A 67,484-nucleotide genomic window follows, 5' to 3' on the forward strand; every position below is an offset into this window, starting at 1 on the left:
GAGAAGTTCAGAGAATGAGTCCAAGGACACAAGACGATGAGGCTGAGGACTTGAGATGATGAGGCAGAGGTTATGAGGGGATGAGGAGAGGCTGAGACAGAGGACATGAGAGGATGAGGGAAGGATGAGGCTGAAGATATGAGATGATGAGGAGAGGTTATGGGGGGATGAGGCAGAGGACGTGACATGAGGAGGAAAGGATGAGAAGAAGACATGAGAAGATGAGGGAAGGATGAGGCCGAGGATATGAGAGGATGAGACTGAGGATATGAGAGGATGAGACTGAGGACATGAGAGGATGAGACTAAGGATATGAGAGGATGAGACTGAGGACATGAGAGGATGAGGAAAGGATGAGAAGAAGACATGAGAAGATGAGGGAAGGATGAGGCCGAGGATATGAGAGGATGAGACTGAGGATATGAGAGGATGAGACTGAGGACATGAGAGGATGAGACTAAGGATATGAGAGGATGAGACTGAGGATATGAGAGGATGAGGCTGAGGATATGAGAGGATGAGGCTGAGGATATGAGAGGATGAGAATGAGGCCAAGGAGTTCAGAAAGTGAGACTGAGGAGTTAAGAGAAGACTTGGGAGATGAGATGAGGATAAAATATCTTCTTTTGTCTTCTCACTGAGGTCTTATTTGACACATATATAAATATATTATATGTTTATATAAAATAAATATACCAAATGAAGTGTAATGAGTTATATATGTGCATATATATACACTTTAAAACACACGGAGCATCATTGTTTCCCACCCGTCAAACACATGCGTAATTCTGCGCAGTGTTGACGTGCATCAACAACAGTCTGCGCGGAGCAGCTAGCTAAGGGCGGAGCATGCTAACAGCCAAACATGGCTCTGTTCACTTACAGCAGAATGTCTCATTTACTGAGACTTTCCGCGAATAAAGCTTCCGTTTTGCGAACATCGACAGAGGGAAACTGCGGCGCCGCGGTTTGTTTGCACTTCGTCCGCTGTCAGGTGAGACGAGCGAGTTTCACTGCACTCTGATACGCGGCGAACACAGCTAACGGCTAAGCTAACGGCTAAGCTAGCGGCTTGTTTTCGACATGAACGACGACACCGTAACCGGACATGTCGTAGTGCTTTCAAAATAAAAGCAATGACTGTTCAACTAAGGCTTAAAAAAACGCTTAGACTGTCCGGCAAAAGACGCTTTTATTGAGTTTCATAAACATTTTTTTTTAAAGTTGTGCGTAGCCGATGTAGAATTAAGTGTTGTTGGTCTTCACGATGCATTCCTGTAAAGTATAGACTTTTGTTTTGAAAATATAAAAGCGGATGTGTTGTTTTCATGCGAGCGAAAGGGAAATCTGTCAGGGATTTAAAAATGACATTTCTTTACTTTGACGCTGTTACAACATGTTAGGATTTAACTTCATTTATCTTTTTAATGCGTTGCTAACACACCACAGTAAATATTACTGTATTAAAGTAATATTATAGAAACTATTACTGTACTAATAATCTTAGTTTTTTGTCTGTTCCCAGCAGATTTGGTTTAATTTAGTTTATAAGGATCCACATTAATTATCATGTCACAATACAGGTACAACATAAAGAGGAAATATCAGTGTTTCTTTAGAAAAATACATCTGTATAATTATTTGATTATATATATATATTATAATGTCCACAGAGGTCAGTGGACAGTAAAGTTCTCCAGGAGAGACAGAAGCAGCACATGGCCAAAGGTCTGCCCAGACAGAAGCCCATCACTGGGGTCAAACAGGTCATCGTCGTGGCTTCAGGGAAAGGAGGCGTGGGAAAGTCCACCACAGCAGGTAAACACGCAGAAAAACACTCTTCAGACGTGAAATCATCAAATATATCGAAGACTTAAGTCACTTTCTTTACATCCTTTTGTTTCAAGGTCAATAAACGACCGTTAAAGTTTGTTGAACTCTTTTGTCTCTGCAGTGAATTTGGCTCTGGCGTTAATGGCCAATGATTCGGTAAAGGCTCCTCCTCCTTTTGTTGATTCTTATTGATTGATTGATTTTCAGATTGTAACATACTAACATATAACTCTTTCTTTTCCTCGCCCTCTCAGTCAAAGACGGTGGGTTTATTGGACGCTGACGTCTACGGTCCATCAATCCCCAAACTGATGAACCTGAAGGGAAACCCAGAGCTCGGTGACCGTACGACAGCTTCCTCTTCCTCTTCCTCTTCCTCTTCCTCTCTAACTGCACTTGTTATCACTGATCAGTGTCATTGATGACTCTGTGAACCTGTGTCTCTTTGTTCCAGACAATCTGATGATTCCTCTCACCAACTATGGAGTACCGTGGTGAGTCTCTGCTCTGGTTCAGACTCTGTAGCTGTGACCTCTGACCTCTGAATGACCTCTGAATGACCTCTCTCTCTCTCTCAGCATGTCCATGGGTTTCCTGGTGGACGAGACGGCGCCGATCGTGTGGCGAGGTTTGATGGTGATGTCGGCGACGGAGAAGCTGCTCAGACAGGTCTCTGATGATGATGATGATGATGATGATGATGATGATGATGATGACATGCTGTCATATTAGGGAGGAAGAGCTGAAGTGTGTGTGTGTGTGTGTGTGTGTGTGTGCAGGTGGACTGGGGCTCGTTGGACTATCTGGTCGTGGACATGCCTCCAGGGACAGGAGACGTCCAGCTGTCAATCACCCAGAACGTCCCAGTGTCAGGTCAGACACCAGCGTCACAGACTCCTCTGTTAGATACAGACATTTGAAGGTTAACGTGAATGTTTTTAGGGTTTCGACGTCTTTTTAACTTCGTTAAAACATCGTTGTCTTTGATTAGCGTGTCGTCCGTCTCACCTCGATCCTCTCGTCAGTCTTGAATGTGATGAAAATGTTGTTGTTGTTCAGGTGCTGTGATCGTGTCCACGCCGCAGGACATCGCTCTGCTGGACGCTCGCAGAGGAGCCGAGATGTTCAAGAAAGTCAACGTGCCGGTAATTTGTGTTTTCAACGACATAACACATGACTTTTTAGTCAAATTTTGGACAATTTTTTGTGACTTTTTTGTCAAATTTTGGACACTTTTTTTGCAATTCTTTTGTAAAATTTTGGACAATTTTTTTGTCAATTTCTTTTGTCAATTTCTGGAATATTTTAAAAACTATTTAGTCAAATTTAGGACCAAATTGTTTTTTTTTACTATTTTGTTAAATTTTGAAGAAAAAAAAATTGTTTTTTTGGAATTTTTTTGTGTGACTTTTTTGTCAAATTTTGGACAAAAAAGGTTTTTTTTAACTTTTTTGATAAATTTCGGACAACATAGCAACGTCTGACTTTTCTGTCACATTTTGTGTGTAGCTTTAGTGTGAAGTCACATGACGGTGACGTGTGTACGTGTGTGTGTGTGTGTGTGTGTGTGTGTGTGTGTGTGTGTGTCAGATTCTGGGTCTGGTTCAGAACATGAGCGTCTTCCAGTGTCCTCACTGTCAACACCAGACTCACATCTTTGGTTCTGACGGCGCCCGACAGCTCGCTCACACTCTGGGGGAAGAGTTTTTAGGTGACACACATCGTCCTCGTACACAGCAGCTTTATCAACTCTAATGAATGAATACTTCTTGAGATGTTTTCTCTTCCTTTTCCCTCACAGGTGACATTCCTCTGCACCTGAACATCAGGGAGACGTCAGACAGAGGACAACCTGTGGTCGTCTCCTGTCCTCACAGTCCAGAGGTCAGAGGTCACTGCGAGTCCATTTAGCCTTTATTTCCCTGACAATTTTATCCAAATCTCTCTTCATATTATATAAATTATACTTTGGGGAAGAGTTGACCCATCGAAAGAGTGAAATAATAATAATAATAATGTTGTGTGTGTGTCTGCAGGCTCAGGCGTACAGAGAGGTGGCGTCGGCTGTCGTTCGCAGACTAAAGGAGGTCAACGCTTGATTGACAGCTGACGACTGACAGAATGTACACACACACACACACACACACAGTGTTTTTTAACAGTGTGATTGAATAAATGTGAATGATTCAGTCATGTGATAATATTTAATAAAAGTGAAGAAGAAATGTTTTTATTCACTTGATTCTCACATTTAAACATCAGTCTCTAACCCTTTAATAATGTGCTTTATTCTTCTTGAACAGCAGAGGGAGCCAGTGACACACTGAACAACCTCAGGACTGTGATTAGTACAGTTTACAACACACACATAAACATGTAAAGATGCCGACATTTTTGCTGATAATTAAATAATTAAATAATTTTAAAAAAACACAATATTCGTACATACACACACACACACAATATCTGCTGAGTCATGACTTAATCTTGTGAACTGTGGGAGTTTAAACAGGTCATGTGACACAGTGAGGTGAACGTAACCATGGTGACTTTGATGTTAAATCTCCAGTGTTTGTCCATGAAAACAATCTATTGAAATTTTTTTTTACTTTATTGTCAAAATCTGGACAAAAAAATTGTTTGTGTGACTTTTTGTCAAATTTTGGAACAATTTTTTTTTTACTTTTTGGTCAAGTTTTGAACGACATACACAAGTATGACTCTTTTTTTTGTCAAATTTTGAACAAATTTTTTTTCTTTAGTTGTACTTTTTTTGTCAAATTTTGAACGACATACAACAGTTTGATGTTTTGGTCAAATTTTGGACAAAAATATATATTTTTTGACTTTTTTATCAAATTTTGGATGAAAGGCTATAGTGTGATTTTGTTGTCACATTTTGTGTGTAGCTGTGGTGTGAAGCCTCATACTTAAAGCTCCAGTGTTGTTTGTCCATGCAGGCTACCGTAGAAACATGGCGGCACAAGATGGCCGCCTCCGTACAGTCAGACCCTTTCATTTCAAACGTAGTTTTATCATTTATTCTCTGTTTTTTTATGGACTTTTCATTTACACGGGTCATATTTAAAGAGGTCGACTCTCTCTCTCCTCAGCCTGTCAGCGTTCCCTCGTTGCCGTGGCGACAACGCAGCTGTGTGTGTGTGTGTGTGTGTGTGTGGATAAACAGCAGCAGCTGGTTCCAATTGTGCTGTGTCACTGTGTGTGTGTGTGTGATGAAGGCAGCACCCCCACACTCCTCATCAGTCATCTGAATGTTCCACAAGAACAAGGTGAACTCTTCCACCTCCTCTTCCTCCTCTACTCCATTCCTTCTCCTCTTCCTCCTCCACTCCATTCCTTCTCCTCTTCCTCCTCTACTCCTTTCCTTCTCCTCTTCCTCCTCTACTCCATTCCTTCTCCTCTTCCTCCTCCACTCCATTCCTTCTCCTCTTCCTCCTCCACTCCATTCCTTCTCCTCTTCCTCCTCCACTCCATTCCTTCTCCTCTTCCTCCTCTACTCCTTTCCTTCTCCTCTTCCTCCTTTCCTTCTCCTCTTCCTCCTCTACTCCTTTCCTTCTCCTCTTCCTCCTTTCCTTCTCCTCTTCCTCCTCTCCTCTCCTCCTTTCCTTCTCCTCTTCCTCTACTCCTTTCCTTCTCCTCTTCCTCCTCTACTCCTTTCCTTCTCCTCTTCCTCCTTTCCTTCTCCTCTTCCTCCTCTCCTCTCCTCCTTTCCTTCTCCTCTTCCTCTACTCCTTTCCTTCTCCTATTCCCCCTCCACTCCATTCCTTCTCCTCTTCCTCCTCCTTTCCTTCTCTTCCTCCTCTACTCCTTTCCTTCTCCTCCTCTCCTCTCCTCTACTCCTTTCCTCTCCTCTTACTGTCCTCTCCTCTCTCCTCTGACCTTCTCTTCCCTCTCATTTCCTTTCCTTGACTGACATTCAGAGGATATTGGACACCGGGGGCCCCTCCCCCCCCCCTCATTTTCCCATGATTCTTTGCAATCGACTGGTCTGGAACAGAACAAAGATGGAGGACAACACTTGTGCAGTGAAGATGGTGTCTCCTTTATCTCTTTAAAGGTCTCTCTGTGTGTGTGTGCAGCCTCAGGACAGAGGGCCAGGTGTGTGTGTGTGTGTGTGTGAATAATTTATAGGGTTATAGAAAACCACAGTTAATTTTCTGATTTTCTGTTAAGTTTAAAGTAACACTCACTCTCCCACACCAAAGTCCATAGAGAAAACCAGTGATTTTAGCTCACAGGGACACAGGAGCTGCTGGTCCTCTGCTGCCTCGTGTGGTCACTTTGTGTCACTGAGTTAAGTCTAAATGAAATTATTTTAAAAGCCGAATTCACTAAAATCAGTCATTGTGATGTTAAAATCACTGGTTTACTCTATGGACTTTGGTGTGGGAGAGTGAGTGACTTTGGTGTGGGAGAGTGAGTGACCCTCACTTTTTTTTTGACCCAGAAAACTTTGGGAAAATGACTAAAACTAAACCGACAAAGTGAGTGTGTGTCACTGTGTGTGTGTGTGTGTGTGAGTGTGAGGAAGATGAAAGGATGCACAAAGGCCTCAGGTTTCAGTTAAAAAACAGGCTGATGTTGCCATGACGACTCAGGTGAACTTGATGAAATATTACAGACGGTTTTACAGCTGAGAACAAACTGTTTTGTGTCCACAGTCATGTTTAAACTTGACTCTTTATTATTTCATTATTTCTGTGTGTGTGTGTGTGTGTGTGTGTGTGTGCACAACCTTCATTTATCTTAACTTACCTTTATCTTACCGTGTGGCCCCTTAACTTTTCTTAATATATTCTTGTCATTGTGTATTGTATGTTTTGGGTAACATCTACTGCACGTCTGTCCGTCCAGGGAGTGGATCCCTCACCTGTGGTTCTCCCTAAGGTTTCTACCCTTTTTCCCTTTTACAAGGGTTTTTTTTTCCCTGGTAGTTTTTCCTTACCCTGGTCGAAGGTCTAAGGACAGAGGATGTTACCAACCCTGTGAAGTCCCATGAGACAAACTATGTTTTGTAAACTGTGGGCGATATAAATAAAGATTGATTGATTGATAATATATCTTATTTTAACATAACTTAATCTTAATTTATCCGATTTCATCTTAACTTATTTTTATCTTATCTTAACATATCTTACCTTATTTTTTTTACTCATTAAATTAATCTTATGTTAATTTATCTGATCTTATTTTCATCTTATCTTATTTTTTCACACATTAATCTTATCTTAACTTAAGTTTTACTTATTACATTGAAGAAGAAGAAGACGTCATGTTTCCACACTACAGTTGTAATATTAGGAGAATCTAAAAATAAGATAATCCTAATATGATAATAAAGGTGTGCAGTGAAGAAGATTAAGTGTGTGTGTGTGTGTGTGTGTGTGCGTGTGTGCGTGCGTGTGTGTGTGCGTGCGTGCGTGCGTGTGTGTGTGTGTGTCTCTGTGTGTGTGTGTGCGTGTGTCTCTGTGTGTGTGTCTCTGTGTGTGTGTGTGTGGCTCCCAGTGTGACAGAGTCTTCTCAGCCTAATTTGCATATATGACTGCAGGGTTTCTGGATCAAAGAGATGAAGTCATGAAGCAGCAGCAAATACTGTAGCATCAGCAGCAGCAGCAGCAACAGCAGCAGCAACAGCAGCAGCAGCAGCAGCAACAGCAGCAGCATCAGCATCATCAGCAGCAGTAGAGACAAACGCAGTTCCTCCAGGCCAGGGTGTGGATATTGGATGTCGGGTAGATGATGGTTAGATGATGGTTAGGTGATGGTTAGGTGATGGTTAGATGATGGTTAGATGATGGTTAGATGATGGTTGACCATGCCCGTCAAACACCTGCTGAAAGGTGAAACTATAACAGCTGGTTGTTTGGGAGAAGGACATGTAGGCTATAATTATTATTTATTATTATTATTATTATTATTATTATTATTATACAGCAATCAGAATGAGAAAATATATATATATTTTTTATATTTAATTTCATACTGTTTCACAATAATGGCAGATATCAACAACACTTCATCTGTAGTCAGTAGCTGTCAATCATTGGCAACTACTACAGCAATCAGAATGTGTGAAAATGTCATTTTCATTTAGACTCCACACCACATGGTGGCGCTAATGCACCAAATGGTTGATTGACCAACAGCGCGTGCTCATCCTCACGCAGGTGAACCAATCAGCTGATGGCCGCTGATTGGTTCACCTGCTCCTATTTAACTTCCTCGTTACCGTGGAGTTTAATGTGAAGAGGAGTGAACACGAGCTGCCGCAACTCGGAAAAGACGCGAAGAAAAGTCTTGAAAAACAAAACAACAACTAAAGAAGAAAAGAACTTGAACTCGAATCATGACAGAAACAAACAAAGTTCCAGGAGCGCAAGTTCCAAATGCGTTATTATTTGTTTGCTAACCGCCATTAACCGGTTAGCAACGTAGGCTAACCTGTCGTGACGTCAGACGCCGAAAAGGTGGCGTTCAGGTGCATTAGCTCGTGTCCGCAGAAGGAGCTCCGATATGGCGTGTTGTTCTGACCTGGTCCAGCCTCGTGACGCGTTCAGAATGGTGAGTAACTCTTGTTAAGTTAGCTTAATGGTGACTCTGTTCGCTGAATTATCTTCTCTTTTAACTTGTTTTCAGTTCACTGTCTGCTTAACTCTGACTCAATCTTAGCTGTTAGCTAGGTGTCATTGTAAGTTAAATGTTTGCCGTGCGTTTCCTTTTTTAGGTTCCGTCGACAAGTGGTGAGTCCTTATTTTCTTCTTTGTGGAGCGACCTTGTTGTTGACCTCCATGTGTGCTAGTGTTTGCAGAGTAGGGAAATGTAAACATTTTGTTGTTTTTCATACCTTGTGGCCAAATGAAAATGTTTCTAAAACTAATGTAATTTAAGGGACAGTGATGGAGGACCAGCTCTTAAATTAGGTGTAAGTAGATAGTTTAATGTAAGATAAGTTAATGTTTTCCCTTGTACACTATGTCTCAAGGTTTTAGGCCACTTTGCCTTTTTTATTTGTATTTTCCATCGTGGCCATTAATCACCTGTTTAGCCCTAGTATGCACAAGTATGCACCATGAATGTCCAACTTGAATAGATTGCGTTTTAGTTTAGAGTTAAAACTTAACTTAACAGCCGATGTGCTGATAATACTTTACCTCCTCTGATCTTCTTCACAGCTGTCTATTGATTCTTCATGGCGATGAAATCTGTAACTGTCACGACTGTGTTTGACACTTTCTCATCTGTTTGTTTCCTACTATGTTTTCCTGGTTACTGGATGGAGAGTGAGTGAGTCATCACTTGACTGACATTAATCTGACATTTGAACCAAGACCAACACTCTTCAATGACTTTACTGGACTGACTTTGTCTCTCTGGTCTGATTGATTTAAGAGTTGATTATGAAGCTAAACTTTGATTTATATGCACATGTCAGTCACATTAGATTTGAGGTGTCATCAGCTCATGGATGTTATGAAATACTTTAAGTCTGGCTCTTGTTGACACACTTTTGTTGTCAGCCTTTGTAGTCACTAACTGATAATAATACTAATAATTAATTTGATTTATAAAGCACTTTACATTTCTTTTAAAAAAGTGCAGCTAAACTATAATTCAGTCTTAATCCTGACTTGTCTCTCTGTCTAGTTTATGTCCTTCTAAAGTCTTGAACCTTTCTGTGTTCATAGTGTTTTTGCGCGTCATGTTGGGAGGCCTCCCACCAGGGTTTATGTTCCCCTGCAGAACCATCCGTTCCTCGTCTTAGGGCTGCAGGTCTATCCTGCACAGATTATTTCTAAAATGTGATTGTAGGTTTGCAGGTTTAGAGCGTGTTTAGTTTCTTTAGAAGGACACAAACCTGACAGAGAGACAACTCTGATTATTTAACTGAAGGCTACGCCAAATATCTTTCACTATTACTAATTGTAATAAAACATTTTATTATGTGGGCTGAATTCCACGAGTCCTGATGTTTTAGGGAATAGGACAGAATTAGTTAAGTGTGCCCTCTTGTGGCAGGAGTGAGCAGCTGCAGCTTCTGTAATGTGTTTTTCGTTTATTTGTTTCTTGGATTGACTTGGTATCTGGAGCTTTGTGGTCTTTTGCCTCTTATTTGCACAGCTGGTGATAGACTGACTTTATGATGGAGCACAGAGTTGACTTACTCGCTTGTAGAGTCATTAGGACGATGCTTAATTCTCACGTCTTTGTTGGTTGCAAGAGAAACTGTCGTCTCCACTGTCAGTGTAGAACAGGAAAGGCAGGTGTAGTTTAGGGAGGGCGTCCACAGGTGGACCCTGACTGGATGTGAGGACCTGTCGCACTCGACCAGGTGAGCCTGAACATTTTGTCACTCGTTTTGTTTTTTTTCTTGTGACTTATCAAATTCTGCCTTGTTTTGTAGAGACGATGATGATGAAGGCTTCATCAGATTTCTGGATCAGAGGACTCCATGGTGGACAACAAGACCTGGAGAAGACCCTTCTATGATGAGGACCTCACCCCAGATGATCTGACCCTTCTACAACGCCTCTTTTCCACAGGATGTCTTCAGGTACGTTCTTTCAGATGTTGCTCGAGTTGTTTAATCAATTTTTTCCCCTTGTACTTATCAAATTCTGCCTCGTTTTGTAGAGATGATGAAGGCTGCAGCAGATTTCTGTATCGTGGGACTCCATGGTGGACACCAAGACCTGGAGAAGACTCTTCTACAATGAGGACTTTGCCCCAGATGATCTGATCCTTCTGTGATGAGGACTTCACCCCAGATGAGCCGACCCTTCTACGACGACGCCTCTTTTTCGCAGGATGTCTTCAGATACGTTCTTTCAGATAGTCCTCGAGTTGTTTAAGCCATTTTTCCCCCTTGTGACTTATCAAATTCTGCCTTGTTTTGTAGAGACGATGAAGGCTGCAGCAGATTTCTGGATCAGAGGACCCTATGGTGGACACCACGACCTGGAGAAGACCCTTCTGTGATGAGGACTTCGCCCCAGATGATCTGATCCTTCTGTGATGAGGCCTCTTTTCCACAGGATGTCTTCAGGTACGTTCTTTCAGATAGTCCTCGAGTTGTTTAAGCCATTTTTCCCCCTTGTGACTTATCAAATTCTGCCTTGTTTTGTAGAGACGATGAAGGCTGCAGCAGATTTCTGGATCAGAGGACCCTATGGTGGACACCACGACCTGGAGAAGACCCTTCTGTGATGAGGACTTCGCCCCAGATGATCTGATCCTTCTGTGATGAGGCCTCTTTTCCACAGGATGTCTTCAGGTACGTTCTTTCAGATAGTCCTCGAGTTGTTTAAGCCATTTTTCCCCCTTGTGACTTATCAAATTCTGCCTTGTTTTGTAGAGACGATGAAGGCTGCAGCAGATTTCTGGATCAGAGGACCCTATGGTGGACACCACGACCTGGAGAAGACCCTTCTGTGATGAGGACTTCGCCCCAGATGATCTGATCCTTCTGTGATGAGGCCTCTTTTCCACAGGATGTCTTCAGGTACGTTCTTTCAGATAGTCCTCGAGTTGTTTAATCCATTTTTTTCCCCCATTGTGACTTATCAAATTCTGCCTCGTTTTGTAGAGACGATGATGAAGGCTACAGCAGATTTCTGGATCGTGGGACTCCATGGTGGACACCAAGACCTGGAGAAGACTCTTCTACAATGAGGACTTTGCCCCAGATGATCTGATCCTTCTGTGATGAGGACTTCACCCCAGATGAGCCGACCCTTCTACGACGACGCCTCTTTTTCGCAGGATGTCTTCAGATACGTTCTTTCAGATAGTCCTCGAGTTGTTTAAGCCATTTTTCCCCCTTGTGACTTATCAAATTCTGCCTTGTTTTGTAGAGACGATGAAGGCTGCAGCAGATTTCTGGATCAGAGGACCCTATGGTGGACACCACGACCTGGAGAAGACCCTTCTGTGATGAGGACTTCGCCCCAGATGATCTGATCCTTCTGTGATGAGGCCTCTTTTCCACAGGATGTCTTCAGGTACGTTCTTTCAGATAGTCCTCGAGTTGTTTAAGCCATTTTTCCCCCTTGTGACTTATCAAATTCTGCCTTGTTTTGTAGAGACGATGAAGGCTGCAGCAGATTTCTGGATCAGAGGACCCTATGGTGGACACCACGACCTGGAGAAGACCCTTCTGTGATGAGGACTTCGCCCCAGATGATCTGATCCTTCTGTGATGAGGCCTCTTTTCCACAGGATGTCTTCAGGTACGTTCTTTCAGATAGTCCTCGAGTTGTTTAAGCCATTTTTTTCCCCCATTGTGACTTATCAAATTCTGCCTCGTTTTGTAGAGACGATGATGAAGGCTACAGCAGATTTCTGGATCGTGGGACTCCATGGTGGACACCAAGACCTGGAGAAGACTCTTCTACAATGAGGACTTTGCCCCAGATGATCTGATCCTTCTGTGATGAGGACTTCACCCCAGATGAGCCGACCCTTCTACGACGACGCCTCTTTTTCGCAGGATGTCTTCAGATACGTTCTTTCAGATAGTCCTCGAGTTGTTTAAGCCATTTTTCCCCCTTGTGACTTATCAAATTCTGCCTTGTTTTGTAGAGACGATGAAGGCTGCAGCAGATTTCTGGATCAGAGGACCCTATGGTGGACACCACGACCTGGAGAAGACCCTTCTGTGATGAGGACTTCGCCCCAGATGATCTGATCCTTCTGTGATGAGGCCTCTTTTCCACAGGATGTCTTCAGGTACGTTCTTTCAGATAGTCCTCGAGTTGTTTAAGCCATTTTTCCCCCTTGTGACTTATCAAATTCTGCCTTGTTTTGTAGAGACGATGAAGGCTGCAGCAGATTTCTGGATCAGAGGACCCTATGGTGGACACCACGACCTGGAGAAGACCCTTCTGTGATGAGGACTTCGCCCCAGATGATCTGATCCTTCTGTGATGAGGCCTCTTTTCCACAGGATGTCTTCAGGTACGTTCTTTCAGATAGTCCTCGAGTTGTTTAAGCCATTTTTCCCCCTTGTGACTTATCAAATTCTGCCTTGTTTTGTAGAGATGATGAAGGCTGCAGCAGATTTCTGGATCAGAGGACCCTATGGTGGACACCACGACCTGGAGAAGACCCTTCTGTGATGAGGACTTCGCCCCAGATGATCTGATCCTTCTGTGATGAGGCCTCTTTTCCACAGGATGTCTTCAGGTACGTTCTTTCAGATAGTCCTCGAGTTGTTTAATCCATTTTTTCCCCCATTGTGACTTATCAAATTCTGCCTCGTTTTGTAGAGACGATGATGAAGGTTACAGCAGATTTCTGGATCGTGGGACTCCATGGTGGACACTACGATTAGGACTTGGCCCCAGATGAGCCGACCCTTCTACGATGAGGCCTCTTTTCCTCAGGATGTCTTCAGGTATGTTTTTTTCAGATGGTTCCTAATTTGTTTAATCCATATTTACTTAATACTAAAATGTCCCTTTTATTTATTTTTAGATATTGGACCAAACTGAACACATGACTCAATGGCTGCTACAGGACATGGACACTGAGATGTTTTTGTTTACCATCTAAAGCCAGAAACCTTGTGCAATTGAAGTCTTAAACTTTACTTTGAAGTCGCTTACTAAATTGTAATTCAATATTGATCCTGACTTGTCTCACTGTCGAGTTTATGTCCTTTTAAAGTCTTGAATCTTTCTTTGTTCATAGTGTTTTTGCGCGTCATGTTGGGAGGCCTCCCAGCAGGGGTTTATGTTCCCCTGCAGAACCATCCGTTCCTCGTCTTAGGGATGCAGGTCTATCCTGCACAGATTATTTTTCTAAAATGAGATTGTAGGTTTGCAGGTTTAGAGCGCGTTTAGTTTCTTTAGGAGGACACAAACCTGACAGAGAGACAACTCTGATTATTTAACTGAATGTTATGCCAAATGTTACAGATTGAAATAAAACCTTTTTATTCTTACGGCTGAATTCCAGGAGTCATGTTTACAAAATCATACAGAATGTGTTAAAGTGTTGAGAAAAATTACGAAAAATGATTTGGTTTGAATGGTTTGTTTATAAGGAATAAAAAAAAAATGTCACAAGAAGCTGGAAAAAAACAGATTATTTAAGATGATCAAAATAGTTGGTGATCTGGAATTTAGCGACCATTTCCCTCATCTATTCATTCTTTTCTGTTTGTTTGGTCCAGAAAATGTTGCTCTGTGTTCCCTAAACTTAGAAAAGTTCATCCTCAAATGTCTTTTGTCCACAAGCCAAAATGTATTTTTAAATTTGTCACACGGCGCAAAAAAAGCAGAAAATAAACACTTAAGAAGCTGCAAAATCAGACCGTGTTTTAATGATGAGTGATTTAGGATGCAAAACCTAAATGGAGTTTATAAGTAATATATTTCAGCACAATCTAATGGTAACAAAATGGACTCTAACTCGTGGAAAGTAATGAATTACATTTACTCATGTTACTGTAGGTTTTTTGTGTTACCACTGAAGTATTTGTTTTTTTAAGTACTGTACTTTGCAATGTTAAGTTACATCTGTTACAGAGAAAATTTTTGGCATAACTTAAAAAATTAAATAATGTACATAATGATAAGCTCTCTGAAATGTTACACAGTAGGTTTTGTGCTGTGTAATGCTACATTTAAAGAAACACTAACGCACCATAAGGTTAAATTAAATGTGAATTATTACTTTATTACATTTTTTTAAATTAAAAAAAAAATCTCAATGTAGAGTATTGGGACCACACTGAGGAAAAACTTTTAATTATTAAAAAAAAAAAAAAAAAAACAGACTGAGAATTTGTCTTTATTACTATATTAATTTACAAGTCTATCCAGTTCTTATAATACCTCCATGTATAAGTCTCATAACGGAAGAAAACTAACCAACAGTAGGCGGCAGCAGGCGCCCTGGTCTTGCAGCAGGTATTGAAGAGCCGGACAAAGTATTCTTTTCTCACAATGACTTGTGCAAAAGCCACAGTGAACATGACTGCTTTGCACACAGTCAAGGTGGCATTTGTAGACACTGTACCCTAAAAGACAAAAGTGATTCACAAATTTCAAGAAACGAAACAATATATTTATTTTTTTATCTGTCTGAGAGGTTCAAAGAACAATCATTATCACATTAACCCATTAAGGCCTGAAGCGCCTGGAAAAAATGCCTCTAAAACCTGAGCTTCAATGCCGACTAAATGACTGATTTCTCAGCCTCTGTAGCAGATATAGGAACACAATTCAAAAGGTGTTTGAGAGCTCACACCTGTGGCTTTCCTGTGAAATCTAGTTTTAGATACAAAAATGTAAAATTAAAGTGAATAACTAATTATTTTTGCATGTAATGACTAACAGTGACGGTGATAGAGCTTACAGCGCTGTGGCTAATGCAGGTAAATCCACTGTCACCGCTGCTGCACGGTTGAAAACACTCCATCGATTACTGTGGTATTTATCGTCATTATCGCCGACCTCGTCGCCTTCAAACATAATTATGTCTTCACCATAAGTCGGTCGATTTGTTCAGCGCGTTCGAAGTTTGTTGGTATTGTCAAAAAAACGGATTATACTTTAGTACCTGGACCCTCCATTGATTGTGATTTTAACATCACAATGACTGATTTTGTCAATTCGGCTTTTGAAAATCTTCATTCAGATTAACATCAGTGACACAAAGTGACCACACGAGGCAGCAGAGGACCAGCAGCTCCTGTGTCCCTGTGAGCTAAAATCACTGGTTTTCTCTATGGACTTTGGTGTGGGAGAGTGAGTGGTTTACAAACTTCAGTTGAAATTTAATCCAAGACGTAGTTTCTTTCCTCTGCTCTCACTTCCTCAAAATAATCTGTGTGTGTGTTGTCGTGTGAAGGCAGCGTCCTCACTGAAGTGTTGTTTTCCTGTGGTCAGATCAGATTGTTCCTCTGGTTAAAGCAGCACAAAAACAACACAACATGATATGAATGTTATATTTGATATTTTCCAAATATTAAAACGGGAATAAAGGGATAAATAATAGTGTTGTGTTGTAATGACAGTGTGAGTCAGTGTGAAATCCTGCAGGACTCTGTGTCGCTGCACAGGCCACAGATATAAATACTGAGACGACTTCCTGCTTCACCCTGCTGGGCTTCAGTGTTACACACACACACACACACACAAAGGATTATCTCTGTGAAGTCGCCTTAGGGAATAAAGTCAACATTTGAACAATGTCTTCATCCACACACACACACACACACACACACACACACACAGGTGCTTGGATTATTCTGCTTTTATTTTGACACTTCCTGTTCTTTGTCTGCTCTCCCGCCCTTTTTCAGACAGCTGGCCCCGCCCTGATTGGTTTCACCTGTGTCCACTTTGTCTCTCTCTTTCCCGTGAGTGTAAATAATCCTCATCTCCTCTTCTCTCTCATTTATTCTGGGATTACTGTCGTTATTTAAAAAAAAACGACGAGAGTCACTCTGTCCTCACGTCTCCGACAGAGATGACGTCGCTCAGGTCACGCAAACCAAAACGCCATTTTGGCAGGAAACGACGCCATTTTGGCAGGAAATGACACCATTTTGGCAGGAAACGACTCTATTTTGGCAGGAAACAATGCAATTGTGGCAGGAAATGACACCATTTTGGCAGGAAACAATGCAATTGTGGCAGGAAACGACGCCATTTTGGCAGGAAACGATGCAATTGTGGCAGGAAATGACACCATTTTGTCAGGAAACGACACCATTTTGTCAGGAAACTATGTAATTGTGGGAGGAAATGACACCATTTTGGCAGGAAACAACTCTATTGTGGCAGGAAATGCGGCCAACATGGCGGCGTAAACAAATCGAGTCGTGACTTTCATAAACAGATAAAAGACATGGAGTGGGACAAACTGGTGAAGGACGTGTGGACAGAAACGCTGCAGCCTTCAGACAGGAAGTGAAGACAGGAAATCAGCGGATAAATCTTTAAACGCAAGCAGCAGGAGACGCTGAGGACGAGGAGGCGCAGATAAGAACATATGTCCTTTAATTTCACTGAGTAAATCTTTACATTTCAGCTCAACTGTGCGTGCGTGTGTGTGTGTGTGTGTGTGCGCTCTGAGCCTCTCATTAGCACAGCATTGCTCTCAGGAGAATCCACTGTAACCAGCAGCACATTATTGATCCCAGTCGACAACAACTGAAATATAAATGAAGAGGATTGTTTTATCTCCAGCGTCTGCACACTTTTCTTTTCATTAGTGTCAGGACGACGGCTGCAGCGTCGCTAAAAATGTTGACTTTACTGACTTATTATAAATAAACTCTGTTCACTGCTGCTTCAAGAAGACATGGACTGAGGAAATTATTGTTTTCTATAAACAGTTTGCTTTAGATAATATGTTTGTTTTCTTTTTTAAGGCAGATTTTAGGACATTTTTCTCACTTTAGTAAAGTTAAATACTTTGACTATGACTTTGTTATTATCTGTGAATAAATGGAGTTATTTAAATTTTCCATTCATCATTGTGAACACGATTTGCAGTCTGCAAAAGATTTTTTTCAATGATAATTTTTAATGCACCGTTTACCAGTTAGCTTCGTTAGCTGCATTAGCTCCCTTAGCGCTCATTAGCGCGACTACAGTCGAACTGGAGCGGTCTGTTTTTTAAAGTTTAACAATCGGGAGTCACGTAAACATGACGTCACACAAACATGACGTCACACATGTCTTTTTCCGGTCAGTCGTCATGGAAACGCGTCATGTGTTTTATGCAGAACGCGTAAAACAACACGTAAAACATATAAAACATGTTAACACGTAAAACAACAAGTTAACACGTAAAACAACACAAACAACATGGAAAACAACACGTAAACAACGCATAAAACGGCACATAAAACATGTTAATAACACGTAAACAACACGTTAACATGTTAACACATAAAACATGTTAATAACACGTAAAAACAACACGTAAACAACATGTTAACATGTAAAACACGTAAAACATGTTAACACGTAAAACAACACGTCAACATGTTAACACGTAAAACATGTTAACACGTAAAAACAACACGTAAACAACATGTAAAACAACATGTTAATAACACGTAAAACAACACGTTAACACGTAAAACAGCAGATAAAACATGTTAACACGTAAAACAACATGTTAATAACACGTAAAACAACAAGTTAACACGTAAAACAACACATAAACAACATGGAAAACAACACATAAACAACGCGTAAAGCAGCACGTAAAACAACATGTTAATAACACGTAAAACAAGTTAACACGTAAAACAACGCGTAAAACAGCACATAAAACCACATGTTAATAACGTAAAACAACACGTAAACAACGCGTAAACATGTAAACGATACATAAAACAACACATAAAGCAATGCGTTATCAACACGATAGAATATATTTATTGAGATCTTGTGGTTATGTAAAATAAATAGTTGTTAAATGTTAGCTGTAAATGTAGAGAGCGATAAAAAATAAATAAATATTTGATTGATTGATATTTGGCTGGGGGCCAATAGGGCCCCCCCCACACGGGAGCGGTGCAGGAGGTCGGTACGGCCCTGAGAAGGGGCGGGGCCATGAGAGAGAGGGAGTGAGGTTAGAGCTCTCAGCTCTTCCACACTAACACACTAACATTAACACTAACACTGACATAAACCACGGAAATACACGCTCCGTGTCCCGGGTTTCTCCAGCGGACCATCGCGTCAACTAACGCCGACTTTGAGGACTCTAATGGCCGCAGACTGTGGACTATAAAGGGACTTGTTTTTTGCCTTTTTAACGTGGGAAATGCTTGTCGTTCTTCCTCCTCCTCCTCCTCTCCCTGGTATGTGGATGTGGGAGCGACCATGTTAGCAGCTGGGTAAGGGAATGTATTTTCTTACTATGGGGATTTGGGACTTGATTCGCCCCTTTTTTTTTAAGCTAGCTCTCGTTCCGTTCCGTGTGGGGGGGGGGGGGGAACACGGTAGCGGGGTCGCGCTGTGCCGGGCTAAAGGACGCCGAAGTGGCGATGCGATCCCGGGCTGTGGAAATAACTCGAGTTCGGATTCCCGACCGCACTCCCTCTCTGTCCTAGCGTTAGCCCGGGTCGGCTGCTGCTAACGCTAGTTAGCTGCTGCTAACCAACTCTCCCTCACCGTCTCGGCATGCTAGGCTAACGCTGCCGAGCTAACTGGGATTGGAAAGGTGTGTTTTTTTCCCCTCTCCCCGGGGCCGAGCCAGAGCCGCACCGAGCCGGGTTTGGTTTCCTTCCCCCCCGGAGGAAAGGTTAAAACCCGCCGTGTGAAAGCCTGCGGTCGCGGTCGTTAGCTCCGGTGTTTTGACGCATTAAATCCGCGTGTGTTCGTGTTTAATCGGAGCTTTTTAAACTCATTAAATCTCACCGCTCGACCTTTACAACAACACGGTCTGACATTTAACACCGTGTCCTGTAATCTCACGGGATTAAGTCACATTAAATCAACGAGAAATTAACTTTGAAGATCATTAAAATCAGAGGAACTTTAAAATGTCCCAATCCACCTTTGATAATCTCACCCCCCATGTTTTCAAATTAAAATCTCGGATTACAGGGTTGGGTTGGGGGTTCAGATCCAGGAGAAGCTACATGATCAAAGTTTACCGAGATTAAGAGGCTACTTTTACCGCAATGTCACAGTATGGCAAAAAACATCGCGATTAGTGTCTTTTCTTTTGCTCGTATATCGTCATATCACGATTTTGTTTATTTTTGCGGTGACTTTCAGCCGCTGTGTTTTCACCTGAGCTGGTGTTTTAACGCAATTTAACAAAACAAATATTTCCCTCGTCGATCTATCTCCATAATTATGTTGCAATGAATGAGTTTTCTTTATTAATTTAGTTTCTTTTATTATAAGGAGCAAAGGAAGCAGAACGTTACTCACATTTAAGAACCTGAAAACAAAATAGTTTGGTAAATAATGAATAATTGATGAGTTGATAAACGACTGCAGCTCTTATTAAAACTATATTAATGTGTGCATCAGCAGTAGAGAGGAGGCTTCAGGTCATTGGGTTTGTGCTGCTGATGCTGCTGCTGCAGATCTGCATGTTATTTGCATGGACTGATGCTGCTGCAGATCATTGTTCCCCCTTTTACCCAAACTCTCTTTAAAGGGACAGTCCGCCCTTTTATCCAGCCTCTCCAGCTCTTTGTAGTCATATCTCTGCACCTCTGGGCCTGAATAATTCATCAATATTGAATAATTTCAAATCAAAATCCTCCGACAAATCGCAAAGGCTGCATTTTTTTTCGCGCACATTAAATAAAAAAGAGAGAATGCAGATTAATTAGAATGAGGAGTAATTAGTGTTGTGATGGTGACGCTCCATCAACTGAACCTTGACCATCAAATCTACTTCCTCTTTTACAGTTTACTTCAGCGTTGAGTTACGGCTCCTTTTTTAAAAGCACTGGTTATTAGTGAGACGACGACGTCTTTGTTGTTTCCACTTTGACACGTGCAACAATCTTGTTTTAGAGCCAATAAATCCACAACAGCTCCCTCAGTGATCCAGTCAACAAGACCGCTGAGAACGCCGTCGTCACTCTCTGACATCTCATCAACTAAATAACTTATTATCATTACTTATTATCTGTAATATTATCGTTAAAATCTGTCTGTTCGGGGCTTTTTCTGACGTGGTTTTAACGTCGAACACAGACAGGCTGGTTTTTACTGGAAGGAAAACGGACAAAATGTTGTTAAACATTAATTTAGCTCGTTTTTATGCCTTATGCTCTTATCGTGGCAGGTGATAATAGGGAAATCAGACGTGTTTAGCCTGTGTGTGTGTGTGTGTGTGTGTGTGTGTGTTTGCATTCAGGTCAGAGCAGACATGCTCTCTTTGTGTGATTATGTAAAGATGGTGGTAAATCATCAGCAGTAATGATGATGTTAGCGTTACAGAGGGTTTTGATGGTGTCACCATCGGCCTCTCTCCACCTCGTCTTGTTCTTACGTCGTCGACTCGTCAGGAAACAGGAAGTGAGATGATTGACGCTCAGGTGTCAGGTCTGGACCTGACTCTGACTGACAGTCGGTCGTGGATTTACCGTATTTCACATTTAAATATGGAGGCCGTTTTTCCAAGAATCACCAGGCTGCAGCACGTCTGTCACATAGTTTTCACTGGAAGTAAGAAGGTGTAACTGAAGATAGGTTGACAGCAGACAGACACTCACTCTGTTATAGTCTGTTAGTGTTTAGTGATTCTTCACAGACGCTGTACGACGTTGAGTTTGTGTGGTAACACATTTTATTTCATGTTTGCTCCGTGAAATGTAGGGCAGGGCGCGTTAACGCGATAGCGGCGGTTAACGGCGTCAACTGGAAAAAGACGTGCGTGACGTCATGTTTAAAATGAGTCTCGAAAGTAACGCTAACGTTTAAAAACAGAGGCACACATACGCAGTACACTGGTACGCTGGTTATTTGTTAGCGCTGCTCTTTTCTCGTCTCCAGCTCCACTGTAGGCTAACGCTAACGGCGCTAAAAGGAGCTAATGATGCTAACGGAGCTAACTGGTCAATGGCGCCTGTGACTTCGGTGCCACGTAAACCCGACACCACGCGCGTCTTTTTCCGCCTGCCAGTCGTCATGGAAATGCGTCACGCGTTAACGCGGGTTAAGCTAGTGCCCAGCGCTAATTAAATGTACAATTCTTTCTTGTACATTTAACCAGAATATATTAACATTTAATCAACTCAAATTTACAGAATTTACACTAAATTTACAAAAAATAATAATGAAATGAGAATTAACACTATTTTTTTAGTTGAGCCGTCACTTTGAAATGAACGTTTGAAGAAGTTTAATAGTAAATGAGACGATGTAATTAAAATCAAATGTGCAACAAAGTTGTTGTAGTGAAAATATTGAATATTTAGTTTTTTTATTCATCAGTAGTTTGTCATTTTTAACTTTTAATCATCGCTGAACCACGCCATTATGCACTTTATTTAAAAAGTCAGTCTTGATGCAGGACTCACACCAACAACTCTAATACTGCAATACAATGACGTGAACTTCTATTGTGTCAATATTTTCAAACAACGCCTTTTAAGAAGCAAATCAAATATCGCATATTATCGCTGATATTATCACATCAGGCTAAGTTTAAATTTGCTGCCGAATCTATGAAGGTACTTGAACGTGTCCTGATGAGTCGTGTATCCATGCTCTCGTCTGTCCCTGACTTCAGAAGACTTTGTTGTGGTGGTGTTGTTGTGGTGTTGTTGTTGTGGTGGTGAATGCAGCCGCTGCAGCTCAGTGAGGACCTCCGGCCTCGGCTCTTGTGTTCTGCCGTGTTTTAGAGCTTAACGGTGTTTAGTCATCTCTAAAAGCAGCTCGGGCCTCTCGGTGTACGGACCCATCGTGATGCACCGGGCTACTTTTAGCTGCTGGTGCAGCACACGTGGAGATGTGTGTGTGTGCAGGTGTTTACTGTGCACGGTTCTGTTCACAGAGTGTTGTAAGAACAGATGTTTGGGGAGTTTGGTCAGAGTGGTTTGGTGTCGTCGGAGGAGGAGGAATGTTGGCCTGTAATAATCCGCTGGTTCCTCCATCAGCGGGAAATTAATAGAGTCCAGGTTTTTTGTAATTGATGGTTTGGATTCCACATGTCGATGAGGATTTGTTCACTTTCTTGTTCGTCGTGGGTTGGAGTTATAAAAGCAACATTTGCATAAAGCTGTAAAAATAGTTTTATAACATGTACAGTCAAAGTCTGAGCTCTGATACACTGGTCTGCTGTCGGCAGGTGTGTGTGTGTGTGTGTGTGGGGGGGAGGCCTCTACATTAGGTGTAAAAACCTGAAGGACCTGTTGTTGCTCCGTTTGTTCCCCTGACGTCATCATGTCCTGGGTGTGTCTGAGGACCATGAAGCTCCTGGTGTGAGCTCTTCAAAGTTACTCTGGACACTGAGTCACTGAGCACTGAACACACAATACAAACAACGCTGATGCAAACTGATATAAACTTTTTATTATCACCGCCGCCGCCGCCACGGAGGCTCTGCTTTCATCTTCTGTACGTTTGTTCTTTCATTTTGGTGAGAATCTACCCACTGATGTCAGGACTGAAGCTTTAATTCTCAGATCAAAGGCACAATCTGTCTTTCTTCATTTTTTAAATTCAATGTTTTACAAATCTCCACATCCCTAATCCTCGTCTTCTATAACAAGCCAAACCGTAATCTGTAAGGACCAGATCAGGTATGTGTGTGTGCACGATCAGACTGAGTGTAATCCAGATCTGATCCAGATTATAGATTTGGCATCAGTTTAAATATAAAACAGCACAGATTCAGGTTCTTTTTTAGACTTATATTTGAGTCCTAAAGCCCATTTTACCCTAAAATGAGTGTAGAGCTGAAACGATTAATCGATTATTAATCGATTACTAAATTAATCGCCAACTACTTTGATAATCGATAATCGGTTTGAAGCTTTTTTTCATGATTAAAACAAGATTTCTGATTGTTTTAGCTTCTTAAATGTGAATATTTTCCACGTTTCTTTGCTCCACATGAACAAAGAAATCATTGAAACTGAATCATTTTGGTTTGTGGACAAAACAAGACTTTGGAGAACATCGTCATTTGCAGCTTTGACAAACACTGATTAACGTTTTTTAACATTTTCTGACATTTTATGGACCAAAACGTTTCATCGATTAATCGAGAAAATAATCGAATACGAAAATAAACGTTAGTTGCAGCTCTGAATGAGTGGCTACGCTGTACGCTGAGTTTGTGAATGTGTGTTAAGACGCAGAATAGACGATTAACACCTGTTCTCTGTGCCAGCAACAGACCAGCGTTATTTATACGTTAGAATCTTCTCTCTCTCCCTTTAAGTTAAGTTTTAACACTAAATTATCTGAAGCAGAACATCTTGAGCTCAGTGTCCCACATCGTAGAAAAGTAAGCGTTGCTTATTCTAAATGTCTTTGCGGTGAGAGCTGGGAAAGCGAACGGCGTCGCAGCGTCGTGTCAGAAATGATGCATGAATCTGCAGCGCTGCCAAAAAATGAAGAAGAAATAAATTAGCATGTCTTTCATTCCCACTGAAGCCGTGTGGAGCCGGAGCCAAAAAAACGGCTGCAACGTATAACTATTATCTTCATTATTGACTGATCTGCTGATCATTTTTTCAATTAATCCATACATTTTTGGGTCATGTGACGACCACAAAGCAGCAAAAACAGGCTTGAGAAAGCAGAATATCCTCACATTGAAAACACTGATTTATTCAGTCGTCTGTTATTTATTGATCAGCTTTACATTTCAGCCTCGTTTGACTGCAAATTGAAAGCTCAAAATCAGGTTAAAACTCTGGTTTAAACATGAGAGAATGTGGAAGGACATTTCCCCAAAGTGTTCCAGGTTTATTTTAAAGGGGGGGGAGGGGCCTTGAGTGAGTGACATCATCACCTTGACTTGTATAAACAGTGCAGTAGGCGGAGCGTTCTCATTGGTGGACTGGATTTCCTCCTGCAGAGCACTTTCTCAGGCTCGGGCGTCGTGCCGTCATGCTGCAGTTAGCAGATCCAGCTCATGCAGGCGTCGTGGACGATTTCCATCGCGCCGTAAAAACACACAACAACAACAAACCTGCACAATCTCCTCGGCCGCTTATCACGGGATTATCATCCGCGTTAGCGTTCAGGCACGTTTGACTGTGACAGTTACAGAAAGGTTGCACAGTCGATTACGTGGAGGCAGTTGTCATCATTTTGTGATTTGTGACGAACCTCATCATCCTTGAAAAGGCCACCACACGTTTAATCAGGGTTATTAGTCGGGAAATAAAGGCAGCAGTGATCAGGGTTGTGTGTTTAGCCGTAATCGTGCAGCGTGGAGGTTGTTGCCGGTGATGATTACAAATCTGTGGAGCCGTTTATTTTCGCCGTTTTCTTCTCCGCTGCCGAGCGAATCATTTCTAGGTCAGTGGCTGTCAAAGAGGCCGGAGTTGCGTGCCATTTTTATCCTGCCTCGGCACAAATTGGTTTGAAAGCACTTCTTTTTCTCTGCGAGGGTGAAAAAAAAGAAAAGAAGTGACATTGCAGAGATTGAATTGTGCTTCCTTTCTTTCACAGAAGTTGTTCTGTCACACTCTGGCTTTCATTTCATCAAAAGGCCCCTTTCTTTTCTTAAATTAAGCCTCACAAAGGAATTTGTAAAAAAAAAAAAAAAAAAAAATCACTTTTACACGATGAAGCCGCGGTGAAAGTGTTGCAGGATTTGTGCACATTAATATTCCTTCTGCAGCTCTGACACATTACGTGGAGATTATTTTGTCCTGCACGAGTGTGATAATGTTCCCTTTGTCTTCACGTTTCACGATAACGCCAGATTAACACGTCTGATTGGTTGTTTTCAATCACCGCGTTGGTTTTGTGCACTCGTGTCCCCCGAGGGGAAACAAGAATCTAATTATATTATTTGTGATAAGGAGACTCGAGGTGCTCCGAGGACAAATCAGTGCAAATATGTTGTTGTTTGCGTCGTCTTTATCTGCCGTTCCTCTAATTATGGATTCCGTGTCTTGCAGGCAGGTGATAAACGGAGAAGACGGCTGCTGAAGACGCGGAGACGGAGGGGAATTCACCACTGCTGCTGCTGCTGGAAAACCACAATGACCGAGCGTCTGCACCTCTGACCAACTGGAATGATATCTTGATCTTTTTTTTGTTTTGTTTTCACCTGGAAGTCGCCAAGTCAGCGATGAGCGGGGGGGAATAATGGCCAAAAACAAGGATGCGCGGCCCCCGACATTCGCTGTCAGCGTGGTCGGTCTCTCGGGGACCGAGAAAGAGAAGGGGAACTGCGGCGTGGGCAAGTCCTGCCTCTGCAACCGCTATGTGCGCCCCGACGCCGACGGCTACTACGCGGAGCACACCTCGGTGCTGAGCACGATAGACTTTGGCGGACGCGTGGTCAACAATGACCACTTCCTGTACTGGGGGGACGTCCCCCATCGAGGCGACGACGGGCTGGACTGTAAAATCCAAATCATCGAGCAAACGGAGTTCATCGACGACCAGACCTTTCTTCCTCACCGGAGTACGAACCTGCAGCCGTACACCAAACGCGCGGCGGCCACTAAACTCCAGTCGGCGGAGAAGCTCATGTACATCTGCACTGACCAGCTGGGCCTGGAGCAGGACTTTGACCAGAAGCAGATGCCCGACGGGAAGCTGAACATCGACAGCTTCGTGCTCTGCGTCGACGTCAGCAAGGGCTGCAACCGGAAGTTCGACGACCAGATGAAGTTCGTGAACAGCCTCTACTCCCAGATCGTCAAGTCCAAGAAGCCCATCGTGATCGCCGCCACCAAATGCGATGAGTGCGTGGACCAGCACCTTAGGGACCTGCAGAACTTTGTCGCCGGCAAGAAGAACCTGCTGCTCATCGAGACGTCGTCGCGCTCCAACATCAACGTGGAGCTGTGCTTCAACACCCTCCTCCAGCAGCTGGACAAAGCGCGAGGGAAACCAAAAACTGTGCCGTATCTCGACGCTTACAAAGTCCAACGGCAGCTCGTCGCCTCGGTGACAGACAGGTTCGACAAGCTAATGTTGCACACGGTCAGAGATTACCACACCACGTGGAAAACGGTGGTCAGTAACATGAGAGGCCAACCCGACTACGACGACTTCATCACCCTGGAGGGTTCGAGGAAAGCTCGCAGCATGTTCTCCAAGCACATTGCACAACTGAAACAGGAGCACATCCGGAGGAGGAGGGAGGAGTACCTGACCACGCTACCCAAAACCCTCAACAACATCCTCAACAACCTTGACGAGGTGGAGCACCTCACCTGGCCCGAGGCGCAGAGCGTCATCCGGAACCGGCCCGATTTCCAGTACTGGTTTGTGATTCTGGACCACACGCCCTGGGACGAGACGGACCACATCGACAACAGCGACCGCAGGATACCCTTCGACCTCCTCGCCACGTTCGACGGCGAGAGGATTTACCGCAGCCACGTCCAGCACCTGCTGTCGGAGAAGAGACGGGTGGAGATGAAGGACAGGTTCAAGAAGACGCTGGACAGGGTCCATTTCATCAGCGCGGGGCAGCCCTGGGAGGAAGTCATGTGCTTCGTCATGGAGGACGAGGCCTACAAGTACATCACAGAATCAGATAGGAGGGATGTTTACTGCAGACACCAGCAGGAAATAGTTGAAAGGGCCAAAGAGGATTTTCAGGAAATGCTTTTCGAGCACGCCGAGCTCTTCTACGACTTGGATCTAAACGCCACCCCGAGCTGCGACAAGATGAGCGAGATTCACTGCGTCCTGAACGAGGAGCCCAGATACAGAGCCCTGCAGAAGCTCGCCCCAGATAGAGAGTCGCTGCTCCTCAAACACATCGGCTTTGTTTACCACCCCACCAAGGAAACGTGCCTGAGCGGGCAGAACTGTGTGGACATGAAAGTGGAGCAGGTGTTAGCGAACAGGCTGGTGCAGCTCGACCACGGACGCTCCAACCTCTACTACAACAGCGCCAATGTGGATAAGATCAACCTCTGCCTCCTGGGAAGGGAGGGCCTCTCGCAGGAGCTCGCCAACGAGATCCGAGCGCAGTCCACGGACGACGAGTACACGCTCGACGGCAAGATCTACGAACTGGAGCTTCTGCCCGTGGACGTCAACTCCACGCTGCTCTTCAGCCACACGTGGATCACCACCTTCAAGCCGCACGGATGCTTCTGCGTCTTCAACTCCATCGAGTCGCTCAACTGCATCGGCGACTGCATAGGGCGGATCCGTGCGGAGATAGCGCAGAGTCGGAGAGACCGGTTCGCCCAGCCGCTGCCGTTCATCCTCATCCTGGCGAACCAGAGGGACAGCGTCTGCAAGAACATCCCCATCCTTCGACACCAGGGGCAGCAGCTGGCCAACAAGCTGCAGTGCACCTTCGTGGACATCCCCTCTGGGGCGTTTCCACGCAAATTCACCGAGTTCCAGGTGAAGCAGGGTCTGCGAGCGGTCCTGGACGGGCTGAAGCATAATTTCGACGTCCTGGCTCCTCTGCCTTCCATCAAAGACATGTCGGAGACTGACCTCAGGATAGTCATGTGCGCCATGTGCTGGGATCCTTTCAGCGTCGACCTCATCCTCTCGCCTTTCCTGGACTCCCACTGCTGCAGCGCCGGGCAGCCGGGCCAGAGCAACACCCTCATACTGGACAAGATCATCGGCGACAGCCGGAGGAGAATCCAGGTCACGGTGCTCTCTTATCACTCGGCCATCGGCGTTCGCAAAGACGAGCTGGTGCACGGCTACATCCTGGTCTATTCTGCCAAGCGCAAGGCGTCCATGGCGACCCTGCGGGCGTTTCTCGCCGAGGTCCAGGACGTGATCCCCGTCCAGATGGTGGCCATCACGGACAGCCAGGCCGACTTCTTTGAGAACGACGCCATCAAGGAGCTGATGACGGAGGGCGAGCACATTGCCACGGAGATCGCCGCCAAGTTCACGGCGCTGTACTCGCTGTCGCAGTATCACCGGCAGACGGAGGTCTTCACGCCCTTCTTCAACGAGGTCCTGGAGAAGAAGCAGGGCATCGAGAGCTCCTTCCTGTTCGACAGCTCGTCGCGGGAGTGCACCACCGGCGCCAGCGAGGACGTCTTCCCCACCTCGCCTCACAGCCACTCCCCCGCCTACAACGCCTACTACCCGGAGTCGGACGACGATAACGAAGCCCCGCCTCCTTACAGTCCGATTGGCGACGACGTCCAGCTCCTCCCAACGCCCAGCGAACGAGCCAAGTACCGGATCGACCTGGAGGGGAACGAGTACCCGGTCCATAGCACACCTGTGGGCGACCACGAACGCAACCACAAAGTGCCTCCGCCCGTCCGGCCCAAACCGGTTCTCCCCAAACCCAACGTCAAAAAGCTGGACCCCAACTTACTCAAAACCATCGAGGCCGGCATGCGGAGTAACCGCAGCAGGACACCGCGCGGTCCGATGACGCACGGCGACGACGTGGAAACGTCGGACAACTATGCAGACCCCGTGGACACCCTGCTCCGCTCCAGAGGCTTCCACAGCGAGGACATCTACGCCGTGCCCGACGACGCTCACAGCCGTCTGGTCAAAATCAGGAACTCCTTCGGCGGATTGCACGGAGTCGGAGAGGAAGAGAACGGATACGAGCGCAGGTCTCAGGCCGGGAGGCGGCCGTCGAAGTACAAACACCGCTCTAAAATCCTCTTCAGTCGCACAAAGGCCTACCAGAGGCGCTTCCACTCGGACAGCGATGGGGAGGAGTCTGGACCCGCCACGCAGAAGAAGAAGAAGGGAAGAGCTCACCGAGGCAGCGAGGAGGACCCTCTGCTATCACCGGCTGACCCCTGGAAGGGCGGGATAGACAACCCGGCCATAACCTCTGACCCTGAGCAGGAGGACAAGAAGATGAAGAAGAAGAAGACGCCCAAAACGCCCAAGGAACCAAAGAAGGTGAGTCTTCTTTTTAGCTTTCTTTGTAGAACGTTTGAACGGCAGAAAGTCTGAGCTTTGTCTTCATTTTTGTGACTGACTGGAATATGAGACTGTGAGACTGATGTCAGACACTTTCTGTTTTTAAAAGCCTCGGGACCAAACGTGATAATTGATTGATCGCGGCTTTTAACGCCACACAGGCTGCAGGAAAGAATGAATGTTTTATTAAAGATGCACCGTCGTTAAAGAGCGTCTGTGTAATCTAAGATTTCAGGCTGCATCTGGGATGAGATGCTTTTTTTTTTAAAGAGCTAAAGAGCGTTTGTTAACGGGCCTCAGACTGTTTACATACACACACACACACAAACATCTCGCCTACTGCAGCTTTAACATTCAACCCACGTGTGAAGAGGGAAACTACAGCCGTAATGTTAAATATAACACGTTTATCCACTCTCTACTCTAAAGTTAAGGAATGACACAAATCAAAAAGGCCCTGTTTATAAAGCAGGTAGAAACACACACAGACACACACACACACATGATGGAACACACCCATACATTAAATGCAATCATCCAGCACAGAAACCAAATTCCTCGCAAATTACTTGCAGGTTCATCCATGTTTTTGAATCCACCGCGGCCCCCGATGTGAAATGTAATTTAAAACTTACCTCCATTTTCATTCAGTTCTCGGCTCAAAATGGATTCTCTCTGTGTGCGTGTGTGTGTGCGTGTGTTTACATTGTGTCAAAGTCGAGCTGCAGTTTAAAGCGACGGCGACATCTGCTCTTCATTTACGACGCGTTTGCTGCCCCCAAAAAACACAATGTACACAAAGAATCATGGAGAAAATGATGGCTGCAGCGTTATGATTAGCCTGAATACACACACACGCACACACACAAACTCACAGTAAAGCCTTCACAATGTTCCCACGTGTACGTTTTAGTTTCTATTTTCTTGTATTTCCTCATTTTAAAGGTACACTACGCAACATTCTGTCTCACTAAATCTGATTTTAACAAATTATTGAAAATATTCACGTTTAAGAAGCTGAAAAATGACAGAAACGTGAAAATATTCACATTTAAGAAGCTGAAAAATGACAGAAACGTGAAAATATTCACATTTAAGAAGCTGAAAAATGACAGAAACGTGAAAATATTCACATTTAAGAAACTATAAAACGGAAGGTGTTTAAGTCGTCGTCCCGGCCAATTAGACGAGCCGGAGGGAGCGCCCGCGCCGCTGTCGGCATGACAACTCTTTTGAAGAGTGGAGGAGGAGGATTGTGGGAAATCAAACGCCACCTCAGCCACCTCGTTACTCATGGTTCATGAATAGCAGTTTTGTCGTGGTCTTCCCACACATGAAGCTCCCTCTGCTCCTTCTTTACATCACCAACTTTCCTTCTGATCTATTCCCAAAATCTCCTCCTCCTCCTGATATGATCTGCCCCCTCTTCACTCTCCCTCCTCCTCCTCTGTTCTTCCTCTAGTCTTTTATCATTTTCACCGTTCTATGTCTCTATGCTTGTGCTCTTTTCCATCTCTAAAAGTTTTATTTTTCTCTCCTCCGCCAGGATATCTGCTTAACTCTCACTTCTGTTCTATTTCTTTCTTCTCCTCCTTTAATTCCTTCCTTCGTTTCGTTACATTTCAGATTTTGGTTTTCCAACCCTGGTCCTCAGGGAACACAGCCATGCCGTGTTTTAGATGTTGCCATGCCCCAAAAAACACCTGATTCAGATGAAACATTAATTGATTTTTTTGTATTATTATTATTTTTTTGAAAAAAGATAAATATACATATATAAATACTTTTTTTTTTAAGAAAAATGTTGAAACTTTTTTATTTTCTAAAGTTGAAACATTACATTATTCAAAAAAAAAATTAAAATATAATTTATTTAAAAGACAGAAGTTTAAATGTTTTTTTTTTTTTACAAAAGTTGAAATTATTTATTTTTTAATATATATAATGCATTTTAATAAGACAAAAGTTGAAACATTAAATGTTTAAACTTTTTATTTATTTATTTTCTTAAAAGACAAAAGTTGAAGCATTTTTTTCAAAAGTTGAAACGTATTTAAAAAACTATATATATATATATATATTTTTTATTATGATTATTTTTATTATTATAATTTTTTAAAAGGACAAAAGTTGAAACATTACATTTTTGAAAAAAAAATTGACGAAAGTTGAGCTCGATGATGAGCTGACGATTAATGTTTATCAGGTGTTTTTTGGAGCAGGGTAACATGTAAAACCTGGCAGGGCAGAGTTCTCTGAGGACCAGGGTTGGGAAATAAATCGTATAAATAATCCTCGAAATCCTTGAAAGGCCCTTGAAAGTTTTTGAAAATCACCCTGAATAGACATGTGGTCAGTGAAGTTGATATTGAGGTAAATGTCTCCCTCGTTTGTCTACGACGCCACCTGCTGTTTCAATCCCCCTGCGGTACTTGATGTACGTGGACGAGTTGTCTCTCTCCAACGTTGACGTGAGATTCCGCTTAGAACAACAACGAGCGAGTAAAGTTAAAACGAGAGCTCAAATGACGACGTGATGATCTCAAATGACTAACGACTGACTTTGACCCTGTGTCGACACATTCTCTCCTTGAATTTGAGGGAATTGTTCCTGGAAAGTCCTTGTTGAAGTATCTTGTAGACGTAGTTATCGACTAGTATTTCTGAGCGTGACTTGCCTTGGATACGTTTACGTCCAACTCTTTTTAATTCTCTTTTGTTTCAGCAGAGATCCTCGAAGCCCCCGAAGCCTCTCTATCCTCCGACCAGGAGAACCTGGGAGAGCAACTACTTTGGGGTTCCTCTGCAGAACCTGGTGACCCTGGACCGACCCATCCCACTCTTTATCGACAAATGCGTCGACTACATCGAGCGAACGGGTGAGTCAGCGTCAGCTTTCTATTCTTTCTTCCTCGGTCTTCTTGTTGTTGTTGTTGTTGTTGTTGTTTCTACTTTCTCTGCCGGAGCGTTCAGGTGCGTCCAGAGCTCTGTGCTGTTTTGTAAATGTCTTCACGGTACAACTGCTTTGTTTGTACCTGCAAACGATCTGTGGCTGTTTGCCGTCAATAAGCCTTTCATGTCTTTCCAAATGAGTGAAGAAGGGGTTTGGTGGGAAGAGCGAGTGATAGGAGGAGGTGGAGGAGGTGAGCTCTCTGCCAACCTGCCACTCAGAACCAGTCAATTTTAAATCGATTACTTGTGTTGGCCGCGGCGTTTGATGCGTTGCCAGAAAGCTGCTGCTGCTGCTGCTGTTGTTACTGCTGCTGCAGCCCCGACACAACGATCAAGATCAAAAATCTAATTAAGGAATGAAAGCTGTGAGATTAGAGCGAGTACGTGTCGCCCATTAATCAAGTGTTGACAGGGAAGGAGAATAGAAAGTGAGCGGCTGCCTGTCGAGCTGACTGTGTCAGACTCTGAGAGCTGATCCAGGATCACACGGCTGATACAGACACCACTGAGCTACTTCCTGTTTGGTGATGGACTTTGTGAATGAGTGAGGAGTCGATATGGATCAGTTACTACACAGAAACACAACTTTTACCTTTTTGTTCTTTAAGTCAGTGTTTCCTAATCCTGGTCCTGAGGGAACTCTGCAATGCCATGTTTTACATGTTGCCCTGTTCCAAAAAACACAATTTTTTTTTAAATATGTATTTCAACTTGTGTCAATTTTTTTTCCATAAAACTTAAAGCGGAACTAGACCGGAAGTTCCTATTATCGCTGTTTTTTTGGTGTGTATCTGCGTCATTACCTTGTTTAAGAAGCCCTGACGGTTCGAAACAAACAGTTCAGCCATTGCTGAGAAAGTTGTGTTTTATTGTAATCTCGGGGCTCAACGAGATCACTGAAAATCCCGTTAACGTTACGTAAACAGTGGTTCTCCTGAACAGCAGATCGTCCTGCTCCGGGCACTAGTCCGGGCACATCCGGTTGCGTACATTGAACCGCAGAAGAAGAATAACGTCCGTTGTGGAGGTGTTTCACGAGCAACAGTGTCTTCTGACTCTGACTCTGGTTTAAAGTCATAAAGGGACTGCGGCGGGGAGTCGTGAAGAAGCTATTTTTAAACACTGTTAAAACAATGTTTTGATAATGAGGAGCAGTGCATCCACCGCTCCAGAGGGGGAGCTGTGCTTCTGAGAGCTGACGTGATAGATTACGTCACTTCCAGATACCTGGCCAATCACAACACAGGTGGGAAGGCTCTACGCTGGCTGGCCAATCACAACACACTCTGTCTTCTCTGGCGAGATTCATGGCTAAAAATAGCGCGACTGACGAGCGATTCGAAAAGGACAGATTTCAATCGGCTCGTTTACATCAACTAGGAGGATTTTGACCATAAAACAACTAAATATATGTAAGTAGACCTCCATAACTCACATATATGTGCAACAGGACCACTCTATGTGACCTTTAATGTTTCAACTTTTGTCTTATTAATAATAAATATATATATATCATTTTCAAATTATTTTCAAATGTATTTTCTTCAAATATTTAATATTTTTTGGGGGGAAAAAGTTGGAAAAAAAATGTGGGATTTTTTTTACAAAATTTGAAACAAAATTTTTGAATGTTTTTTTTTTTACAAAAATGTAAATTTAACATTAACAAAAAAAGGAAATTGACAAACGTTGAAAACGACAAGTTGAAATATAATTTTTTTTTTACGTTGTTGAAACATTTTTTTTTTAATTTGACAAAAATTTCAATTCAATAATTTTATCTAAAAAAAAAATCAAGTTTTCCTTGTGAACAAACTATCTTTTAATTGAAACTTTATTTTTGAAGTATACATGATACAAGAATAAGTAGAAGACGATGACACAGTGAACAGTGTTTTATGACTCTCTGAACTCTGGTTCTTTGAGGATAATCAGATTCTTCTTTGAATGGACCCTTTGTCTTTAGTGTTGTACGTCGACCTTTTGTAAAACAATCTTTTTTTTGAGTCGTTTCTCTGTTGGACTTTGTTCATGTTTAGATATAAATCAGTGAACTTTAGTGACCTGGTTACTGCTCAGCTGTTCTTACAGAGCGTTACTGAACGTACAACATCTAACTGCTTTAAGTCGTCTGTCTCTTGGCAAAACTTAGCTGTGCAATGTTTAAATTAGTGCTGCGGCGCGTTAACACGTTAGCTGCGGTTAACGGCATCAGCGTTTCCGTGACGACTGAGCGGAAAAAGACGCGCGCGTCGTTATGTTTACGTGACTCCCGATTGTTAAAATGCTGCTCTTTTCTTTTAATAAACAGACTGCTCCAGTTCCACTGTAGGCGGCGCGAACGGCGCTAAACGAGCTAATGCAGCTTACGTCGCTAACTGGTAGACGCTGCCTGGACTCTGGTGTCGCGGCACGTAAACATGACGTCACTCGCGTCTTTATCCGGTCAGTCGTCGTGCGCTAACGTGCGTTAACGTGTGCTAACCTAGTGCCCAGCACTGATTTAAATTGAATTCAAATCAAGCTTTGGTGACGAGGTGTCATCAATCACTGTCCTTTAGCCCAGTGGTTCCCAAACACTGGTTCAGGACCTACAGATGGATCATTAGAGCGTTTTCTAATGCGTTTTCCCAGTCGTTGAGTTAAGATTTACGAGTCTGTGTTTAAATGACATGCGTAAAATAACATTTATGCATTTCTACACTGACTAAACTCCCTCTTTGTGTCTTTATCTGTTTTATATTGGCTGAAATGTGTCACTATAACGGTCCGAGGAAGAGACTTTGAATTGACTTTTACTGCGAGTGAGAATACAGTTTGTTGTGGTTCGACAACATGTGGTTGCTATGGCGGCGGTGACCGCCAAATACGTTATTGTGCAACAAAATACAGTCTCAGTGACGGAAGACGGCTCTGCAAATGCCCAGCGTGACTTAGATCAGAACAAAAGGCACATTTTAAGGATGAACTTTATCAGGACGTGAGTTTTGCTTCGGTCTTTTTCATGTTTTTGTGGACGTGTTTAAAAAAGTAGCTGTGTTTGTGTCAGAGCTGCTCAGACGACTCCATGTGGATGAACGGAGGCGTCTGCCTGTGTGGACATGTTTTACTGGTAACTGGTGACACAGGCCCTGCCCCAGTGCATGCTGGGAATGTGTTTGGCGCCGTGCCCGGCTGTCGTAAAAAAAGGACGCGGGCCTCTCCCTGTGTTTGAGAAATCCCAGGGTGAGGTCATGGATTAGCTGCACAGATATTTATACGCTGTGGTGGACGTTTGAGCCAAAGTCGCTCTGAATTTGTTTTATTTTCATTTTTCTGTCGTCTGCGCGTTCAGACGTGACGAGACACGACGGTCCGTGTGAGTTTTCTTCTCCTCATGCAACGATGAAAATCAATATTTAACACGTAAATTCATATTTGATGAGTCGTTCACGTACGTGTTCCTCTTCTGTGAGCTCTGAATCACAACAGTTTGTCTCTGTGGAGGAATCAGAACTGTGGCCGTGGTCTTTAACACACACACACACACACACACACACACACACACACACACACACACACACACACACACACACACACACACACCTCAATATAAACAACTAAAGACAATAAAAGAGCTGGGGGAACGCAAATCAGGAAACACCAGAAAAAATAACTTCCTTAAAATAAGAAATGCAGTTATCATTTTTATCTTTATCTTTTTTCATCCCACTCTTGTGTGTGGGGTCAGCAAATGTATTAAATCTGATTAAATAAATGCATCTAACCATTGATAAATAAATAACTTTAAAAACTAAATGCAACATCCATAAAGTAGTTATTTATAAGGGCTGCAGTGATTAATCAATGAATTGATTCATAGTCTAATTAAATTCACTACTAATTTAATAATTATAACCCTTTTTTCTGTTTTTCTTAGCTCCAGAAAACAAGAAATTAAAATTTTCTGACATTTTCTGGACCCAACGACTCAGCTATGAGAATCTGTTATTTTCAGCCCTAAAATGACGTTAACCTGCTGAAATCAAAATAAAAAATGTGAAGTAAATGTACAGCGCGTGCATTAAAATCACAGCTACTTCCTGTCGTCTTACCTTAAAACTCAGAGTTTATTTTAAAGGCAGCAGCGTTTGTTCTCTTCGCTCTGAGTTAATTCCCTTCAGAACATGTTTTGATGTTGGTGCAAATAATCTACATGAGCTGATGATGACTGCCAACCAAAGTTAGGGTTAATCCCAGCTCTCTGTGTGTGTGTGTGTGTGTGTCTGTCTGTCTGTCTGTCTGTCTGTCTGTCTGTCTGTCTGTCTGTCTGTCTGTCTGTCTGTCTGTCTGTCTGTCTGTGTCTGTGTCTGTGTCTGTGTGTTGCCTAAAGTGTTTGATATCCATGCAGCTGTAAAGTCTTTTAGCTTGTTTTCTGGTGCGTCTGTTAGCGTTGGTGTGGACTGAAGTCGACTGATTATGGATCTTTTTAAAGTTCTGATACGAGCAACAACCAGAGAGATTTTGTAGCATTGGTGCAAATTCGCCAAACGTTCGTCACGTTCAATCCAAAATGGCGGCCTTCCTGTAGGATTCACAGGACACTTGTCACTGACTTTTATTTACGACCCGACCTAATTACCGTACCAAGTTTCGTTCATGTATGTTAAACCCGACAGGAGACGACCTACTAGCACTTTTTTGCATCATTTTAGCCCCTCCCACTTCCAGTTTCTGTTTTTATCCTTTGTATTCATGGCTGATTTACTTTATGCACAACTTTTCACAAACATAAAGTGTGTTTGAATCATTTTCCGTTGATAAAATGCTTGAAGATGTGCCTGTTTGCTAACTGCAGCGCATGAGAGCAAATGGAAGTGATGCAGGACTCAGTCAGGGCTATGAGATGCATTCAAAGACCCCGATAAATGTCATCACAGAGCTTAAAGTTGGCGTTCAAAGATGTTCTGTTAGTCACAGTTTTCTTTGTAAATCAAGTGAGTCATCGAATACTCACATCTGTCCCCAGTTTGAAGCATAAAAACAACAAATTAATCAGCCGATATCCTCTGACTCTGAAATGATACGGTTTTAATGATGTCTTTGTTTTATGGAGCAAATAAACCAGAAAATATTCACATTTAAGAAGCTGAAAAAGCACACAAACTGGTTCTAATTATTAACTGTATAAAAAACAGTTGATACTTCATGTAGTCATGAATTAATAATGGATTCATCATTCATCCTAAAATGAAAAGTAGATAATTTACCCTTTAACAAATGTTTTTGTTATTAATCTTGAGGAGAAATCACGTCATATTCACACGTTAGCCTCTACATGAGGGGCGGAGCTTCTTCTTCTTCAGAGGCGGTGGGTCGATGCTGATTGGTTGTAAACTGTTGACCTCCAGTGTCTTAATGACCTTGTTTGGTTTTCGTAGCTTTGTCGTCTCTGGGTGAAAAATGGACCGGATCCTCCTGAGATCCATCTGGGTTAATGTGTGCAAAATGAATCCGCTGAAACGGATCTGGAGCGGCAGCTATGGCTGACCTCTGACCTCTGACCTCTGAGCAGCAGAGCAGGACTCTTCCTCTCTCCCTGTGGGAATCGTTAAAGCTTCGCCGCTTTATTGTCTTATCGTTTCTTGTCACGTTAATTGAGGTGAAGTGTTAAAGTGGCTCCTCCCCCTTTTATCGGTCTGTAAACCAACTGATATTATCTATTGATCTGGTGCTTTAACACCACTGTTATCACTTATTTCATTGACTAACCGTGAAAACAGCTGCATTTAGCCACGATTGTTGTCATTATCAAAGAAATGGGAGATAAATATTCAGTTTACGGTCATTGATGATCAAAATAGCCAAACATTTTTCACTTGTTTCAGTGCTAGATGATAGTTTTGCTGCAGAATTCTCACAAGAAGTGAATCGGCCACAGAGCTGCTGCTGCTAATGCTAATGCTAATGCTGCAGGTAAAAAATGACGAAGTTGAAACAAAATATTTGAAAGAAATTGACAAAAATTTAAAAAAAATTGTTTTTAAAAAGACAAAAGTTGAAACAAAATATTTGGAAACATTTTTTAATATGAAATTAAAGTTGAAACATGTATTGTTTTGAAACTTTTTTGAAACAAAAGTTGAAACAACAAATGTTAGTTATATAAATGAGTTTTTTGGAGCAGGGCAATATGTAAAACATGGCAGGGCAGAGTTCTCTGAGGATCCGGGTTCATAAACACTGTGTTTGAGTTTAACCACATGTAATGAGCTGCCAGTGAAGAGGAACAGCAGCAGCAGCAGGAGGATGATGATGATGATGATGATGATGATGATGATGATGGCTGTTTGTGTTGAGAGTGAGAAAAGAAGAAACTGTGATTTATTTTCCTTCTTCTGTGTGTTTGTGAGATGAATAATGTGTGAATGTGTGAGACGCAGAGAGTGGGAGATGTGAGTGTGTGACCTTTTATTTGACAGGTGTGTGTGTGTGTGATAAGAGTGTGTGTGTGTGTGTGTGCGTGTGTCATGTGACTGCAGTCTTTAATGCACATTTAAACGGTAAAAAGGTAAACACTGGTGTTCATGTGTCGCTGTGGAGCTCATGTTGTTCTCAGGTTGTTTGAACTGAATATTTCCTGGTTTACTTTTTGCTCCGTAGAACAAATAAATCATTAAAACTGAATCATTTTGTGTTTGAGGACAAAAACAAACATAATTTCCAGATTAGGGATCAGTTAATTTAGTGAATATCAGCTCCATTTTGATCAGATTAAAGGAAAAACCTGTGCTGGTCAAAGTTAAGTACGTATACAGACTGTAAACGTTAAACTCTAGATGAGGCGTTTACAGATGTGAGGATTTAGTTTTGTGCCTTTTACATTTCCGTCAAAAACACTGGTGTTAATAAACGTGTTAAAGATGAGTTAAAGGATTAAAGTGGATCAAATAAAGACGATAATAAGCCTCTCTATAATAGGACTCCTCTAAGCCCCGCCCCCTCAGGGCTTTGTCAGGTCCTTAAAGGTTTGTGTGTTTAAGGAAAATGGAAAAGCAGGTGATTTCACTGCCGTCACCACACACACATTCACTGGATTAATAGAACAAGGTCACACATTAATAATAATCATCTTCTTCTTCTGTGTCGTTTGTGTGAAAGAAACATTTTTTAATTCTTCAATAACCTTGAATTTAGCGGCCAAGGTCACACACACACACACACAGTAGCTGTTTTCACGCTTACACTCCTTTATTGTAGAGTCACAAATCCACAGTTTTAATACATAGATATTACTTGTGGAAGATTGAAAGTGGGAGGGGCTTAATTAAATCAGGAAAATGCTTATAATGTGATTTTTTTGTCATGTTTCACAATCTATTATTATTTAACAGTTGATTCATCTGTAGATTCTTTTATTGATTATAATATTATAATTATTGATTAGTTTTTTTCATAGTTTGCACTAATATAAACGCATGTTTATGACGCTAAATGCATCTACAGGTAATAATTACAGACATAATCTGTAATCTAACGACTAATTAAACCACTAAACAAGTTTATATCCACTTTAATGTTGATTTAATGTCATATTAGTATAATAACATAGTTCATTGAGGACCAGAGGTTTGAAACTTTAATACCATTTTAGGCTGAATGGCCATTTTTGGCGGTTTGTGTTTGTTTTATTCGCCTCTGATGAACGACTCTTTGTTTCTCCTGTTGTTCAGATTAGGATTGAATGATTTAGTGGATGTTGGTGTTTCTCAGATGTTCACATCATGACCAGCGTCAGTATTTCACAGCGTTCTCTGACCGTTTCTGCACCAAATAAACTCATCATCACATTATAAGTGGACAAAAACATCACAGTTTTCTCCCGTAAAGTGAATTTTTCTGACATTTTAAGTCCAAAATAATTGAGACGTCGTCTCTGGAGAAGTTAATAACACAGTAATATGTTGAATTTTTATATTTCTTGCAGAGAAACACTGAGTACATGCAGCAGAAAAAAAGTGTTTGTTTTTGTTTGAAGAGCTCAGCCTTGGGCATCTGTGTGTGTGTGTGTGTGTGTTAGTGTGTGTGTGTGTGTGTGTGTGTGTAGTGTGTGTGTCTTTACAGTACATCACAGTGATAGGTCCTAACCTCACATTTCCCTTCAGAATGAAGCCTCTGGAGGATCAGGCTTTTAGACGAGCTCAGTTTTACACCAGGTCGAGGTCGTAAATCTGTGTGTATTTACTACATGAAGCTCTGAGAGTTAAACACACACACACACACACACACACACACACACACACACACACACACACACACAGCAGGGGGTCAGAGCTGCACACACCTGATAACACTCCTGAGACAGAAGTGATGAGGAAAACCATGTGAAAGCCACGAAGAGCTGAGAGAGAAGGTGACGTGAGGAAGTTGTTTAAAGTTTGCAGCGAACACACACACACACACACACTGAACTCTGCGGCGTTAGATTAGTGTCTGCGTTAGAGGGGTAAATGCAGAGTTTGCTGCTGTGCTCTCAGGAGGACGCAGAGGACGCCCACGTCTTCAGGCGTCCGTCCACCAAACTGTCTGAGGTCGACGAGGATAAATTGAGAATCAGAAAACGCTGCATTGTTGGATTTCCGCATCAAAATACGAGACGGTTCAGGTGTTTGTTTTTGAAGTGTCGTCGAATGGGGTTTAGGTTTGTATTCAGTGCTGAAGGCGTCACACGTTCAAGTGAAAACACAAGACGGCAAATGTCAGTTTGGTCAATTATGTTCACATTAAGAGTAAAATAAAGCTGATTATAAGCTTTTTCAGCTTTTAAATGTGAATATTTTCACGTTTCTGTCATTTTTCAGCTTCTTAAATGCGAATATTTTCACGTTTCTGTCATTTTTCAGCTTCTTAAATGTGAATATTTTCACGTTTCTGTCATTTTTCAGCTTCTTAAAGCTTCTTCAGCTTCTATTTATCTTTTCTTCTCTATAAAACAACTTTTGCTGACAGGGAAACTAAATGTCCACTCTCCCACACCAAACCCCATAGAGAAAGCCAGTGATTTTAGCTCACAGGGACACGGGAGCTAGCTGCTGGTCTACTGCTGCCTCGTGTGGTCACTTTGTGTCACTAAAATACGTTAAAATTAAGAATTTTGAAAGCTGAATTTTAGAAAATAAGTCATTTTAAATTACTCGTCAAGGCAGCAGTGGATCAACAACTCCTGTGAACTCCTGTGTGCTGTGATGTTAAAAATCACTGATTTTCTCTATGGACTTTGGTGTGGCAGAGTGAGTGGTTTCCTGCCTCACAGTGAAGATAAAGACGTGATATTTTCGCCTCCTGCTGGCATGAAGGTTTTAAACATTGACTAAAACTCCAGTGTTGAAGTTAAACCTGTGATTTAACCTGACCTCGTAAAAACACTTTATGAATCCACGCTCACAGGTGAGTAATAAAGTTTTAGGTTCTCAGTCACTGATGCTGCTCACTGCTGTGTTTTATCACGGCATGTATTTAAATAAATAAATAAATAGTCAGCTCTTTTATTCGATCTGTTTGTCTTGTGGCTAAAACGCTATAAAACTGAGGAAGTGGAGAATAAAGTAGATTAAATGATGCACTGGCTCGCCTCGTTCTCCTCAGTATAAACGTGATGACATCCTGGTATTTCAGCTAAACACACACACGTTTATATTCTAACGTGGAGGCAGAGAAAGTGACTGCTGAAGAAGAAGAAGAAGAAGCGTCGTTTGTTTTACCTGCCAGTGAATAAATTGCTAAACCGTGTCTCTGGAAATTCATTTTTGCCAAACGCCTGGGCCTCGAGCCAAGACTGAGAGGACAATGGTTTGTGTCTTTGTTTGTTCTTCTTTTTGTGCTTACATTAAAGCCCTGGAAACACCAGTGTATAAGCTTTAGATGATGTGAGTTCTGTTCAGCAGCAGCTTTAGCAGCTTTAGCGTTAGCAGCAGCTTTAGCGTTAGCAGCAGCGTGAGCGAGGCCACACGGCTGCTGCTGCAGCTGAACACCATTAGAGAAGTTTTATTAAATGCTTCCTCCTCTCCAGAGACCTGGAATGATGTTTGGCACGAAGGTTGGAGGAGGACGGGGAGGAGAGAGGAGGGAGGAGAGAGGAGAGGAGGAGAGGAGAGGAGGAGAGCGGTGATTAAATGGCTTTTTGATGCTGATGCATGAGGACGCTCCCATTGGTTGTTATCTTTCCCTGCACTTAGTGTAATGTGAGGATGCATGGATTCAGACACGTTTTACTGTTTGTACGTGAGAAATGTTCCATTTTTAATCTATGACTAAATTAACTGGCAACTATTTAGATCATTGATTCATTGGTTTGAGTGATGGTGTGATTTATTAAGAAGAAGCTTTAAGCTTCTTAAATGTGAATATTTTCACGTTTCTGTCATTTTTCAGCTTCTTAAATGTGAATATTTTCACGTTTCTGTCATTTTTCAGCTTCTTAAATGTGAATATTTTCACGTTTCTGTCATTTTTCAGCTTCTTAAATGTGAATATTTTCACGTTTCTGTCATTTCTCAGCTTCTTAAATGTGAATTTATTTGTATTTTTCACTTTTTCTTTTTTGGATTATGTAACAGTTGATTCATTTGTAGATTATTTTATCGATTATTAGTTTTGGTCCAATAAATTGTAAAACATGATTCATGTGTTTACACGGAGCAAAGAAACCAGAAAATACTTAAATATTATATTATTATTATATTAATATGATACTTTTATAATAATTAGTATTTTTCATAGTTTACAGTAATATAACCACGTGTTTATATACGTGTAAATTAAGGTAACAATAACAGACAGAATCTGAAATCTAACGATCAAGTTTATATCCACTTAAGTGTTGATTTAATGTCATATTAGTATAAAAATATAGTTAATTGAGGACATTTTTAATGACTTCATTTCTCTTGTAGATGCACGTTTATATATATATTTTTAACTGAATATTTCAGTTTAAATTTAAAAGCCTCTGAAGAAGCTGTTTCTTTCTTTGTCGAACGCTCTGAGCTGCAGAATTACCCAGCAGCAACAGCAGCTTCAGCATCAGCAGCAGCAGAATTATCAGCAGCAGCAGTAATAACAGCAGCAGCAGCAGCAATCGTGTCCACCAGCGTTTCCATCCAAAGCCGATTATTAGCTGCTATTTTCTGCTTCCTGCTTTGAAGTCGGATCACAACTCCTGACTCTGAGGATAAATGGATTCTACACAAAATAATCCAGAGTTTCTCTAAACCACAGTTCTCTGAGCTGAAGCTGCTGCTGTTTCTGCTGCTGCTGATATTGATCTCTGGTTCTGTGTGTGTGTGTGTGACAGTTTTCCCGCTGACGTCACGTTCAATGGAAACGCGAGCGTTGAGCTTCCTGCTCGATGCTCAGAGCGGTTAACGCCTGAGTGCGTGACCTTTGACCTCTGCGCCCGTCCGTCTGCGAGGAGTAATAAGACGGCGCTGTCGGCGTCTGAAAGTCACGCTGCTACACGTGTTTTCATTTACTCCGCGTAATATATAATATAATAGATATTTCAAAATAAGAGCGCTTAAAAAGTCTTAGTACAAATGCATACAATCTGATAAGTATATCAAAAACTTAAAATGACCTGACGACACAATCTGTGTTTTGTCGTTTTTTATTTCACTCATTTCCAGAGATAAATAATGTGTGATTTCATCATCAGACTCTGGATCTGAGACAATAAAAGCCCTGTGCTGCTCGTCACTGTCTTCCTGTCAATTATAATCATAAGTTTTATGGACGAAAGACACAAAAATACAAGGAAATGGGTCAAATTTAATGTGTATTAAACAATCACAGCAGCCTGGTCAGTGTTGAACTGTTCAGTTTTCTTTTAAATCTGAATATTGTTCTGCTTCCTTTGCTCCGTAAAACAAAGAAATCACTAACGTTGATCAATATTGGTTTGACAAATGCTTTCCACTCATAATTAATCAGTGAGGTTTGGTTTTTGTTGATTTTTCAAGACCTGAATTCGTCGCTCTGAACATAAAGAAGCTGCTTTTAGTCGTTTTCTTGTTTCGGTGTGGATCAGAACCTTTTCTTTATGTTGAGTTTTCTTTTATTTTCACTTCTTCTTGTGAGTGTTTGTGCGCTGCAGCGTGAACTGAAGTCACTGAGTGTAAAGACTCGACCTTTTGCTGTTACACCAGGGTCAATGTGAATTATTACATTTCCTCACTCTAACGCCTTCACGCCGGCAGGTGTGTGTCTGTGTGTGTGTGTTTCTGTGTGTCTGTGTGTGTGTGTTTCTGTGTGTCTGTGTGTGTGTGTTTCTGTGTGTCTGTGTGCGACTGCGCTGATGAAACATCGACTTTTTCCCTTCATCCCTTGTATTGGATCCAGCTCGTGTGTGACCTTTGACCTCCTCACATGAGCGATCTAGAGCGAGGGAGTGACGGACGCTCGTTCACTTTTAACCACATGTGATAAAAACCACCGGCGTGTGTGTCTGTGTGTGTCTGTGTGTGTCTGTGGTGTGTGTATGTGAGAGACAGGATGTATTTGTGGTAAGTGTGGTCACACTGACGCGGCTGTCGCGGTTGTTCTGTGGTAGTTAGAGAAGCTCTGTGACAGCGTGCACCTGTGAACACACACACACACACACACACACACACACACACACACACAGAGAGAACATTACATCCTGCTCTTTAACCTCTCCTCTCAAACTCTTCCCTGTGGACTTCCTGGTCACAGAGAGGAGATACTTGACTGTGTGTGTGTGTGTGTGTGTGTGTGTGTGTGTGTGTGTGTGTGTGTGTGCGGCCTGTGGCTGAACATTAGACCTCCTCATCCTCCTCTTCCTCCTCTTCCTCCTCTTCCTCCTCCTCCTTCCATCAGTGTCTGTCCTCTTTTTTGTCCTGCTTGATGAAGCAGGAAGTCAAACATCTTTCCTCCTCACGGCCCCTCCCACTGAGCAAACTCTGCTCTTTGTCCCTCACACACACACACACACACACACACACACACACACACACACACACACACACACACACACACACACTCTCTTACAGTGGGCGACTTAGAGTTGTCACACAGTGATGTGGAAAAGTGCTGAGGCGAGATAATAAAAACTGAGAGACGCCATGTGACCGTCTCTCACACCATCTTCATCTCTCACTCCTGTCCCGTCCTCCTCCTCCTCCTCCGCTGTGTGTGTGTGCGTGTACGTGTGCATGTGTTTGTGTGTGTGTGTGTGTGTCTGTGTGTGTGTGTTCTGTCTAATAGTAACTAACCTGAGGGATGGACAGACGAGGACAGTTTGAATCAGGCCAGGGGGCAACGACTCTCTTTTGATAGTGTGTGTGTGTGTCTGTCTGTCTGTCTGTGTGTGTGTATGTGCGCAAAAATGAATTACCATGACACAGTGTGTGTGTGTGTGTGTGTGTGTCTTGGGGCAGCTTCTGCAAAGAGTGTAAAGGGTGAGAGAGAAGCTAGTGCTCAGCCACCTGTCTGCAAGGCAGTCATCTGTGTGCGTGTGCGTGTGCGTGCGTGCGTGCGTGTCCTGTGGCTGTTTGAACAGTCCACTCTTCCATGACTTTGCCTTGTAAAGCCCTTATGTTGCCCTTCTCTCTCTTTTCTTTTATCTCTCTCCTCGTCGCCGCCTCCAGGCGAGCACGTGCGCGTGAAACAGACGAGTGAATATAAAGCAAGTGACCACGACAAAAAAAAAAAAATATAAGTAGAAAACCATGAGCCATGAAACACGTCGACAATGTTTCCTTCCGTCTGTTGTTCTCACACCTGAATCATAATAACATCTTTGTTTACATATCACTGTTCGACACACGCTCACAAAGTGATTCACACGTTAAAGATATAAAAGTTTAAAGAGCACGTATGTAAGAACAACACACTCAAGGTGTCATCACTGTGTGAAACATTGTGTGTTTTTTAAAAGGTGCAGCGTTGTTTCTCAGTGTGTCGTTGAAACAATGTAACCTTCAGCTAGCATCACGTGTAGCCTTCAGTTAGCATCACGTGTAGCCTTCAGCTAGCATCACGTGTAGCCTTCAGCTAGCATCACGTGTAGCCTTCAGCTAGCATCACGTGTAGCCTTCAGCTAGCATCACGTGTAGCCTTCCGTTAGCATCACGTGTAGCCTTCCGTTAGCATCACGTGTAGCCTTCCGTTAGCATCACGTGTAGCCTTCAGCTAGCATCACGTGTAGCCTTCAGCAAGCATCACATGTAGCCTTCAGCTAGCATCACGTGTAGCCTTCAGCTAGCATCACGTGTAGCCTTCAGTTAGCATCACGTGTAGCCTTCAGCGAGCATTATGTGTGGCCTTCAGCAAGCATCACATGTAGCCTTCAGCTAGCATCACATGTAGCTTTCAGCAAGCATCACATGTAGCCTTCAGATAGCATCACATGTAGCCTTCAGATAGCATCACATGTTGCCTTCAGCAGGCATCACGTGTAGTCTTCAGCAAGCATCACGTGTAGTCTTCAGCAAGCATCACGTGTAGCCTTCAGCAAGCATCACGTGTAGCCTTCAGCAAGCATTATGTGTGGCCTTCAGCTAGCATTGCATGTGGCCTTCAGCTAGCATCACATGCAGCCTTCAGTTAGCATCACATGTAGCCTTCAGCAAGCATTATGTGTGGCCTTCAGCTAGATTGCATGTGTCTTTCAGCTAGCATCGCATGTGGCCTTCAGCTAGCATCACATGTAGCCTTCAGCAAGCATCACATGAAGCCTTCAGCAAGCATCACATGAAGCCTTCAGCTAGCATCACATGTAGCCTTCAGTTAGCATCACATGTAGCCTTCAGTTAGCATCGAAGCTCAAGGCATGTTCACGGCAGCTTCGTAAAAGGCCTCATTCAGACAAAACGGACGTGAATAATGATAGAAATTGAAGTAGAATTGTCTTGATTAGCTGCCAGTTGAGAATAATCTCACCTGGATTATGAACAAAGAGGAGAAATGTGCAGTCGTCCTTTAACAGCTGACTATAATAATGTCCTCATGTCTGTCCTCCTGAGAGACGCTCTGACCTCACTGCAGCAACACACACACACACACACACACACAGTGATGATGATGTCGTGGCTTTGTTGAAGGTCTCTGAGGACGTTCAGTCGGCCATGTTGGAGAACATGAGGTCCTCTCTCCTTCTCTTCCTCCTCCTCTCTTCATCTCCTCCCTCTCAACTCTCTCCTTAATCCCATCTTCCTCAGTCACGCCTCATCTTTCCCTCTCTCATCCTCTTTCATCCTCTTCGTCTCTCTTTCTACCATCAACCTCATCTTCCTCCCTCTTCCTCCTCCTTTCATCCTGTCTTCCTCTCCAGCTGGTCATCTCCTCCTCATCATCTCCTCCTCCTCTTCCTCTTCCTCCTCTCTGGTGTCATCACTTAGAGAACCAAAAATAAAGTCTCTGAGTGTTGAGCACTGACTCATTCACTCACACCACACCATGTGTGTGTGTGTGTGTGATATTTTTGTCTTTATTTGGGTTAAAGTCAAGATTAAGTGGATTATTATTGTATGAGATGAGAATCAGATTAATGGAGACAAAACAAATGAAACATGACAGATTTCACTCTGTAAACTCTCATTATTTGACATTTCAAGTCACTTTGTCAATGATCATTTCTGTCTGAATGTTTTCCAGATATCTAACGTCACTGATTATTAGTCTAAGTGATCAGGACATCATCCTGAGGCACTTTTTATTATTATTTTATAAAGAAAAGCCTTAGATTTGGATGATTTAACAGATTGTGACTGTAAAACTAAACCTTATCGTTCTCCAAGAAGTCGTTCTTTATTCTCTTGATTGATTGTTGTTTCTGTGTTTGTGTTAAAATGTCATTTATTAGACCTGGACCAGTCTCCTCCTCTGGTGTTAAATATATATAAATATATAAATATGTAAATCAGGTGGACTAAATGTAAATGAGACATTTAACATCTCTGTGTCATTATCGTCTTTAAAGGCCATTTTGAGGGTTTGAGACCTGGGTTTAGCTTTAGCTCAGGTTAAAGCAGGAAGTAGTGATGTTAGGGAATGTGTTTTATACAAGTGTGTGTGTGTGTGTGTGTGTGTGTGTGTGTGTGTGTGTGTGTGTGTGTGTGTGTGTGTGTGTGTGTGTGTGTGTGTGTGTGTGTGTGTGTGTGTGTGTGTGTGTGTGTGTGTGTGTGTGTGTGTATAGATCTCATTACCCAAGGTGTTCGCATATTAAATCATACTCTCTCTCTCTCTCTCTCTCTCTCTGGCCTGTGTATTGATTTATATTGACTCATGGTTGTGTGAGGGTCACTCATTAAATTAACACACACACACGCACACACACACGGGGAAACTGATGACACCACCACACCACAACTGTGTGTGTGTGTGTGTGTGTGGAGACAAAGAAGGTTCTCACCTTAGGTCATTAACTCCATACACATAAAGCTGTGGTCTCTCTCTCTCTCTCTCTCTCTCTCTCTCTCTCTCTCTCTCTCTCTCTCTCTCTCGCTCACACACACACACACACCTGAAAGCTCAGCTCGTTTCTCACTCCGAGGATTGTGGGAAGTCAAAAAGAGAAGGGGAAAAATCCCCAGCTGCTTTCACCTACACATTCATCATGTTCCTCATGTGCATGAGTCAGTTTTTGTGTGTGTGTGTGTGTTAGCGTGTTAGCGTAGCAGCATGGTAGCGTATCACATGACGTGTATCATGAGCGGTAAAGAACCCACTGGCCTGGATTTGTGGAACTGGAACATGAGAAGAGCGGGAGTGTGTGGTCGGTGTAGTGGTTAGCACGCTAGCTAGCTTAGCAGCAAGAAGTCCAGGGTTCTTAGATGAGCTAAATTAGCCGTAGGTGTGAGAGTAGATGGTGATTTGTTTCTAGATCTGTGTCTCTGTGATGGACTGGTGATTCTTCTGCTGATCTTTACTAACTTAACTAACTGTGGTGTCCCACAAGGCTCAACTTTAGGCCCCACCCTCATTCACCAACACTCACTGTCTTTGTGTTGCAGTTCAGGGGAACAGCCAATAGGAGGCGCTCTCTCTCTGTAACTGTAACGTTATGAACTGAGTTTAGAAACCACACGTTCACTGGTGTTTAACGTACAGCAGACGACGTTAATCCCACAAACTCACACACACGTGTTAACAATACACAACATGGATGTGTGTGTGTGTGTGTGGTTCACACACTTTTACAACAACATTAAACTTTAACATATTACACAATTTACAACAGGGCTTTTTCACATGTCGGAGTATTTTTGGCGGGTTTTGAAAGAAGACTAGTGACGGAAAAACTCTAAAAACAACAGAAGCAACAGCAGCAGTGATGTCTCCGGTTCAGGGTCAGTGTGTGTGTCTGTGTGTGTGTCTGTGTGTGTGTCTGTGTGTGTGTGTGTCTGGTTAAAATAAGAGTTAAAAATAGCCGATGATTGACTTTCACTTATTGAACCGGCTTCCTGTCCCCGCCCACAGCAGATGGTTGCTACGGCGATAATAAAACTGCAGCGATGAACGAGAGAGAGACAGATGTGATGAGACTGGTGTGTGTGTGTGTGTGATACTGTGTGTGTCAGTGTGTGTGAGATACTGTGTGTGTGTCAGGATATTAGATCATATCACAGCAGGACGAGTCTTATCAGATCCCAACATGCAAACATGAGCCGCACGGCTAACTTCCTTCCCCTCAGGTTCACTGTGTGTGTGAGTGTGTGTGTGTGTGTGTGTGAACATCCTGTTGAGAATCAAATATCCTCACAGAGACACAGCGATGTTTCAGGGCGGCGACTCAGTCGGAGTTCGTCTGACGTTCAGTGAATACAGTCAAGTCAGCATTCACAAATATGACGTCGTACGTTTACGTCGCGTGCTGCCACACAGACGCAGGAATCATGCTAACGTCTCTATGTGTAAAAGAGACAAAACAAGGAGAGACAGACAGAAATTGATATATTTTACTGAATACTTCAAGTTCATTCAATCTCCTGATTCACAGTTTGTCACGTGACCTAAAACTGTGACATCATCGCTTTGTAAACGACACAGGAAATAGGATGTAAACAGTTGTCACCGACTGTTATCAGCTGATTTTATTTCAGTCCAAAGTCCAAAGATGAAGACGAAAAAGAACTTCCATGTGATGAATTTCCTCAGTGAAGCAGCAGCTCAGTGTAAAGGTCAGTGTAAAGGTCAGCGTAAAGGTCAGCGTAAAGGTCAATGTAAAGGTCAACAAATTTGTTTGCCGTCCATTTTGGCGATTTGCACCCTTCATAAATGAAAACAAACTAGTCTAGTCAAACTAGTCAAACTTCGACCCAGACGAGCAAAAAAGTCGACCGTAACCATGGCCTCAACTCAACAGGAAGTCGGCCATTTTAAACGTTGGCGTCCATTGTGCACCCTTCGTAAATGAGCGAACTCGTCCGATCGCGTTATTCGTACTGACGTAGAAAAAAACCACGCCAATTTAGACGAGACGCATCAAAGATGAAAATATATCGTAAGGTTTAGTGGATTAAAAACACGGCACAGCCAAGACAACCCTCTGTGTTTTAGCTAATTTAGTTCATTCACAACAAAACAGGAAGTGCCCAATGACTTCGGCGTACGTTGAGTTCCACCAAATTTCCCGAAACTTGGTGGTAAGATGTTTTAGACCAAGACGAACAAAAAAGTCGACCGTAACCATGGCCTCAACTCAACAGGAAGTCGCCAATTTTGCATTTTGGCTTCCATTTTGGCGCTCTGCATCCAACGTAAATAAAAGGTGACTTTTGCGTGCAGTCCTAGCTTTTATTCGTTTCTAATTTTTTTTTACAGTTTCTAACTAAAGATTTCTCTCCGTATATTCAAAACCAACTTTATCGTTCCACTCAGGCGCTCACACAGTCTCTGTTTCTCCGGAGATAAAAATAAAACAAAGAAACCTTCCAGTGAGCAGCTGTGGGCGAGCTCTTCATTTATTTGTCATAATGAGACGTCGTGTTTAAAAAAGAGAATTCTGAATGTGTGACTGGATGAATGAAAATGTGGACCTCCAGCTCATTCATGGAAAACGCTGGAGAAAAACACTCTTTTATCACAATGAAAACATTTGATGTCTTTATTTTCTTAATTTAATCTTAATTATTGCATAAAATAACAGTTTCAGTGTGAAAAATGTTTGATTTTAGGATTTCTTTCATTTGTTTTGATACATTTTCACATTTAAATGAATGATAAATTACTGTTGATATGTTTTTTATTTGTGTGAATGACACGTCAGATGAGTCACATGACCATGAATGACTTTAAATGAGTCAATGTTTGAACAAGGCGTCGCTTCACCGCGTCATTTATCTGACGTCACATGGTGCAGGGTAATAAACGTGCTTATTACAACATGAAGATATTATATTATCATGTCGTGATGAAATATTCCTGGTTTTAATGTCTTTATGATGTTGGAATCAACAAATTTAAGTTAAATACAGTCACTTAATGACTCTTCTTTCATTTTAAAACTCATTATTTGTGTTACAGCAGAATTTGACCATATTTATAGTCAATTACACACACACACACACACACGCACACACACACACACTTTACTGGCTTACACTGACTCTGGATTTACTTGAATCCATTACAGCTGAATTTGCATTTGCTCTACTTCTGCTTCATTGCCTCTGCTGCACACACACACACACACACACACACACACACACACCTGCAAAGGTAGAGACACTGCAGTGTGAATGACCTTGTAAATAGCCTTTATGGATTGTGTGTGTGTGCAGTTGTCCTTGCAGCAGAACACACACACTGACACACACATCATGGCTCTAATTAAGAGCTTCTGTCTCCACACACACACACATATAAATATAAAAGTGTGTGTTTTTGCAGCTCTTCGTGTTGATGTATTTCCATCGTAGTTGAGTTTCTGGCTCATGGTCAGAGCTGACTGTGCTGTGAGCGCCCCCTGCTGCTGGGAACCAGCCTGAGCCAAGTCTACGACATCTACAGAACATGTTCACGTCTTTATCTGTAAACCACTCACTCTCCCACACCAAATCCCACAGAGAAAACCAGTGATTTTAGCTCACAGGGACACAGGAGCTGCTGGTCCTCTGCTGCCTCGTGTGGTCACTTTGTGTCACTGAGGTCATTGTAAACGAAGCCGAATTTTACAAAATAAGACATTTATTTTGACATTTGAACTTGAAGTGGATCAACAACTCCTGTGAACTCCTGTGTGCTGTGATGTTAAAATCACTGATTTACTCTATGGACTTTGGTGTGGGAGAGTGAGTGGTTTACAAACTTCAGTTTCCTGTTGTAAAGTCTGTGTAACAGTGAATATAAAGACGTGAACGTGTTCTTAAAGATGTCGTAGACTTAATCTGGTGCAGATTTCATTACTTTAGTTGCTTAAATGTGTTCCTGTGTGCGTATAATCTTTTAATTTGTCGTTTGGTTACGAGGTTACTCACCAATAACCCCAGAACTCCACCCATGTGTTTGATTGCACTGGTTGCACATGTATATATAGTGGAGCTCTTTTAAGTGAGTCAGAATAAACTGTGACGAGTCTTCGAGAGGCTTTTAAAACCATGAAAGAGAAAGAAAGTGCTGCAAAGAAACAACAACAACAACAACAACCCTGCTCCTGCATTCACTGAACCACATGAGACAGAGTGTGTTACTCTGCTCAACTGTTTTTCTGCTTTAATTCCTCCTGAATGAGTCACTGCGCTGTTACTGATGCTCTGTCTGTGTTTGTGTGTGTGTGTGTGTGTGTGTGTTTGTGTTGACAGGTCTGACGGCTGAAGGCTTGTACCGCGTCAGTGGGAACAAGACGGACCAGGACAACATCCAGAAACAGTTTGATCAAGGTAAGAACACACAGGAGCGTTTCAGTGACACACAAACCTTAAGATGACCTGTTTGTAAACCACTCACTCTCCCACACCAAAGCCCATAGAAAAAATCAGTGATTTTAGCTCACAGGGACACAGGAGCTGCTGGTCCTCTGCTGCCTCGTGTGGTCACTTTGTGTCACTGAAGTTAATCAGAATGATGATTTTTAAAAGCCGAATTCACTAAAATCAGTCATTGTAAGTTAGTGATGGAGGCAGCAGTGGATCAACAACTCCTGTGAACTCCTGTGTGCTGTGATGTTAAAATCACTGGTTTACTCTATGGACTTTGGTGTGGGAGAGTGAGTGACTTTGGTGTGGGAGAGTGAGTGACTTTGGTGTGGGAGGGTGAGTGACTTTGGTGTGGGAGAGTGAGTGACTTTGGTGTGGGAGGGTGAGTGACTTTGGTGTGGGAGAGTGAGTGGTTTACAAACTTCAGTTTACACAAGGAAAACTGTCTGACAGTGAAATGAAGACGTGAACGTGTTCTTAAGACGTCGTAGACTTAATCTGACATAGATTTTATCAATTACAAAATTATTAAATAACAGGAAACTGTAGTTTTTAAACCACTCACTCTCCCACACCAAAGTCCATAGAGTAAACCAGTGATTTTAACATCACAGCACACAGGAGTTCACAGGAGTTGTTGATCCACTGCTGCCTCCATCACTAACTTACAATGTCTTCTATTGCTTTTAAAATATTACATTTAAAATCAGTGACACAAAGTGACCACACGAGGCAGCAGTAGACCAGCAGCTCCTGTGTCCCTGTGAGCTAAAGTCACTGATTTTCTCTATGGACTTTGGTGTGGGAGAGTGAGTGGTTTTCTCTCCTCTGTGACTTTCTTCTTCGTCCACATGTCCTTGTATATGTCCTATCTTTCCTTCAGCATGTGTCCTTGTCTCCTCCTCTCTTTCCTCTGCTCTTATGTCCTATTTCCTGTCACCTTCCTCCTCCTCCTCCTTCCATCTTTACATTTCCCTGAGTGTTTCTGCTCGTGTTGTCAGAGCTTCAGATTCACTGTGACAGATGTCCTGTTACCTCGGGGCCTCTGTCCTCGTTTTAAACAAACACACAGACTGCTGCCCCCTGCAGGTGTGGAGTGTTACTGCACGTCACACTGCATATATTCATCCTCTTGAATGTTGCGACTGTGGTGAATGAATCCTGGAGTTTACTGAGATCACAGAGGAGCTGACAACTCAGGTCTGGATTGACATGGATCAGTGGACCTAACCCAGACTAAAGATCTGAGCTTTAACATGTTGTCGTCTTCATCTCTTCTTCTGTGGTGTTTCTCCGCAGATCACAGCATCGACTTTGTGGCCATGGACGTGGCTGTGAACGCCGCCGCCGGAGCTCTGAAGGCGTTCTTCGCCGACCTGCCTGAGCCTCTGATCCCCTACAGCTTTCATCCTGAACTGGTGGAAGCAGCAAGTGAGAAGAGACACACACACACACACACACACACACACACACACACACACACACAGAGGAAACAGTCGAGTCTTTGATCTTTTGAAACGAGAAGCTTTCACAGACGTCATTTTAACTTTTCCGTCAATTTCCATTTTTAACACCATATAGAACGCTTTCTTTGTGAGAGGTGCTGCCACCTAGTGGTTCAATTAGGGACAGATACAGTAAACACTGATGAGACAAATACAGGACTCTATATTCGTTTAAATCCTTCTCTTCTCGCTTAAATTGTTTTGTTTTTGTTTGTTGGATCGAAAACATTTGTTCTTTTTTTGTCTTTAAAACTCAAATCCTGATTTTGACATTCACTGGAAAGGCTTTTTTATCGTTTTAAATAATTTTTTAAAATCTTTTTTTCCAGTCCAACTTTATTTATAAAGCACTTTAAAAACAACAACAGCTGAAACAAAGTGTTGTACATCAGAGATAAATCAATAAAACATACAAACATGTGACCTAATGGACCTAAGAACAAACAAACAAAACAATAAAAATACTGTAGAAAATATAATCATTTATATATAATACATATACATTTCTTAATCCAGATTAAACCTGATTTATTGGTATAATCCCCTGGTTGAACCTGTGGAATTGTGGGTAGACGGCGTGCGTCGTTCCTCATAAATCAAAGGTGTCGGTGCGTAAACGTCATATTTCTCTGTGATGTTGAGACGTGGTGGCGAGCATCGCTGACCTCTGACCTCTGTAACAGACGTTAAAAACCTCTGGTTGAGACGATGATGGAGGCGAAGATGAGGATGAAGAGACAGAATAAAAGTCTAAAGTGATTCCTGCTGTTTGAGGAATGTCTGGAATATCCTGGAGAACTTTTTATTGTCTCTTTGTTGTCATTCAAAGACGGTCGCTCGTGTTCCACGAATCTAACTCTGTAAATATTTAATAAGTCAGAGAAAAGTGAGGGATTCTCCGGAGACGACGAGAAAAATGTCGAAGAACTTTATACGTTTTACTTGTCACAAAAACAGAAGCTCGTCCTGGTTCTTTTCTGTCTCTGCAACTTTAACTTTGGCAGAAAATTCACCCTTTTTTAAATGATTTTGAGTTATTTTTCACACTTGTTTTTGAAAGTATAACCAAATATATAATATATTCTAAAATCTGGACCAAGAAAAAGATTGACAAGATTCTAAATTAAAGAAACAATTGCACAACTCTTATTTTGAAAAGTCTGAGGTTGGGTTTTTAGCATGGGCGAACAGAAAGAGAACTTTACTTTGAAAAGTGGGTTGTGTTTCTGCATGGCTGAACAGAAACTGAGACTTTTATTTTGAAAAGTGGGTTGTGTTTCTGCATGGCTGAACAGAAACTGAGTCTTTTATTTTGAAAAGTGGGTTGTGTTTCTGCATGGCTGAACAGAAACTGAGTCTTTTATTTTGAAAAGTGGGTTGTGTTTCTGCATGGACGAACAGAAAGGGAGACTTATTTTGAAAAGCTGATTGTGCTTCTTCATGGACGAACAGAAACTGAGACTTTTATTTTGAAAAGTGGTTTGTGTTTTAGCATGGGCAAACAGAATCTGAGACTTTTATTTTGAAAAGTGGGTCGTGTTTCTGCATGGACGAACAGAAAGGGAGACTTTTATTTTGAAAAGTGGGTTGTGTTTCTGCATGTACGAACAGAAACTGAGACTTTTATTTTGAAAAGAGGTTTGTGTTTTAGCATGGAGGAACAGAAACTGAGACTTTTATTTTGAAAAGTGGTTTGTGTTTTAGCATGGGCAAACAGAATCTGAGACTTTTATTTTGAAAAGTGGGTCGTGTTTCTTCATGGACAAACAGAAACCGAGTCTTATTTTGAAAAGTGGGTTGTGGACGAACAGAAAGGGAGACTTTTAATTTGAAAAGTGGGCTTGTTTTACAGCGTAGATGAATAGAAAACTGGGGCTTTTATTTTGAAAAGTGGGCTTGTTTTACAGCGTGGATGAATAGAAAACTGGAGCTTTTATTTTGTGTGTGTGAAATCTAATGAAACAGTGTTTTATTTTGTTACGTTGCCTTTAACCTTGAGTTTGTGTTGCTGGTGACGGTTTTATCTGGGTCACGTGATCACGTGACGTCATGTGATCACGTGACGTCATGTGATCATGTGACACGAGCTCGTCAAAATAAACCTGATCCTGTGAAAATCAGCTGTTTATGAAAAATAAGACTCTGTTTATTTTTTATATTCACAAGAAAAAAAACCTGACCTGCAACACACACTGTGTGTGTGTGTGTGTGTGTGTGTGTGTGTGTGTGTGTGTGTGTGTGTGTGTGAGTGTGAGCGTGAGTGTGAGTGTGTGTGTGTGTGAGTGTGAGCGTGAGTGTGAGCGTGGGAGCTGCTCTTGGCAGAATCACAGCCTTTTGTTTTCCAGAGCGTATAATTTCCGTTCCCAAGAGAGTGTGGAGAATGTAAAACGCTTTTTGTCTTCTCTCCTTGTGTGTGTGTTTGCTTGCTTGCTTGTGTGTGTGTGTGTGTGTGTGTGTGTGTGTGTGTGTGTGTGTGTGTGTGTGTGTGTGTGTGTGTGTGTGTGTGTGTGTGTGTGTGTGTGTGTGTGTGTGTGTGTGTGTGTGTGTGTGTGTCACAGAAATCGTGGACTACATGGAGCGTCTGCAGGTGTTGAGAGAAATCGTGAAGAAGTTTCCCTCTGTGAACTACCAGGTCTTTAAGTACATCATCACACACCTCAACAGGTAACACACACACACACACACACACACACACATATGAACACACATAGTTTAATCAATATTTTACTCCCACACCAAAGCCCATAGAGAAAACCAGTAATTTTAGCTAACAGGGACACAGGAGCTGATGGTCCTCTGCTGCCTCGTGTGGTCACTTTGTGTCACTGAGTTAAGTCTAAATGAAATATTTTAAAAGCCGAATTCACTAAAATCAGTCATTGTAAGTTAGTGATGGAGGCAGCAGTGGATCAACAACTCCTGTGAACTCCTGTGTGCTGTGATGTTAAAATCACTGGTTTACTCTATGGACTTTGGTGTGGGAGAGTGAGTGGTTTATAAACTTCAGTTTACACAAGGAAAAGTCTGTCTAATAGTGAAGATAAAGACGTGAACGTGTTCTTAAGATATCGTAGACTTAAACTGACATAGATTTAATTTGATATATTTCCGCGAAGAGGCTGAAAACTGAAGTTTATAAACCACTCACTCTCCCACACCAAAGCCACTCACTCTCCCACACAAAAGGCCATAGAGAAAATCCGTGATTTTAGCTCACAGGGACACAGGAGTTCACAGGAGTTGTTGATCCACTGCTGCCAACATCACTAACTTTAAACGTCTTATTTTAATGAATTCGGCTTTTAAAATATTACATTTAGACTTAAATCAGTGACACAAAGTGACCACACGAGGCAGCAGTAGACCAGCAGCTCCTGTGTCCCTGTGAGCTAAAATCACTGGTTTTCTCTGTGGACTTTGGTGTGGGAGAGTGAGTGGTTTACAAACCTCAGATAAAGACGTTGAACATGTTGTTAAAGACGTCTCAGACTTCATCATTATTCCTGACCCCTCTTGTCCTCTTCAGAGTGAGTCAGCACAGTAAACTGACCCTGATGACGCCCGATAACCTCTCCATCTGCTTCTGGCCCACGCTGATGCGTCCCGACTTTGAGAACAAGGACACGCTCTCCACCACCAAGCTGAACCAGGCCGTCATCGAGTCGTTCATCGTGCAGAGCGACTACTTCTTCCACGGCGGCGAGGTCGCCGAGAGCTCCAGCAGCGAGGGCACGCCGCCGCCGCACTGCCACAACATGGTGGAGGCGCTGCTGCCTCTGCAGCTGCCGCCGCCGCTGCAGCCGCAGCAGATCCAGCACGCCGTGCCCTCTGACCCCCTCATCTGAGAGCCACAGGTGCATGATGGGAAGGGAGGAGGAGGGAGGAGGAGGGAGGAGGAGGGAGGAGGAGGAGGAGGAGCGAGGAGGAGGAGCGGCGTCTGTGTCGGATGTTCAAAATCTATAAACGTCTGCTCGGTGATTTTTCCTCCTCTGTCAGGATTGAGCCGCAGATCAGAGCTAATCTGTCACATCTGCTCGGTAATCCCCGGATTAGAGAATTACAATCACATTTTTTTGGAACAAAAATTCAGACGTAACCTCCTCTTCCTCCTCCTCCTCCTCCTCCTCCTCTTCCTCCTCCTCCTCCTCCTCCTCCTCCTCCTGGATTTGATTTGGCACATAGACGTCGACACTTGTCGTCGAGCAGGGTTGGATCTAAGACTCCGGGGATTCTGGGATACATTTTTTTTTGGGGTGGGGCGGTGGGGGGCTCAATACTAAAAGAGTATACTGCCCCCTGTCTTACCCTGATGGAATAGCACACTCCTCCTCTTCCTCCTCCTCCTCCTCTTCGTTAAAGGGAAGTTAAAGAGAAAGTCCCTGCGACTGCAACGACTGCATCGTTTTCTTTCTTCTTTTGACTGGATTAATTCCCAGGATGCTTTGCGGGAACTTCACCAAGTCTTCCTGCGGAGTTCAGCACAGGAAAACCACTCCTCCTCTTCCTCCTCCTCCTCCTCTTCCTCCTCCTCCTTCTTCTTCTTCTGTCGTCGCCGTCGGTGGATTCACGAGAAGAAATTCTGGATTATTTTTTTGTTTGTTTGTTTGTTTTCGGGGTCGGGGGAAGAGAGGAGAGGAGGCGGAGTCAGTTGTGGGAGGAGACTCGTTTTAAACACTAAAAGACAACGTTGATGTGACCCCTCCCCCCCCGACATGACCTTTGACCCTGGCGCCACTTTCACGTCTGTTTTTACTTTCTGTTTTTTATCATTTTTTTTTTTTTTTTTTAATATATATGTTTTGTAACGTCAGTGTGTGTGTGTGTGTGCGTGTGTGATGAAGACGACGATGATGATGGTGTGTGTGTGTGTGTGTGTGTAGCCAGTTTTTTTTTTTTCAACGGATTCAGGAGGGAAATTTCAAAATAAAAGCGGTGGACTTCCCTGGGAGAATCCGACCTCAGCTGAAACCTCTTCAACTCTCGATGCAATGACTGACCACGCCCACTTCCCCCTGCCCGCCCGATGACCCACAATGCAACGGCACATGAGGGGATATTAAAAAAAAGAAAGAAGACGATAAAAAACCACTATCGGCCGTTTCTCCGTCTCTCTCCTGTTTCTCGGTTCGTTTGGAAACCGATAAAAAAAAAAAACTTTGCATGTTTTTCTTTTCTTTTTTTTGCCACTTTAGCGATGATGATGATGATGATGATGATGATGATGATGAGGAGAAAAAACAAACTTTGAAGCTTAAACAACAAGAAAAAGAGAAAAACACAGTGAAAAAGACGGGTTTTCATTCTCTGCTTTTCTTTGTCTTAATATCATATTTTTGTTGGTTCTTTGTCAAATAGATTTCCCTTAAGTAGAGGAAAGAAGTATATATATATATATATATATACAAGTACAAATATAAATATATATATACATTTATATATATATATATATTATATATAAATGTATCGGCAGCAGAAGAAGGTGCTGATTTAGTGAAATACGACGGGGTACTGGACTCATCTGTGTGTGTTTTCTGATGGTTTCACTCAACCATCGCTTTGTACAAGTGTGTGTGTGTGTGTGTGTACGAGTGTGTGTGTGATTGGAAAGTTAATAAGTTTTAATTCCTCAGAGAGATGAAATCTAATCCCTCGTCGCTTTCATCGTCACGTGGCGCGTTTTTTAAAATCCCTGACGACGACAATAATCTCAGAATCTTTAGAAAAGTTCACAAATCTGCTTTTGCGACGACACATTTTTTCATTTTAAAACGATGTTTTCAGTCCGCGTCACAACACACGGGTGTGAGACTTCACTGTCACTGAGGATTTGCAGCCATTTCTGCCTTTTTTTTTGTTTTAACGCCATTTAATTCAGTTTAAATTCAGCAAAAAGTCCACAGCATATTGGCCCTTTAACATTTTCCTGCACCGTCACACTTTATTTTATTGGCTATTTGATTAATTTTGACCCCAAACCTCTTCATTTACATTTATTTAACCCAAAACCACACACACACCTGTTCAGTCTGAAGTCGTTGGCCCTGGACTCGTTTAGTGATAAATCTGTCGCATTTCCAGCGATTTATTGTGTAATTTCTGGTCCAAACAGCAGCTCGTGGAAGAGATTTTGATCATTTGAGTTTTTAAAAACATGGAAGCGGTTCATGTTTGCACAAGAAGAAGAAGAAGAAGCACAAACAGACGTTTATTCACATCTGTAGATATCAGCTGTTTCTGGTACTTTATTATTATTATTATTATTATTGTTAGTGACATGAAATGAAAACCACTGCTCTGGTCGTTTCAAACAATCTTCTAATGTCTTCAAATTGTCTTTAAAAGGCTCAAAAATACATTAAAACTGTGACGATCGATGAAAGCGACGACGGCTAAATTTAAAAAACTAAAATGTGAAGCAAAGCTCCGTCCCGTTTCAGACACAAATCCCCTCAGTGTTGTTTTTAAATTACAGATTTGTTTTATTTACCGCTGAATTCATGAATTCATCATCAGCAGAAACGCGTCGGTAACCTTTTATTTTGAAACGGCGACTCAGCAGAATTTTAAAGGTCGCTTTGAAGAAAAAAGTGCGACTCGTGTCTGGAACAGGACGAATAAGAAAGCGAGAGAGGAAGTGAATGAGGACGTTAAGTGTGTGTTCAAGGGGATGAAATACTCCGAATGGAACGTGGCCAGAAGCTCATTTTAAGGTTTTTTACGATGTTGGGACGGGAGGAGGATGAGGAGGATGAGGAGGACGATGAAGGTCGTGGGACAGAGCCAAGAGCATCCTGTAGGGGGGGTTTGGGGCGGGTAAGGGTTCAGCAGCTGCTAGATAAAAGATTTAAGCTTCTCATCTGTAGTTTCCATCAAACTTTCTCTTTTCTTTTCCTCACTCTTTCTAATTATTTTGTCGACCTGTCGTCATCCAGTCACACCGGTGTACAAACCACCCGACTCTTAACGTCTCCGCTGTGTATTATAGTAAATAAATAAAAATGATTTTCAGAAATGAAAAACTCTAAAACAAGTTGCTTTGTTTTTGTCCTCTTTTCTTCTTCTTCTTCTCGTCGTAATGTTTAAAACTATTTCTTTAAAATGATTGTTAAACTAGTCTGTCTTAATGTATTACTTTAATTACACCACCTTATCATTATAGTTTGAGATGAGCCATGAACTCAAATCTGCACCCACTGAGATGATGAGAAGGTGAAGGGCGCCACCTGCTGGTCAGCTGCCGAGTCGGCAGCCGTCAATTTTGGATTCAATGGATTTCAGGTAAACGCAATCAAACACGTTTGAGCGTCATTTAAATGTAAGTTTTATTGGTGATTTATTTACGCCGAATTTATCAGAATAGTCTGGAATATTTGGAAACTTTACGATTTCAACGTAAACTGGAAATGTATCTGTCAAAGACCCAGGTTACAGGTAAAAATGACGCGTTTCTTAATGGAGTTTGGTTTAAGACATGGCGTCGCCTGAGCTGAGGCCATTGATCAAAAGTGCCAAAAGACATTATTTTCATATGTTTATTTATTATTTATTTACGCCGAATTCACCAGAACAGTCTGGACTTTTTGAAAAGTTTAAACATTTAAACTTAATCTGTAAATTTATCTGTCAAAAACCCAGGTTACACTTAAAAAGGATGCGTTTCTTAATGGAGTTTGGTTTAGGAGTTTGGTTTAAGACCTTGCGTCGGCTGAGCTGAGGCCATTGATCAAAAGTACCAAAATACATTATTTTCATATGTTTATTGATGATCTATTTACGCCGAATTCATCATAACAGTCTGGTATTTTCGAAAACTTCAAAAAATGTCAATTTAAACCGTAAATTTGTACCAAAGATCCAGGTTACAGGTAAAAATGATGAGTTTCTTAATGGAGTTTGGTTTGAGACCGATGTGAAACCTCATTGGTCGCTTCAAATGCCTCCTGGTACGTGATTGGTTAAATCACCGGCAGAATCTGGTCGCCATTTTGACAACAGTGACGCAGCAAGAACGGAGTTTTTACAAAAGTTTACATAATGAAAACCGGAAGTATCTTTTCCGTTACTATTTTAAATGTAAAACGACAGGTGCCGCTGACGTCAGTCAGGTTTGTTTATTTTGTTATGAATTCACTTTTATTTTGTTTACACTAAACTAAAGTTAGCACCGGTTAGTACTCACTAAATGCTGGCTAACAGTGCTAGCTTCTCTACACGTTAGCTTGACAGAAGTTAGCAAACGTGGCCGTTAATTAATTAGCATTTTAATGTTTAATATCAGACTTTCTCACACTTATGTTGTCTGTAGGCTGGTTTTTATTTAAAGCGCGTGTGAAATTGTGTCCATTAAAATCATTAGTGTGTGAAAATTCAAGTTAAAATCAGTGGTTTTGAGTCAGTGGTGGTAAATTAACATGGAAACATCATCATTGATAATTTTTCGGGGAAGTCAGGGAAATTATAAATAACAACATTCACTAAATGCTCATTAAAGCTCTTATATTTATCCTCAACAATGAAAACAATAGTAACAACAATTGTAAACGTTCAGAAGAAAATCTGTGTTTTTTTTATTTTTGGAGTGACATGACTCAACAGTGCAAATATATAGTATTCATACAATTTTAATTTAATTGGGAACAATTATCCACACTTCAATTGAATAAAATGTAATATATTTCTATATGTATCTGCTGTCAAATAGCAAATGCATTTGTGTTATTTGTTATTCAGTCATTTTATTGCACTTTGCTTGGACATGGACAGACTTTTATTTGATACATAGTTTGGATTATTTTACAATTTTACCCTTTTTAAAAAGATGAAAAAGAGAAAGTTTCATTAAAATGACATGAATGCTTTCATTGTGTCAAGTTGTGAGAGATGAGTCAAGTTTACAATCGGTAAACAAACATAAAACACAACGTTGTTGTCAAATATTTTGCTTCATACTATTTTATAATCATTTCACCTGCAGTGCACAGGGGTCATTTCTCTACAAAACTGTCAGCAGATGGCGCTGCACCTCAGTTTCAGGAGATGATGTTTGTCTCTGATCAGATAAAGTTCTGTTTTTAACTTCCTGTTTTATCTAAAGCGACATATTGATCCTGTTATTGATGACAAAGTGAACAGAAATGTCAATGGCTGATATGAGCCTGTGCACTTTTTTTTTGCTATATATATATGTACATGTATATATGTATATATATATATACATACACATATATAGTATATGTGTATGTATATATATATATATATATATATGTGTATATATGTATATGTGTATATATATGTATATGTATATATGTATATGTGTATATATATGTATATGTATATATATATATATATATATATATATGTATATATGTATATGTATATGTATATATATATATATATATATATGTACATGTATATGTATATATGAAAATGTATATGTATTGTATATGTATATGTATATATGTATATGTATATGTGTTGTATATGTATGTATATGTGTATATGTATGTATATATGTATATGTATGTATATATATATATATATGTGTATATGTATGTATATATGTATGTATATATATATATAAATATGTATATGTATATATATGTTTATATATGTATATATATGTATATGTATATGTATATGTATATATATATACCTATGTATATATGTATTACTTGCACTTCCAGGACTCGACAGTCAGGGGGCGCTGATGGCGTCCTGTCGTCCGTGTGCAGCCTCTTCACCTCCAGCAGAGAGAGAGAGAGAGAGAGAGCTGCTGCCTCTGCCCTGTCATCCTCCTCCTCCTCCTCCTCCTCCTCCTCCTCCTCCTCCTCCTCCTCCTCCTCCCTCCACAGAGGGGAGCACCACGCCCTGTCAGCCAATCAGAGCTCGACTCCACCTTCTCCATCACATCATCTCAGTTTCCAGGGTAACAGCCCCCCTCTCCCTCCCTCCCTCTCTCTCCCTCCTTCTGTTTCCATACTGAAAGGTGCAGCATCATCACCGTCACCATCCGTCTGTCCCACACTGAGAGCTGCTGCTGGGCTAGCTTAGCGTTAGCGTCCTCGCTCCTTTAGCTTCATCCCTCTCTCTCTCTCTCTCTCTCTGCAGTGGGACTGCTACAGCATCACAGGCACCTCCCTCACCATCCTCCTCCTCCTCCCTCACCCTCCCTCACCCACCTCCCATCTCGCTGCAACATCCAACAGAGGAGAAGGAAATGAAAAGTGGAGGAGAGAAGAGGTACGTACTCTGTCACCTCCTTTACTCTTTAACCCTGTGTGTGTGTGTGTAATCCTTCATGGAATGCTGATTCAAAGAGCAGTCGTTTAAATCTAGAATAATGTGGAGAAGATAAAGAAAGAGAGAGGCAGGGAGGTGATGCCCAGTCTCTTGGTGCGCTTTTGTTATGGAGGCCTTCTGCAGAGCTTTATTGAAGAGCTCTGCTGAAGAGCTCTGCTGCATACAGAAACAGAAACAGAAACAGGGCCAACACCTCATTAAAGGACAGCATTTGACTGCTCTGTGCTCACCGTTTGTCCATCTGTGACAGCTTCAGCTCTGTTGTTGTTGTTGTTCTTCAAAGTTCAGACTTTAACAACGCGTGGATTAGTTTTACTAAGTAATTTAACGGTACATTCTCCACTCAAAAAGCATGTTTATACTTTATCTGTCTGTGGGGTGAAGTTGGAACAACTTACCTGATCAGATCAAAGAAAACAAACGTATTTAAAAAGCAGCTTCAAATATACACTTTAGAAAGATATGAGATCTGTGACAGTAATCATTGATGGAATAACGAGTAATGATTTATCTGAGATTGTACTCTTTAAAGGTTTTTAAATGTATGTGTGTTAAATGCGCAAATATAAGGGACCTACAAGCGTTTGCGTCCCTCCACTCCTTTTTTTTAGTGCTGTGCAATAGGTTAACGTATGTTAACACATGACACGTTTCCATGATGACTGACCGGAAAAAGACGCCCATGACGTCATGTTTACGTGCCGCGACACCGGAATCCAGGCACCGTTTACCAGTTAGCTCCGTTAGCTCCTTTTAGCGCCCATTAGCGCCGCCTACAGTGAAACTGGAGCGGTCTGTTTATTAAAGGGAAAGAGCAGCGCTACAAATAATGTTAGCACACTTGTGTACTGCGTATAGTAAAGTTTAGCGTTACTTTAGAGACTCATTTTCACAATCGTCATTTACCGTAATCTGTCAGTGTAGTGACACATTACAGAGCTAGTTTTGTGTGGCGTGATGTCGTACGTTTTCTCAGTAACGTAACTGTTTGACTCTTCAATATGTTTTAAAACAAACTGGATGTTTGCTGTTCCTATTTCTGCTATATGAGGGAATATATTTGTGACCTCAGCTTTGTTGTTGTTGTTCAAATTTCAGACCTAAGGAACGACTGAATGAGTTTTACTGAGCTAGTTTTTGTGGAGAACGATGTTTTTCTCGCGCTTTAAAGATGAGAAATGTCACTTTTTTTGACGCTTTAAAATGTTTAGGAACAACCCAGACGTGCGTTTTATTTACCGTTTACCGTAATCTGTCAGCGTTTGTTTGTTTGTTTGTTAGTGACACATTGCAGAGCTTGCTGTACGTTTTCTCGCCACACATACAATACACAGGCAGTATTTGTGTATTTGTGACCTCAGCGTTGTTGTTTCATGATGTCCGGGCATTTGCCGTAATCTCAGCTTTTTTAAGGGTGCGACTTTTATCACATCACATCTTTGTGTGTTCTTGGGTTGTGTGTTAAATCCAGTCGTAACTGCAGTATTTGTTTATTTGTGACCTCAGCTTTGTCACTGTTGTTGTTGTTGTTCAAACGTAAGAGGTGAAGACATAAATGTTTAAATGTTGTAAGATTAAACTTTTACACATTGAAACGTCTAAAAACAGCTTGACGTTTCTCTGTTTGTCGTTGATATGTTTACCTGCTCTTTATATTTTAAAGAATAACTTCTCGTGAGTTTGGTGACACGTGATGTCGAACGTTATCTTTTAATTAAGCATTAAAATGTTTTAAAAGCAACTTTAATTGCTCTCCTGTCAGTGTCATGGCCATATATCGGTCAGTGTCCTAATGTTAGCGTTATATTTGTCCTGAGATCTTTGTTGTTGTTTAGGAAGGTCACTTTTCTCACAGTAAAACATCTAAACACAGTCAGACACAGTGTGTTTTGGGTGCGTTTCATTTGCTCGCCTGTCATGTGTTGGTGTTAAAGCGTTTATTTGCTTGTCCCTTTTAACACATTGTTTTAAAACATTGTTTTATGTTAGCTTTGTTAACACCTCAGGGATTAAGTGACAAAAGTGTTAACGTGCACAATTGAACCTCTTTTTTCTTTACTTCAGAATGTCTTTAAAAGGACTCGCTGTGCGTTTCATTTGCTCACCTGTCAGCTTCAGAGTCATTTGTGCTTCCCAAAGGAGCTTGAGGACGATGCATTTTGACAGAGAGACAACTGCTGCTCACTAGATATTTTCTCTTATTGAGAATATTCTCTGTAAAAAACACCAGTGATGGATCAGCAGTTAGTGGAAATACGTACCTGTTAAAGTGGCTGTGAGTCAGTCAGTTTATATCTGTGTCGTCGAGTCTGAGTCTCGTCATTGTCCAGATTCTTCTTTTACTCAATTTGCTGAGTCACTGCTGCTACAAGAAGCCGCCACGTGGTCCTTATTTATTTATTTATTTATTTACTGTACGTTCACCGAGGTCAGTTCTT

The 67,484-nt window shown here is 42.0% G+C and overlaps 2 protein-coding genes across 4 annotated transcripts; both read left to right on the forward strand.

The window, feature by feature from the left end:
* Positions 1-854: 854 nt before the first annotated feature.
* On the forward strand, positions 855-3,980 carry nubpl (nucleotide binding protein-like). The gene is made up of 11 exons (XM_083892896.1): positions 855-997; positions 1,677-1,821; positions 1,958-1,992; positions 2,091-2,181; positions 2,291-2,330; positions 2,415-2,505; positions 2,616-2,709; positions 2,896-2,981; positions 3,427-3,547; positions 3,638-3,720; positions 3,873-3,980. The coding sequence occupies exons 1-11, from the start codon at positions 869-871 to the stop codon at positions 3,933-3,935; spliced, it is 978 nt and encodes a 325-aa protein (XP_083749022.1). The 5' UTR covers positions 855-868; the 3' UTR covers positions 3,936-3,980.
* Positions 3,981-25,628: 21,648 nt separating this feature from the next.
* Positions 25,629-58,592, forward strand: arhgap5 (Rho GTPase activating protein 5; the record flags this gene model as incomplete). Of its 3 annotated transcripts, none has more annotated exons than XM_083893008.1 (6): positions 25,629-29,357; positions 32,104-32,257; positions 53,129-53,206; positions 54,542-54,673; positions 57,306-57,411; positions 58,274-58,592. In XM_083893008.1, the coding sequence occupies 6 exons, from the start codon at positions 25,629-25,631 to the stop codon at positions 58,590-58,592; spliced, it is 4,518 nt and encodes a 1,505-aa protein (XP_083749134.1). The 3 variants fall into 3 exon arrangements, with proteins under 3 accessions (XP_083749134.1, XP_083749133.1, XP_083749135.1); XM_083893007.1 differs by having other exon boundaries at positions 32,107-32,257; XM_083893009.1 differs by having other exon boundaries at positions 32,116-32,257.
* Positions 58,593-67,484: the final 8,892 nt, after the last annotated feature.

The sequence above is a fragment of the Microchirus variegatus genome (assembly GCF_963457635.1).
Source record: "Microchirus variegatus genome assembly, chromosome: 7".
NCBI lineage: Eukaryota > Metazoa > Chordata > Actinopteri > Pleuronectiformes > Soleidae > Microchirus > Microchirus variegatus.

Coding starts and splice junctions, on each gene's coding strand:
- nubpl (XM_083892896.1), top strand. CDS start 869: ATGGCTCTGTTCACTTACAGCAGAATGTCTCATTTACTGAGACTTTCC. Junction 1,822..1,957: donor GGGAAAGTCCACCACAGCAG/GTAAACACGCAG, acceptor TTGTCTCTGCAG/TGAATTTGGCTCTGGCGTTA. Junction 2,710..2,895: donor CCAGAACGTCCCAGTGTCAG/GTCAGACACCAG, acceptor GTTGTTGTTCAG/GTGCTGTGATCGTGTCCACG.